General features: G+C 46.4%; 1 protein-coding gene across 1 annotated transcript in view; it reads left to right on the plus strand.

Moving 5' to 3' along the window:
- Window positions 1-726, plus strand: part of LOC109779705 (calcium-dependent protein kinase 5) — a 4,557-nt gene extending 3,831 nt beyond the window's left edge. Inside the window, exon 7 of the mRNA XM_020338346.4 lies at window positions 431-726. Coding sequence (XP_020193935.1) covers window positions 431-538 — 108 coding nt within the window. The 3' untranslated portion in view covers window positions 539-726. The remainder of the gene's footprint in view (window positions 1-430) is intronic.
- The last annotated feature ends 71,363 nt before the right edge of the window (window positions 727-72,089 follow it).

A 72,089-nucleotide genomic window follows, 5' to 3' on the forward strand; every position in this document is an offset into this window, starting at 1 on the left:
TAAAATGAAGCTTATAGTGCTGTACACTTATAATACTTTTAATGTTAAAATTAGCTTGCATATGTTTCTATTAGTTTGTTATAACCCACACATGTAGTAGGGTAGGTATATGCTGAATTATAAGCAGCTGGAGTATCTATGGCCTTTAAATTGTGCTAGTTCTAGTCCCAGTTCCTAAAACAAGACTGTAATGCCTGGGTGCATAAACCTTCATAAGCTCTCTATTGAAAATGTCTACAGATGTAACTTGGGGCATAGATGCTCGCCAAATGATACATACATTTTTTTGGCATGCAATGATAGACAAGTACATCTGACTAATTTGTCACTGTAGAACCTTTGAACTTCGAAGCCCATATAAAGTTTGTGTTGCTGCTTGTTTGCGACAGAGCTTTGATCTAATTGCGCTTGTCTGTCTCTTGCTCACCAGGACGGTCGCATTGATTACGGAGAGTTTGTTGCCATGATGACAAAGGGCAATATGGGGGTTGGGAGGAGAACAATGAGAAACAGCCTGAATATAAGCATGACTGAATGAGACGCTGCTATACGGGACACTGCCTGCAATTTTTTGTACGCTGTCAGTTGTACGTGTGGGCATTCTAATTGGTAGTCCTCTAAATCTAACTCCTGCTATTTCGTCCATGAAATGTATGGGGGAAATCTCCTATATCTTGCGTGAACTTGGAATGAAATGTTCATATAATCCAGTTGTGTTTCTATTGATTTCTGCAATGTTTTTTTTAATTTCTGCAATGTTTCATTCAGAGTTTAGTTTGGTTCATCATGTTCAAGTATTGTATCCCTATATGTCCGGGCAGACGGCCGGGTCACTGGCTAGTCATGAAATCCCGACCTAGACGGGCTCCTCATACTGGCTCTATACGCCTGGCTGACTGGCACCCCTCCCATCCTACCCAAATTTAGGGAGGATATGAGGAGGCCCGGACGCGCTCGAGCGCGTTTGACACGTCGGGATTTGGCCCATGCTGGCCCAACCGACACAACATATATTCGTTCGACACAAAATATATTCATCCGTATCCGCACCTTGGATCAAACCCTAGCCACTTCACTTCACTTGGCCCCAAATCTCCGTTGCGGTGATCTCTCGCCTTTCTCTGGGACATCGTCCCATGCGGGGACAAGGAGGCGATGGTCATCCGCCGCTCACGGGAGGAGTGTGGCCGACAGAGGTCGGAGTTGATCTGGCGGGAATCCATTGCGTTGGCACAACTGGCGTTCGGATCCGTCGGGGCTGGAGGCACGAGGCACGTACCCTCTGCCTTGCTGGACGCGATGAGGTCCTTTTGCTGCCCTATCTTCAGTGCAGAGGTGTATGAGTGTTGCAGGGACTGGTGTGCCTGCCATGCGAAACAAATGGCACGGGAGGCCGAGGCCCGCCTCGGTGCCGACGTGGCGGAGACGCACACTTCCTTTGACGAGGAAGCCTTTCGTGCCCACATCCTCCAAAAGCGACTAGAGGAGGAGCACACGCGCCCTCGCTCAAGAGCAAAGTCGGGCGGTCCGTGCCATGCCCCCCCCCCCCCCCCCCAAAAAAAGAGAGGAGAAGGAGGACAGTGACTGGTCGGGCAGCTCCGACGATGAGCAGATTTTGCTTGATCCATTTTGGGTCCTCGAGCGTCGTGACAAAGATGACAAGGGCACCGGCAATCAGGGCCGGCCCTGTGTTTTGGGAGGCCCTAGGCGAACTCTACGACATGGGCCCCTATGTCCTAAGAGGCTAAGACCATATATGTACTCGGGATTAGTTTCTAGCCCTTGTTCTCTAATGACATCAACATTGCTTTAAGATGTAAAGTACTTACTGAAAGAACTCTTCAGTGGTTAAATTTTCAGATCATTTTCTTTCATTTTTCTCCTTTTTTCAGCATCACACAAATGCTTCTTCTTAGGCAACATGGCAGGCTAATGTCCTAAAATTATGATGAAAATGGGATACAAAGAATTAGAAATTTATACATCGGATGATTGGAATCCTAGACATGTACACAAAATGTCAAAAAATTAGGAACGATCATGGATGGATGAATAATTGAATACGTACTAAAGAATAAAGAATAAAAGAAACTACTGAAGTTGGGCTTTGAATCGGGGGATAGATCAGGAACATGGTACATGGATGGATATGTATTGTGGTGCATTCACGGCTCACATACGTATAAGTATTGCTGCCTTGCCGGATGTCGGATGGCCGGGCTGTCGGACTGCCGCGGGACGCGTACAACGGCGAGAACTAGCGGCGGCCGAGGCGCCGAGAGACAGGCCGACGGTCGATGAGAGGACGAGGTCACGAAGACGAAACGAAGGCACGAGCGAATTAGCGAAAACGATGAGATCTCCGACTGACTTGTTTATAAGAAGCGAAACGAGCGTCCGTGCCTTTCGTCTGGCTGCCGTGACGCTATCGCTGCCTAGCTATCTGATGGGCCTAGCCCATCTTGTTTCTTTTCTCTCGTATAGTTTATTTTTTCTTACCTATTTTTTGCTGGCTATACAATGTATTTATCCTGCATCATGGGCCCCCCACCGGCCTGGGCCCTGGGCCATCGCCCCTCCCGCCATACCCCAGGGCCGGCCCTGCCGGCAATGGCAAAAACAGCCGTGGATGATCTTTTTTTTTAGGGTGTGGATGATCTTTCTTCATAGGTAGTAGGACATGCCAATTTTTGATAGGCCGATGGCATGTATTAATGTAGAAGTCGGATGCTACATTGACGTGGTTTGTAATGCCAGCATGCTTTCTAAGAAATTTTATCAATTCTATAATGCCATGAGTTGGTTGTGGCATGCTACAGTCCTATAATCATGTTGCTCAATGAATGACACAGAGTCCACGTACGCAGAGGTTGCACGTGGACGATGGAGATTTGTAGGCGGACGATCAGTCGTTGGTCAAGTGGTTGTGGGGTGCGAAAACTTGCTTCTATGCACTGCTTCTAGTGCTATGCATATACTTCTTCCGTTTCAAAATAGATGACTTAATTTTGTATTAATTTTAATATAAAGTTGCGTCATCTATTTTAAAACGGAGGGAGTACGTATCATGCATGCCCATAGTGACAAAGACTCCTTTGTTGTATCCTTTTACCAGTACCACGAGTGGGCACACACTTATCTGGCTGACCAGGTGCGTCCGTTCGCCCTGTGATTCGTGCACTTCCGTGTACTGTAAAATCATGAAAAACCACTTTGATTTACGCTATGAGTACGCAGTAATACGGTTCATTATACATGTCGGTCTTGTACATATTCGTTGTACATACTGTTCTACTATTCCCTCTTTGACTACAGGTGGACCTTATATGTTTACTTCTTTGCTTCATGTTCATCTCCTTCCTTCTGCATTTTCAGTCGAACTCTTCTTCCTTTTCTACATCGTCACTGTCGTGCCATTTTCTTCCATCCAATGCTTTGTATTCTCTTTGCATTCGCGTAATTTCTTTGCTTCGCTGCTTCACCTACTGTGGGTATTCTGTGCACCACCAGTATGGGATCTAGCAGAGTTTGATGCATTAAAGTCACTACTGTGGGTCTTGCTCGAGGTGCCCGCCGATGGGCCATCTATTGGGCCTTTGTCATGCGCTGCGCCCCGGGCCGAAGGCAGACGTGCCTGGATACCCTGGGTTCCACGGGGCCGACACCCGTCAATCCGCGCGTAGCGACTGTGCGGACGGAGGCGCTAGTGGGATGCAGGCTCCTGCTTCACGCGGTCGCCGATGTGGAGGCCGCTGTTGTGCGGTGGGGATGCCAGCTCGTCCTTCACCTGCCGAAGTGGGGATGGCGGCTCCTGCTTAATGCAGACCCGCGGCGGGGACGGTGGCTTCTCCTTCATGTGCGCCGGCGACGATGGAGCCGGGCCCATCTGATGGAGCGAATCCTCCGTCATGATCTTCATCGGACGGACGAATTCTTCGTTCGTTAGAGCTGCCTCTGAAAGGAGACAAGACCACTGTTGCGGCTGGTCCTCCTTCTTGCTGGAGGAGCCCGCCGCCGTGGATGCGGATGGTCCAGGTGAGCGAGGACGGCGACGCCACGGTCCGCCTGACGACAAACTGCCACCGTTGCCGCCTGCCGGCGCGGAGAACCGGTACTTCGGCATCGCCGCTGGTCTCGGAGAGGAGGAAGGGCTCGAAGAGGAGGAAGAGCTCGGCGAGGGGGGAGAAGGACGATGCGGTGCTCATGATGGTGCGGTTCTGGCCGGCGCCATAGCGCTACTCAAATAGCCGCAACTAGGCCAGGCGGAGGGGCGGACCCGTTTCAATGCGACGCAACGGCCAGAGGTTGTTTTTGGGAACGCGGCGTCTGCATTGAAGCGGCGGCGATGCCTGAGAGGTCACATCCATCTGCGCCGCCTTCCCGTCCAGTCAAATCGCGGCATCAATGCCGACCGCTGCATGCTCTGGCCGGCATGAATGCGGCGCGGTAAGCGGCGCAGCGCTTGGGATGAAAAGCGTGGGAAGGATGGGTGGGTGCTTTGGGTGGTCCAGAGCAGTCAGAAGAGGGTTTGGAAGCGGTCCGGGCTCCCGCAAAGCCATCCACATTTGTTTTCGGTTTTCGGAAGAAATAGCGTACGGACCGTGCCGCGGAGCAACACAGACCCCGCATTGGACGGCTTTCGTTGTCCGGACAGTGCGATCTAGACGCATGTGGAAGATTTGTGGGTGGGCTTTGGAGCCGCCCTTAAGAGGGTTGACGGCTGGAGAGCTAGCCACCAAGAGAAGATCTCGCTGTTGCCTGAAGGCGCTTGATTTGGCACTCCTATCCAGTTGTGGCTTCCTTCTTCAAGGCAACCAAATCAGCTGCGCGGTGAACGGAGTCGTGGAAAGTGGAATTGTAGAGCTTGGACACTTTGGAGTGCCAGTCGGGGTCCGACGACCGGATGTACCCGGCGGTCCTCCTCTTGTAGTCCTCGAAGGGCAGCACCCCCTGGCGGCGGAGCGCCTCCTCGTCGCGCAGCAGAAACCTGACCGCGTCGGCCTTGAGCTCGAGATGCCCGCGCACGCCGTCGCATGTGCAATAGCCCGCGGCCCGCTGGAAGGCGCCCAGCGCGCCCCGCAGGTCCTGCTGGTCCATGTAGAACTCGGCCAGCTCCTCGCAGCTACCGGCGGCCAGCCGTCGCTCGCCGGTCCTGTCAAACAGCGTCGTGGCCTCCTCCAGCGCCTGCTTCACGTACGCTACCACGTCCTCGCCTGCACGCACGAATGGACGGACCAAGATGTGTCAACCGTAAGCAATGTCGATCGATGATATGATACAGAGTCGGGGTACCATACATTGCTAGTTTATAACCTATGATGATCAAAATTTTAACACAAAATGCGAGGACTACGTACGTTTGTCTTCGATCTCGTCGTAGCATTTGGCGGAGCGGAGGAGCGCGGTGGCCGCGCGCCGCTCGTCGCCCCGCCGGAGCTCGTACCTGGCCTGCTGGCCGAACCCCAGCGCGGCTTCTCTCCCTGGCAAGATCGAGATGCGTATCAAATCAAACCCCTAGTGACAAGAGAGACCGTACGTAACAATAACACACAGCGATCAGTCAGTTATTATTAATCAAGGGGACGAGATGACAGGCAGTAGAACGTCGTACAGTTTAAGGCGAGGAGGTAGCAGAGGGCCGAGTCCCTGAGGTCCTTCCAGGTGGCGAAGACGGTCGCCTGGCAGCGGGCCCTGTTCCTCAGCATGCGGCCGCGTGCCTCCAGAGCCGCCGGCCCTTGCCTCTCCTCCTCGAAGAATAGTACTCCCTCCGTTCCAAAATATAAGTCTTTTTAGAGATTTCAACAAGTGACTACATACGGAGTCAAATAAGTGAATCTATACTCTAAAATATGTCTACATACATCCGTATATTGTAGTTCATTTGAAATGTCTAAAAAGACTTATATTTAGGAACGGAGGGAGTAATTAGTAAGTATATCCTCCACGTCGTGCCGAGGGATCGACGTATGCTCCTTCTCTCCCTCGTCGTGCCGAGGGATCGACATATGCTCCTCCTCCTCCTCCTTCAGCCCCTCGTCGTGCCGTGGGATCCGTTCGTAGCCCCGGCGGCGAGCGGCGTGTCCGTCCAACAACGACGAAGCTGACGTACCCATCACGGCGGATTGGATTGAGCTGTGGATGTTCTGCACCTTTCTTGGCGGGACGGGACTGTATATAGACCGAACCTACCAAACTACGCTACCCGGCCGGGTCCTAGTCGGACGCGCAGTTGACATTCCTCAGTACTAATTTCCTTGGCTCTTTTATTATTTTTCCCCGGAAGGAGCTTGTGTTGGAATTGATCCTGTGCTTTTGTATTTAACCAAGAAAAAGGGACAGAGTCTCCTCCCGTCACGATTTGTGCCACAAACTAAAAGAAGAGGTCATGTCCGAAGAGGACACGTACGGATTAAACTCCTACAGAAAGAAGTCCGTGTTTCATCCTTAAACTTTTCTAAAGAGTTTTTTTTTAAACATAACAGACTTTATTTCTCAAACAAAATGATCAAAAGAAGGGCATCATCAGAGCCACTTTACCTACCCCGCCATCGACTTGTGATCTTTCAGATCTGGGTGCCGAGTTCACCGAGGAAAAGGTCCGTGCAGCCATTAACGAGCTCCCAGGCGAATAAAGCTCCGGGCCCCGACGGTTTCACCGGAATTTTTTCCAGGGAATGCTGGGACATAATAAAACCAGAAGTTATGCAAGTGATCAACAATGTTTCCAACCTGCACTGACTCAACTCGGCCAACATAGCCCTCGTCCCAAAAAAAGATGGCCCAGAAGACATATCTGATTTTAGACCCATCAGTCTCATTCATGCGATTGCAAAGATCATTGCTACGATGATGGCCACTCGACTTGCTCCTCACATGACCGCGATTGCCTCCAATACACAAAGTGCATTCATAAAGAAAAGAAGCATCCACGACAATTTCATGTATGTTCGAAACTTGGCCCGTCGCTTTCACCGCACCAAATCCCCAACCTTGCTTTTCAAGCTTGACATCAAGAAGTCTTTTGACTCGATTAGATGGGATTATCTTATGGATCTCTTGAGTCATCATCACTTCCCGAGCCGTTACCGGGACTGGATCTCCGCGCTCTTATCCACGGCCTCCTCCAGAGTTTTGCTTAATGGGATTGCGGGCGACCCGATCAAGCACGGACATGGCCTTCGACAGGGGGGGGTCCTCTTTCCCCCCTTCTTTTTGTCCTTGCTATTGATCCTCTTCATCACATCCTTGTCAAGGCTACTGAACAACGCAACCTCCACCCTCTACGTGGACAGCCTATCCGAGCATCCCTATACGCCGACGATGCGGCCATTTTTGTTGCGCCTATAAAGGAAGATATTCAATTCCTGGCTTCAACACTTCAATCCTCCGAGAAGGTCACAGGGCTTGTCACCAATTGCAACAAAAGTCTAGTCGCACCAATTCGCTGTGCCAACATTGACCTCGATGACATCCTGCAGGCATTCCAAGCGGTGCGGACCTCCTTCCCTATGCGGTATCTTGGTCTACCTCTGTCGGTCACGAGACTCAAGCGCATCCACTTCCAGTACCTCGAGGACAAGATTGCAGGCAAGCTTCCACCCTGGTCGGCTACGCACGTGGCTACCCCTGGACGCATTGTGTTGGTCAAAGCAGTCCTCACGGCCATTGTGATTTATCACCTGATGCCCCATGAGCTCCCTGTAGAAGTAAGGAAGATAATTGACAGCCTAAGGCGTGCATAGCTCTGGGCAGGTTGTGACAAGGTCTCTGGAGGCAAGTGCAAGGTGAATTGGGACCTTGTCTGCAAACCCAAGATATTTGGGAGTTTGGGTGTGCTCAATCTGGAGAAGTTTGCGATCGCCCTTCGACTATGTTGACTCTGGTTCAACTGGTCTGACCCTCCCAAGACTTGGGTGGGAATGGAAATGCCATGTTCTGACAGCGACAGAGATCTCTTTGCGGCGGCCACAACGGTGACACTAGGTGATGGTAATAAGGCAAAATTTTGGGAATCTCATGGCTGGATGGCCTTCGGCCCAAAGACATTGCACCCAAAACTTTTGAAATCTCCAAAAAGAAGACGTGTGTGGTTAGCAGGGCCCTCGACAACAACTTCTGGATTAGTCAAATTAACACTTCGCAGGGGCTCACTTTGGCCCATATCCAGGAATTTGCTGCTCTTTGGGAGATGATTGATGGTGTTACTCTCCACCTTGATAGAAAGGACACAATTTTGTGAAAGTTCACGTCCAGTGGCCAATACTCAACCTCCATGGCATACATGGCTCAATTTGCGGGGTTGGTTCTCAGTAACACCGCTGCTATAACGTGAAAGACTTGGGCGCCGCCTAAGTGCAAATTCTTTGCGTGGTCAATCCTGCAAAACCGTGTGTGGACTGCAGATCAGTTGGATCGGAGAGGGTGGCCAAATTGTGGCCTATACCCTCTTTGCAAGCAAGCCTCAGAGACAGCCGCCCATCTCCTCTTTTAGTGTACATTCACCGCCTGAGTTTGGAATGAAGTTGTCAGCTGGCTCGGCATGCACGGCCACTCGTCGATGGCTTGGCACCATGAAAGCTCTGTCCGCGATTGGTGGCTCCGTTCGGTGGAGGCTGGAGGCCACATCAAAAAGGCCACCACCTCGGTGATGATGCTTGTTTCTTGGGAAATATGGAAGGAGCGAAACACAAGAATCTTTAGCAACACAGCCGCCTTGACCACCATTGTCGTTGCAAGGATCAAAGAGGAGGCCTAGCTTTGGGCATTGGCGGGAGCGAATCATCTGAGTAGTCTCATGTCGCGAGAGTAGCTTTTTATTTCTTTGCCGCTTTGCGGCTTATGTCTAAACCTTCTCCTTAATCAATGAAATCGGCAAGTCTTTTGCCTTGTTTCAGAAAAGATGATGGATAAGTCATTTATAGTAGAATGAGAAATAAAATCAGGGATTACGGAGTCCCAAAAATTAGACGTTTTTTCACTGCACGAGTTCCTTGCTAACTTATTGGCAACCTCATTTGCTTCTCGGAAGCAGTGTATATATGAGACTTGCACTGGATCCCGTGCTGACTCCTTGCATTCAAGCACAGGACACGTCCTAACTTTTCTAAAGAGTTTATTACTACTTTTCATCCTAAATCTTTTGCCGATAGAGAACAGTCAGTGAACTTTGCCAAATAGTAAGGCGACTACTAGGGATCATCTGACTGATGCTAGCATAACGTAAACCGCCTCCCTGGTCGTTGGATGCGCCCCATCATAACCCTCGCTCTTGTCTCATGGATCCCGCATTGCACGCCTTCCACCAGCATCGCAACCAGCGCTGCTACTGCCCCACTGCTACAAAACGAATAGTCGGCCACCGCCGCACCCCATCTGCACTTGTTGCAGCTGTCGTCGTGACGTAGCCATTGCCAGTAGCCCTTGCAGTAAGGCTAGTTTGAAGTGCTATTGATCGCAGCACCGCTAAAGTACATTGCAGCGAACGACTGTCGTTGATTCTATGGATGGTGGCCACCATTGACACTGCTACGACTCCAATTTTGCAGCAGGTCCAATGATGCTGCTGTGAAACACCGTCGTCGTTCCCGAGAGAGGGACTGCTGGAGCTTGTAGGCAGGGGGGTTGGTCGCCATTCTGCTGCATGGCAGCAGCATGCCCGGTGTTGTTGCACATGCATATGAGTTTTCCCCTGAATCTCATATTCACGAACCATAGCAATACTAGCATAGGAATATAAACATTAACTACAAATGTGAAAATAAACAATAACATTAGCTATTGCCTCTAGAGCATAATTCCAACACTTGGGTACCAACACGTTTCTCGCTTTGCGATAAGCCATGGCTGGTTGCTTACTTTTGCCTAATGACAAACTAAGAGTTTTGTGACAAGTCAAAAAATTAATGGTTTGAAGAAATAGTATCAACATGCACAATGCCAAACCAATATAAGTAGAGCATCTGAATATGCGTTCCATGATTATTCAAAGTGCAAGTTATCGAGACATCATCCTATCGGTAGGTGGCCACATGATCTAAGGTACCACTAATACTTAAATGCCCCCTTCCCCACCACCCCACCCCCACTGCCAAAAAAAAGTGAGACTCCTTTTGCAAAGGCCACATATTTTATCAACGGTTTAAATCACAGGTAGGAAGGTATGAAGAGGTTGAGTCCTCCTCGTCAACGCCTTAAGTGCCAGTTGGCAAACGGGCGCTCACAGGCCATGTCCAATTAGCCATGCTCACTCGTTTGTTCGGCTCACTTCGTTTTTTTGTCGCCTTCTGATACGCCTCCGTCGTATCTATAATTTTTGATTGTTCCATGCCAATATTCTACAACTTTTACATACTTTTGGCAACAATTTATATGATTTTCTTGGACTAACATATTGATCCAGTGCCCAGTGCCAGTTCCTATTTGTTGCATGTTTTTTGTTTCGCAGAAAATCCATATCAAACGGAGTCCAAACGGAATAAAAACTTACGGAGATTATTTTTGGAATATATGTGATTTTTGGGAAAAAGAATCAACACGAGACGATACTCGAGGGGCCCACAAGGGTGGAGGGCGCTCCCCTTGACCTTGTGGCCACCCCGTAAGGCGGTTGGTGCCCTTCTTCTGGCGCAAGAAAGATAATATCCAGATAAAAATCGTGTTAAAATTTCAGCCCAATCGGAGTTACGTATCTCCGAGAATTTAAGAAACGGTGAAAGACCAGAATCTGGGAGCGCAGAGACACAAGCAAACAGAGAGAGAGATCCAATCTCGGAGGGTCTCTCGCCCCTCCGCCGCCATGGAGGCCATGGACCAGAGGGGAAACCCTTCTCCCATCTAGGGGGAGGGTCAAGGAAGAAGAAGAAGGGGGGCTCTCTCCCCCTCTCTTCCGGTGGTGCCGGAACGCCGCCGGGGCCATCATCGTGACGGCGATCTGTAACACCCCGGATGTAACTTTCCATATTTGTAACTCCAACTCATGCCATTTTCGGCTATGTATGATGATATTCCCTTCGTGGTCGGGTTTTGTCTTTCGTTTTGCATTTTGTTCATGTCATGCATTTCATATCATGTCATCATGTGCATCTCATTTGCATACGTGTTCGTCTCATGCATCCGAGCATTTTCCCCGTTGTCCGTTTTGCAATCCGACACTCCCACATGCACCGGCGCATCCCTCTTATCTCTTTTCGTGAGCGGGTGTTAAACGTTCTCGGAATGGACCGAGTCTTGCCAAGTGGCCTTGGTACACCATCCGTAGACCACCTGTCAAGTTTCGTTCCATTTGGAGGTCGTTTGATGCTCCAACGGTTAACCGGGTAACCGCAAAGTCCTTTTGTGTGGTGCAGCAAAACCCCCCTCCAAACAGCCCAATATCCCACCTAAGTCCCTTCCATGATCTCGGTCGTTCGATCACGATCGTGTGGGCGAAAACCGCACTCCATTTGGAGTCTCGTAGCTCCCTCTACCCATAAATATGTCCTCCCCGTCCAAAATCCGGGTAAAACCCTAGCCCCGCTCCCTCCGCGCGCCGGACACATTCGCCCAGCACCGGACGAAACCCGCCGCCGCGCCCGTCCAACCGGAGGCTGCCATGTGGCGCGCCGCCGCCTCCCTCCGCCACCGGCCCGCGAGCCCGCGTCGGGCCCGCCGAGCCCATCGCGCCGCCGCCCGGTCTGCGCCCCCGCGCCGCCCGACTCCGCCGCCGTCCCGCGCGAGCCGGCGAGCCGCCGCCGCGCGCCTCGTCACCGGATGCCGCCACCTCGCCGCGCCGCCTCGCCGCCGTCCGCGACCGCCGCCGCCCGTGCCCGCCGCTCCGCCGTCCTCCGCCGACCCCGTCGCCCGCCGGCGCCGCGCTCCCGCACCTCCTCCCGGCCAGCTTCCTCCCTCTCCCGAGCTCACTCCGGCCTCCCGTCCTCGAGCTCCGGCGAGTCGCTGTCTCGGCGGCCGTGCCCACCGAACCCTAGATCTGGAGAGGTTGACTCCCCCCCCCCCGGCGAAATTCTCCAAGTCCAGAAGTATTTTCACATTCTGTTGCCATGTTCATTGCATCATAACTCCCTGCATACTGCTTCGTTTCGTGTGTGTAATATATCGAAATGTTCGCCTCGAGATGCTCTTCACTTTGTTCCATTGTGCCATTCTCGTTTGAGTCCATTTTGATGCCCAAATCTCTGGTTCAAGAATGCTATATGATGTTTTCTTCTGTTACTTGTCAGAACTTGGTGTTTTGTTATTTTTGCTACATTTAATGTGTGCATCTTATGGGCATGAGCTCTACAGGTGTTTTGATCTATGCCATGCCATCTTTACAGGGGTGTATGACATGTATTTTTGTGATCTATGTGGTGACTAGAACAAGCATGCAAACTAGGCTTCGTGATGTTTCTGTTTTCAGGGACTTCGGATTTTGCAAAGTCCTTTACCTGCTGTTATTTTTATGCCATGTAAACTTGATGCTACAGTGAGATCCATGCTTATTTTGAGATACTTCAGTAAGGATGTTTGAACATATGGTTATGCTCTATCCATCCATAGACCTGTTTGCAATTATGGAGTGCCCTAGCATGTCTTAATCTTGCTCTACTTTTGCTATAAAATGTTCTTGGCAGAATGTTAACATGTTATTCAATTTTGCCAAGGTTGTTGTAGTTGATCCATACATGCTATGAACTTGCTCTTACCATGGATAGCTTCATGAACATGTCTTCTTGCTGTTGGCATGCTTGTTTTGTCATGAAATTCCTTGTGATGAGTGAATCGAGCTCGCAAAGATGCCATCATAATTCTGTTTATGACATGCTCTGTTTTTCTGCTAAGTCTGAAACTGTTAAAAAAACTTGCTATGTTTACATAGGTGCCATCATATCTTCTGATCCTTTTTGGCTCATGGTCAGTAAGGGACTTTTATTCTATGCATTTATTAGATTCATGTCATGCCTTGTTTTGCTATGATAAGTTCCTGTAGCATGTTGATTGCTTGCTCTGAACATTGCTACCTGATGCTGTTTAAGCCATGTTCGGTATTTTCACCGTCTGTGAAGCTGATATCTTTTGCACTTTTGCCATGCTTGTTTGAACCTGTTATATTGTGATCTAGCCGTAGCTCAGTGTTCAGTTTTTGTCACGCATCTCTTGTAGATCACTGTCATATGCTTTGTTGTTATGTTGGAGTGATGTAGCATAGTTTCTTGGTGTATTCTTAGTGGCATCGTGCTGTTAATCGCAGTTTTGTGCCATCCTTGTTTTGCTTGTCATTTGCAAACCGTGCATCCGATTCCGGTGCTCTTTATATCGATTTCAACCGGAATCATCTCATCTTTCCAACGGCATACTTGGTTTGCCAAGTTGATGCCTTGTTCATCTTTTCCCTTCCGGAGCACGCATATGCATTTCATATCACATCTCGCATATCATGCCATGTATTGCATCATGTTGTTTGTGCATTTCCCGTGAATGATTGTTGGTCCTTTGCTTGTGTTCTTGCTTTGGGTAGAGCCGGGAGACGAGAACGCTTACGAGGAACCTGTTGAGAACGCTTACGAGGATCAAGCTTTCGACAACTATGAGAACCTTGCAGGCAAGATGACCATACCCCCGAAATCACTTCTATCCATGTGTCTACAGAGAGATCCGTGCTTCTTTTGAGTATGTTCAGTAAGGATGTTTGTAGATATAGTTGTGCCCTATCCATCCATGCCCCTGTTTGAAATTATGGAGTGCCATAGCATGTCTTAATCTTGCTCTACTTTTGCCATAAAATATTCCTGTCAGATTGTTAACATGATATTCAATTTTGCCAAGGTTGTAGTTGATCGATACATGATATGAACTTGCTCTTGCCATGGATGGCTTCATAAACATGCCATCTTGCTGTAGGTATGCTTGTTTTGTCATGCGTTGCTTTGTAATGAGTGAATCGAGCTCACCAAGATGCCCTCATAATTTCTGTTAATGCCATGCTCTGTTTTCTGCTAAGTCTGAAACCTGTTAACGAAACTTGCTATGTTTACATGGGTGCCATCATATCTTCTGGTCCTTTTTGGCTCATGGTCAGTAAGGGACTTTTGTTCTATGCATTTAGTAGATTCATGCCATGCCTTGTTTTGCTATGTTAAGTTCCTTTAGTATGTGTTTTTCTTGCTCTGAACATTGCTACCTGATGCTGGTTATGCCATGTCCAGTAATTTCACCAAGTCTGTGAAACTGATATCTTTTGCACTTTTGCCATGCTTGTTTGAACCTGTTATGGTGTGATCTAGTCGTAGCTCAGTGTTCATCTTGTGTCAAGCATCTCCTGTAGGTTACTGCCATGTGCTTTGTTGCTATGTTGGAGTGTTGTAGCATAGTTACTTGATATATTCTAAGTGCTATCATGCTATTAATCGCAGAATCGTGTCATTCTTGTTTTGCTTGCCATTTGCAAACCGTGCATCCGTTTCCGGTGATCTTTATATGGATTTCGACCGAAATCATCTCATCTTTCCAGTGGCATACTTGGTTTGCCAAGTTACTGCCTTGTTAATCCTTTTTCTTTCGGAGCACGCATACGCAACGCATATCATATCTTGCATATCATGCATGTATTGCTTCATGTTGCTTGTGCATTTCCCGTGATTGATTGTGGTTCCATTGCTTGTGTTCTTGCTGTGGGTAGAGCCGGGAGACGAGTTCGTGAACGAGGAACCTGTTGAGTACGCTTACGAGGATCAATGTCGGGGATATACCCCGCGGTATGACCCGGCCGGAAGTACGACCCAGCCGGACTTGGCGCTTCACCGTGACCCGCCGAAGGACTGGCGACTCACGGGTCTGGCGGCTCACTGTCATACGACTCACGGATGACCCCGACGGCGGGTCAGATAGAAGACTAGGCCCAAGGCCCAGAAGGCCGGCTCATGTTATGGTGGGCCGGCTTAAAAGGAAAAGGATGACGAATATTTCCTTTACGCGAAAGCAAGACTCGGACTTGTATTCAACTTGTAAGAAAAGATAGACTAGCCCTAGTCCTACTAGGACTCCATATGTAACCCGCCCCTCAAACTTATATAAGGAGGGGGCAGGGCTCCCCAAAGAGGGACAAGCAAGAAACAATCTCTAGGGCTAGACACAACTAGAGGAGATCCGGTTTACGGCGACTCCCTCGTGATGATAATGAGATCTAGCCTCAAACAGCATGTAGGGTTGTTACCGGATGATGTTTCCCGGGGCCCGAAGTTGTCTAAACCCTTGTCTTGTGTTGCGTCTCTCGATTCCGCTCAACCCCTCTCAAGCTATCACATAGATGCGTCGGCCTCACGACTAAGTCCTTACACCTAGGACATCTGACGTGTTAATTCCACGATAGTTGGCGCCCACCGTGGGGCCTGCGCACGGTGGTGTTGAGTTCTTGGAGGGATTTCTCTCAAGGATCAAGAAGTTCGTGATTAGCCGGATGAAGAAGAACCGGCGCAGAAGAATCGTGCAGGATGACCCGGCATGGGACAATTTTGAGCAGAACCGACGTGTTTATTGTTTACAATCAGATTCGTGATTAATTCTACTGGGTCAAAACCAGAGCTAGGGTTGCATGCGGCCGCTGCAGGCGCCGTACGGATCCGCTAGCCAGATCGTCTCGAGGACCGCCGCAAGTCGCCAATCTGAGACTGACAAGACTTTCCGCTGCAACAGTCCGAATAATACCCTGAACACCGAAGCATATCAGATTAAATCCCGAGACAGCGTTCTGTTTTTATGGGTGTTGCTCGTACAATTTTCAAATCGGAGTGGTTAATGCTATTCCACGACAGTCATCGCATAAAAGGACCACCAAATCGTGGCTGGAGTCCGGAGGTTGAAGGGCGCACGTTGCCAATCGTGCGTGCATGTGCTGCGGTTAAAAAAAAGAGAGACAGAGGGACCACGACCCGGAAACAGAGCCGGCCATGACCCGGACTCATTCATTGACCGCGCCCGCGCCCTCGCTTCGAGGCGCCCGCTTCCGCCACCGTTCCGATCCCAAGCCGGCGACCGTTGAGCCGCCAGCTCCACGGCTCCACCGCCGGCCACCGTCATCGCCTCCGCGGCTGCCGCTGCCTCGTTGCTCCGCCTCTCTGCCTCATCTCGCCCTGGATTTGAGCCGCCGCCGCCGCGGCCTTACCTCACTTCCACCTACGCCGCCAGCCGCCTCCGTTACCCGCCTCAACTGCAGCGGGGGAGAGCCGCCGGCCGCTCTCCACTTCTGGCTGTCGTTCCTCCGCCTTGAGCCGGCCGTCTTCGTCGACTTGAGCTGGCTGCTCGACCCGTCAAGTCACCGCTGCTCTGCAGCGCCGCACGCCTAGCCGCGCCCGTCTCTCTGCCAACCGACATTCGAGCACGCGACGAGGCGTGCCCGGCATGCGCTTGATACCGCTGCGTTTCACCTCGCTTGAGGGCCGTTGGTCTGAGGTCTAGGGTGAAGAAACCTACAGTAGTACGTATTACCCGATACTAGTACTTTTGCTCTGAACAAAGAGGAACTCTGAAGAAAACCCACAGTGCAGCTTCTTGAGTGGTGAAACGCTGCTGGACGGCATGATGAAATCTGAAGATAAAAGTTGGACTGCATTTTATCGAGGGTATACGGGCTGCAATCCTATCGACAGAAATACACAACAGTCAAATTCCTTTCAGTTCAGAGGAATTAAGTCAAGATATGCATGGTGGTAGTGTTGGGATTCAGCTAACGGAAAACAGCTCCAGGTCATAATTCTGGAAAAAATTATACACATATGGATTTATTGGGTGCAGTGAAGAGGTTTCCTTCAAGGTATTGTACTATGAGGAGCAGCACGAGCAGGGAGAAGTGTCCAGTTCAGACTCTGCGTTGTTGTACAGACCACAAACTGGAGCAGAGCAGATCAATGAGCCTCCCCCGCTTGGCCTCGTTTCAAAGCCGCGGCGCCTCTAATGCAAGCCATCTTTGCCTTACCATCCACGGCCTTGTATCGAGCTATGTTCGCCGCCGCGGCCCGTCGCCCCCGTTGCGACTTTGAAAAAGTGGCTAAAATACCGTTGAAGTTAGAAGAGGTTATTCACATATGCGGATCTTCCATTGTCTAAAAACCAGGTGATGTCCATCCAAGTTTATTTTATTAACACATTGTTTTCATCAAAAAACTATTACTTGGTCTATGATATTTTTTCACAGGACCATTATTCATTACAAAGATGTCGCAAAGGGGTAGGCGCCAACATTATTTTTGGTAATAGCATTCTCCCGTGCCATGCGGCTCAACGGATATACATGCAAGTCGCCGCCCGCTGTTTGGTTTACATCCGTCCGTGCCAGCGGCTGACTCATGTGTCGGCACCGCTTTACAACGCCACGGACGACTCGCCCGTCCGCCCTCGCGGCCGGTTCAAGTGTCCACGCCAGCTCGCAACGTGGAGGACAACTCGCTCGTCCGTGACAGTTTACAACACTATGGGCGACTTACCCGTCCGACCCCGTGGCCGACTCTCCCGTCCACGCCGTTTTACAATGCCACGGCCAACTCGTCTGTTGACCGGGCGAATCAGGTGATATCCTTTTAAATATAATTTTGGCACATATTCCTTTTGACAAAAAACAATTACTCTGGCCTGCGATGTTTTTGGTGCAGGACAATTGTTCACTACATCAAAATGACGTGGTTGACTCGCCCGTCCGCGCCGGTTTACAACACCGCGGCCGGTTCATCTGTCTGAGCCGCCTCTGATGCTGAGGTCGTCTTTTCCGTCCGCCTCTCGCGGCCTGGTCTACATCAACACACCGAGCCGCACCTGTCTGCATGAGCTGTGTATTGAGTATGAGCAGGTCACTACTTGGGAAGCCCGGTTTTCTTCCAACAAATTGGAGGCAAATCATATGTTATCAGCCGCCGTCTGCACTGGATGGTTCAATGGGCAGGCGCACAAATCGCCGCCATTATGGTTCGGTTAACTTCAAACAGCCAGTTGGAAGGAACCATTGGCCGAGTTGCTGACACGGCTCATACGGGATCATTTATAACCCGCCACAGTCACTTTCAACCGTCTGTGGATTCACATCGCGCTATCAACGCCAATGATATACACCTTCTGCTATGGTCAAATATGGAGAATCTCAAGCCAACTCCTCGAGTCGTCTTGAGACTCGGGGGCTACAATGACATGACTCAACAAATCGTGCCAGTTTCAGCAGGCTCAAGAACTCCGGGTCATTGGAGGAAAAAATAACCCGGCCCTGGAGATTACTGCTCTATCGATGCAAATTTAAAGGCCGTCAGAAAAATATCCGGCTTAAAATAAAGATTCCGGTTTAAAATCCGGTTCAAGAGACATCTCTCTCCCGCAAAACTTTGAAGCTCTCAAATCCGGTTCAAACATCCGGCTCAAGGTAAATTTGTCTCTTACAAAGCTTTTAAGCTCTCAAATCCGGTTCAAAGTTCCAGTTCAAAAAGAATTAATCTCTCGCAAGATTCGAGTTCTCAGAAAAAATTAAAGGTTGCCAAAAAAACTTGCTGCCATGATGCGCGATTCAAACATAGGTATCCCGCCTTACGGCTTATCTTATTATGGTCACTTGGGGGCTTCCTGCTCATCGGGCATAGCTATCAGTACCCTCTTGATCGGTGCAATGCTTAAACTTATATGGTCACTTGGGGGCTTCCTGTTCAAACATAGGTCGTATTCGAACCAAAGAGAACATAGTTGTCGATACCCTTTTGATTGGCAAACTGCTGAACCTACTTGGGGGCTTCTTGATCGTATCCGAATCATAGCTCAACCCCTTTGGGAATCGACGTGGATCGTATTCGAATCAGCATCGCTAAACAACTCTTAAGGTCATTTGGGGGCTTCCTATTCAAACATAGGTCGTATTCGAACCAAAGAGAACATAGCCGTCGATACCCACTTTGATCGGCAACGCCAACGCCACTGGGAGCTATATGATCGTATTCGAATCTTAGCTTAACCCCATTGGAACGGTTTACTGATCGTATTCGAATCAGAAGCCTAAATTTTTTTATCTGTTTCTCATACAGTTTTTGTAATCACAAATATTTGAGTTGTCACAAATATCATGTGTGTCGGCTTTTACAGAATTGGGTTCTCACCCTCACTGTCCGAGTCACATAAACCGGCGGTATCATTCAAGGGATCATAGGGATCTTCTGATCTACTTGTGTGCAGGGTAAGACTACATTTGGGTGGTTACCCGCCCTGGCTTTTGACGTTAAGTCGCCAGGGCGTATGTTGTTTAAACTTTGTGCAGGATTTACAGAGCTATGACTTACATAAATGATTTAGTTCAAGCCCATCATCGAAAGATTGACATTGGTGTCTCAAAAGGGTTATCAATTCTTGATTTTCTCAAAGGCTATAAATAGCCGGGTTATAAAAATTCCGGCTTACAATGGAGGCGTAATAAATCGCCATCGGCCAAGAGCCGTCGGGTATTTAAACTCCGGATTTACTTGTCAACAGATAAGAAACTAATATTATGATTGAGGTTTTCAAAGTCGCTTCAGCGCAATGGCTATTATTTTATCAATGGTTATGATTTATTCTACAATGGAAGGAATAGTCCCGAGTCGCTGCAGGCTTACAACCCGGCACTTGGGGACTACATTATTCAAGTTGAGATTACATCAAATATGCAAGTCCCATGTCACTGCCAGCATGCACCATGGCACTTGGGGGCTAATGCAAAGTCATTTTTTGCTCACCTCATTGAAGACCCGACTCATCACATCGTAATGAGCCGGCCCTTGGGGGCTACCAATTGCTCCTGTTAAAATTCAAGACACACAAGCCTTATTCCATTATATTGAAGGATCCACTGCTCAGTTGGTAAAGCACAAAGCTATTAACCTTGTGGACGTGGGTTCAAGCCCCAGGATGGGGGTTACATCATATGATATTATTTCCAATGAAAAGTCCCAGCTCAGTATTATCTTACTAAGCCGGCCCTTGGGGGCTACACGTTACTGCTCAAATTTACATCATCATATTTACAAAGTCCCTGCTCATTATTACATAATGACCCGACACTTGGGGGCTAATGTATATTGCTCTCTGCTGAAGACAATTCTAGGATGACCCGGCTACACTACTATGACTATAGCCGACTTATGGGGGCTACACAATTGGATTTTATTTAAAGCCATGGTGATAAGTCCCGGCTTATTCATGCTGATTAAACCGGCCCTTGGGGGCCACAGGTATATGGATATAAGGGAGAAATATCTTCAAATTCTCAGTTTTGAGTAAATCAGATTGACATGGTGTCTGCAAAAATCATAAACCGGCGTCGGCGACAATTATGACTTGGCATCATCTATTTATAACCCGGCAATTTTGGTACTCATAAACCGGCAAGTTTTATATCTTTAAGCCGGCTGAATATAAGTTGAATATTTGAAAACCAATATTTTTGTCAAGTCAGAGCATTGAAAGCCGACTCAAGTGGATTATCTCTTACATTTTTTCTCAACAAGAGACCAATGTCAGCAAATTGACTCTGAAGCTGGCCTGTTGACCCGGATTTTTCAAAGGAAGTATCTGGATTTTTTGCATTGGCAAAATTTGAACATATCTGCTAAAGAGATTTGCTATGAGATTATGGATACATATCAAGAAGGAAGATGACAAGGACTTAAGGATGATCAAGTGCAGGCTTACAAAGAATATTTAACCCGGAACACAACCTGTCAAATTTGTTCTTGTGTTTATATTGCAGATTAGTTTAACATGGATAAATCCAAATTAAACTGGGGGCTAATGTCGGGGATATACCCCGCGGTATGACCCGGCCGGAAGTATGACCTGGCCGGACTTGGCGCTTCACCGTGACCCACCGGAGGACTGGCGACTCACGGGTCTGGCGGCTCACTGTCAGACGACTCACGAGCCTGACGACTCACGGATGACCCCGACGGTGGGTCAGATAGAAGACTAGGCCCAAGGCCCAGAAGGCCGGCTCATGTTATGGTGGGCCGGCTTAAAAGGAAAAGGATGACGAATATTTCCTTTACGCGGAAGCAAGACCCGGACTTGTATTCAACTTGTAAGAAAAGATAGACTAGCCCTAGTCCTACTAGGACTCCATATGTAACCCGCCCCTCCAACTTATATAAGGAGGGGGCAGGGCTCCCCAAAGAGGGACAAGCAAGAAACAATCTCTAGGGCTAGACACAACTAGAGGAGATCCGGTTTACGGTGACTCCCTCGTGATGATAATGAGATCTAGCCTCAAACAGCATGTAGGGTTGTTACCAGATGATGTTTCCCGGGGCCCGAAGCTGTCTAAACCCTTGTCTTGTGTTGCGTCTCTCGATTCCGCTCAACCCCTCTCAAGCTATCACATAGATGCGTTGGCCTCACGACTAAGTCCTTACACCTAGGACATCTGACGTGTTAATTCCACGACAATCAAGCTTTCGACAACTCTGAGAACCTTGCAGGCAAGATGACCATACCCTCAAAATCACTTCTATCTTTGCTTTGCTAGTTGTTCGCTCTATTGCCATGCTGTGCTACCTACCACTTGCTATATCATGCCTCCCATATTGCCATGTCAATCCCTAACCATCCTTTCCTAGCAAACCGTTGTTTGGCTAAGTTACCGCTTTTGCTCAGCCCTTCTTATAGCGTTGCTAGTTGCAGGTGAAGTTGAAGTTGGTTCCATGTTGGAACATGGATAATTTTGGCATATCACAATATCTCTTATTTAATTAATGCATCTATATATTTGGTAAAGGGTGGAAGGCTCGGCCTTATGCCTGGTGTTTTGTTCCACTCTTGCCGCCCTAGTTTCCGTCATACCGGTATTATGTTCCTTGAGTTTGCGTTCCTTACGCGGTTGGGTGATTTATGGGACCCCCTTGACAGTTCGCCTTGAATAAAACTCCTCCAGCAAGGCCCAACCTTGGTTTTACCATTTGCCACCTAAGCCTTTTCCCTTGGGTTTTCGCGAGCCCGAGGGTCATCTTTATTTAACCCCCCCGGGCCAGTGCTCCTTCGAGTGTTGGTCCAAACCGAGCAGCCTGCGGGGCCACCTCGGGGAAACTCGAGGTCTGGTTTTACTCGTAGCTTGACTTATCCGGTGTGCCCTGAGAACGAGATATGTGCAGCTCCTATCGGGATTTGTCGGTGCATCGGGCGGCTTTGCTGGTCTTGTTTTACCATTGTCGAAATGTCTTGTAAACCGGGATTCCGAGACTGATCGGGTCTTCCCGGGAGAAGGTTTATCCTTCGTTGACCGTGAGAGCTTATAATGGGCTAAGTTGGGACACCCCTGCAGGGTATTATCTTTCGAAAGCCGTGCCCGCGGCTATGAGGCAGATGGGAATTTGTTAATGTCCGGTTGTAGAGAACTTGTCACTTGACTTAATTAAAATACATCAACCGTGTGTGTAGCCGTGATGGTCTCTTCTCAGCGGAGTCCGGGAAGTGAACACGGTTTGAGTTATTCATGAACGTAAGTAGTTTCAAGATCACTTCTTGATCATTTCTAGCTTCGCGACCGTTGCATTGCTTCTCTTCTCGCTCTCTTTTGCGTATGTTAGCCACCATATATGCTTAGTGCCTGCTGCAGCTCCACCTCATTACACCATCCTTTCCTATAAGCTTAAATAGTTTTGATCTCGCGGGTGTGAGATTGCTGAGTCCTCGTGACTCACAGATTCTACCAAAACAGTTGCAGGTGCCGACGATACCAGTGCAGATGACGTAACCGAGCTCAAGTGGGAGTTCGACGAGGAACGTGGTCGTTACTATGTTTCTTTTCCTGATGATCAGTAGTGGAGCCCAGTTGGGACGATCGGGGATCTAGCATTTGGGGTTATCTTATTTTCATTTGGATTTGACCGTAGTCGGTCTATGTGTGGATTTTGAATGATGTATGAATTAATTTATGTATTGTGTGAAGTGGCGATTGTAAGCCAACTCTCGTTATCCCATTCTTGTTCATTACATGGGATTGTGTGAAGATAACCCTTCTTGCGACAATACCACAATGCGGTTATGCCTCTAAGTCGTGCCTCGACACGTGGGAGATATAGCCGCATCGTGGGCATTACACGATCTACACCAACAACTTCGCCGCCGTCATCACCAACTCTCTCCCCCTCTATGCAGCGGTGTAACACCCCTTCACCCCGCTGTAATCTCTACTTGAACATGGTGCTCAACGCTATATATTATTTCCCAATGATGTAAGGCTATCCTATTATATTTGAGTAGATCCGTTTTGTCCTATGGGTCTATTGACGATCGTGATTGGTTTGAGTTGCATGTTTTATTATTGGTGTTGTCCTATGGTGCTCTCCGTGACGGGCAAGCGTGAGGGATCCCTGCTGTAGGGTTTGCAATATGTTCATGATTTGCTTATGGTGGGTTGTAACGCCCACGATGCGGCTATATCTCCCACGTGTCGGGGCACGACTTAGAGGCATAACCGCATTGTAGGTTTTGTCGCAAGAAGGGTCATCTTCACACAATCCCATGTAATGAACAAGAATGGGATAAAGAGAGTTGGCTTACAATCGCCACTTCACACAATACATAAATAAATTCATACATCATCCAAAATTCACACATAGACCGACTACGGTCAAATCCAAATGAAAAGAAGATAACCCCAAATGCTAGATCCCCGATCGTCCCAACTGGGTTCCACTACTGATCATTAGGAAACGAAACATAGTAATGACCAAGTTCCTCGTTGAACTCCCACTTGAGCTCGGTTGCGTCGCCTGCACTGGTATCGTTGGCACCTGCAACTGTTTTGGTAGAATCTGTGAGTCACGAGGACTCGGCAATCTCACACCCGCGAGATCAAGACTATTTAAGCTTATAGAAAGGATGGGGTAATGAGGTGGAGCTGCAGCAAGCACTAAGCATATATGGTGGCTAACATACGCAAATAAGAGCGAGAAGAGCAGCAACGCAACGGTCGCGAAGCTAGAAGTGATCAAGAAGTGATCCTGAAACTGCTTACGTTCATACATAACCCAAACCGTGTTCACTTCCCGGACTCCGCCGAAAAGAGACCATCACGGCTACACACACGGTTGATGTATTTTTATTAAGCCAAGTGTCAAGTTCTCTACAACCGGACATTAACAGATTCCCATCTGCCACATAACCGTGGGCACGGCTTTCGAAAGATAATACCCTGCAGGGGTGTCCCAACTTAGCCCATTATAAGCTCTCACGTTCAACGAAGGATATTCCTTCTCCCGGGAAGACCCGATCAGTCTCGGAATCCCGGTTTACAAGACATTTCGACAATGGTAAAACAAGACCAGCAAGACCACCCGCTGTGCCAACTAATCCCGATAGGAGCTGCACATATCTCGTTCTCAGGGCACACCGGATAAGCTAAGCGTATAGGTACCAACGTAACCCAAGTTGCCAAGGGACGGTCCCGCACGGTGCTCTAGTTTGGACCAACACTCGGAGGAGCACTGGCCCGGGGGTTAAAATAAAGATGACCCTCGGGCTCGCGAAAACCCAAGGGAAAAAGGCTTAGGTGGCAAATGGTAAAACCAAGGTTGGGCCTTGCTGGAGGAGTTTTATTCAAGGCGAACTGTCAAGGGGGTCCCATAAATCACCCAACCGCGTAAGGAACGCAAAATCAAGGAACATAACACCGGTATGACGAAAACTAGGGCGGCAAGAGTGGAACAAAACACCAGGAATAAGACCGAGCCTTCCACCCTTTGCCAAATATATAGATGCATTAATTAAATAAGAGTTATTGTGATAAGCCAAAATATCCATGTTCCAACATGGAACCAACTTCAACTTCACCTTCAACTAGCAACGCTATAAGAAGGGTTGAGCAAAAGCGGTAACTTAGCCAAACAACGGTTTGCTAGGAAAGGATGGTTAGAGGCTTGACATGGCAATATGGGAGGCATGATATAGCAAGTGGTAGGTAGCGCAGCATAGCAATAGAGCGAACAACTAGCAAGCAAAGATAGAAGTGATTTCGGGGGTATGGTCATCTTGCCTGCAAGGTTCTCAGAGTTGTCGAAAGCTTGATCCTCGTAAGCGTTCTCAACAGGTTCCTCGTAAGCGTTCTCGTCTCCCGGCTCTACCCAAAGCAAGAACACAAGCAAAGGACCAACAATCATTCACGGGAAATGCACAAACAACATGATGCAATACATGGCATGATATGCGAGATGTGATATGCAATGCATATGCGTGCTCCGAAAGGGAAAAGATGAACAAGGCATCAACTTGGAAAACCAAGTATGCCGCTGGAAAGATGAGATGATTTCGGTTGAAATCGATATAAAGATCACCGGAATCGGATGCACGGTTTGCAAATGACAAGCAAAACAAGGATGGCACAAATCTGCGATTAACAGCACGATGCCACTAAGAATACAAGAAACTATGCTACATCACTCCAACATAACAACAAAGCATATGGCAGTGATCTACAAGAGATGCGTGACAAAAGATGAACACTGAGCTACGGCTAGATCACAATATAACAGGTTCAAACAAGCATGGCAAAAGTGCAAAAGATATCAGCTTCACAGACTTGGTGAAAATACTGAACATGGCTTAAACAGCATCATGTAGCAATGTTCAGAGCAAGCAATCAACATGCTACAGGAACTTATTATAGCAAAACAAGGCATGAGATAAATCTACTAAATGCACAGAACAAAAGTCCCTTACTGACCATGAGCCAAAAAGGATTAGAAGATATGATGGCACCCATGTAAACATAGCAAGTTTTTTTAACAGTTTCAGACTTAGCAGAAAAACAGAGAATGTCATAAACAGAATTATGATGGCATCTTTGCGAGCTCGATTCACTCATCACAAGGAATTTCATGACAAAACAAGCATACCAACAGCAAGAAGACATGTTCATGAAGCTATCCATGGCAAGAGCAAGTTCATAGCATGTATGAATCAACTACAACAACCTTGGCAAAATTGAATAACATGTTAACATTCTGCCAGGAACATTTTATAGCAAAAGTAGAGCAAGATTAAGACATGCTAGGGCACTCCATAATTGCAGAAAGGGGCATGGATGGATAGAGCATAACCATATGTTCAAACATCCTTACTGAAGTATCTCAAAATAAGCATGGATCTCACTGTAGCATCAAGTTTACATGGCATAAAAATAACAGCAGGTAAAGGACGGCAAAATCCGAAGTCCCTGAAAACAGAAACATCACGAAGCCTAGTTTGCATGCTTGTGCTAGTCACCACATAGATAAAAAATACATGGCATACACCCTGTAAAGATGGCATGACATAGTTCAAAACACATGTAGAGCTCATGCTCACAAGATGCACACATCAAATGCAACAAAAATAACAAAACATCAAGTTCTGTTAACAGACAGCAGTTAGCATCATATAGCACTCTTACAACGATGATTTAGGCATCAATATGAGCTCAAACAAACATGGCACAACGGAACAAAATTAAGAGCATCTCCTGATGAACATTTTGATATAACATATGCACGAATCGGACTAACGAGCACACAGATATGACTGGTCAAAGGAGGCAACATAATATGACAGCAAAAGGACTTAAGAGGAATTTTCGGGGTCAACCTCTCAGATCTAGGGTTCGCACGCGAACCGAGGCGGGGCCGGAGCTCACCGGAGACGGCGTCGGAGAGGACGAGGGAGGGCCGGAGACGGGGCGGCGGTGCCGGATCCGGGCGGCGCCGGCCCGGATCTGGCCGGAGCCGGAGACGGCGGCGACGGGCGGAGGCGCACGCGCGGTAGTCCGCTCGCGGGCGGGCGGCGGTGCCGGCGAGCGTGTCGGCGGCCGGCGGCGAGCGCTGACGGCGACCGGGCGGAGGAGGCGCGAGACGGGCGGCGGCGGAGGCGGACGGGACGGCGGCGCACGCGCGGGCGCGGGCGGCGGCGTACGGGCCCGCGGGGGCCGGCGATGGGCTCGGCGGGCCTCGGCGGTGGTGGGCGGCTATGAGCCACGTGGCACGCCCCGATTGGCTCGGGTGCGGCGGCGGATGCGTCCGGCCCGGACCGGACGTGTCCGGCGGCGTAGAGGGAGCGGGGCTAGGGTTTATTTCATCCGAGATTTGGACGGGGGGAGGCCTATATATAGGTAGAGGGAGCTAGCAGAGTCCAAATGGAGTGTAGTTTTCATCCACACGATCGTGATCGAACGACCGAGGGCGTGGAGGGGGCTTAGATGGGTTAGTGGGCTGTTTGGAGGGGTGTTTGGCTGCAACACACAAAAAGCCTTTGCGGTTACCCGGTTAATCGTTGGAGCATCAAACGACCTCCAAATGGAACGAAACTTGACAAGTGGTCTACCGGTGGTGTACCAAGGCCACTTGGCAAACCTCGGTCCATTCCGAGAACGTTTAACACCCGCTCACGAAAAGAGACAAGAGGGGTGCGCCCGTGCATGTGGGAGTGTCGGATTGCAAAACGGACAACGGGGAAAATGCTCGGATGCATAAGACGAACACGTATGCAAATGAGATGCACATGATGACATGATATGAAATGCATGACATGAACAAAATGCAAAACGAGAGACAAAACCGGACCACGAAGGGAATATCATAACACATAGCCGAAAATGGCAAGAGTTGGAGTTACAAATATGGAAAGTCACATCCGGGGTGTTACATGGGTGGCGTGAGTGTCAGAAGGACAAATCCGAGTAAGTAGGTTGTTTACGTATGGGAACAAAGAGGACTTGATACTTTAATGCTATGGTTGAGTTTTACCTTAATGATGTTTAGTAGTTATGGATGTTTGCTAGAGTTCCAATCATAAGTGCATATGATCCAAGAAGAGAAAGTATGTTAGCTTATGCCTCTCCCTCATATAAAATTGTAATAATGATTAACGTTCACCTACAAAGTACTTCTAGTTTCATACTTGTTCTAGGTAAAGTGAACGTTAAGCGTGCGTAGAGTTGTATCGGTGGTCGATAGAACTTGAGGGAATATTTGTTCTACCTTTAGCTCCTCGTTGGGTTCGACACTCTTATTTATCGAGAAAGGCTACAACTGATCCCCTATACTTGTGGGTTATCAAGACCTTTTTCTGGAGCCGTTAACGGGGAGCAATAGCGTGGGGTGAATATTCTCGTGTGTGCTTGTTTGCTTTACCACTAAGTAATTTTTATTTTGTGCTCTTGTTTTCTATCTTTAGTTATGGGTAGGAAACGCAAAATACCAAAAGAATTAGTTGTCCTACTAAACCAACGGTTGAAGAACAACCCAAAATCTATCATACCACTGAAGCTTTCTACTTGGATCATCTTCGATCCCTATGTGCTCGTGCTAAAACCCCAACTAGCTTAGTTGAGGGCAAATCTTTAGATGAGCATGCTTGTTATGTGAGACACCGCTTATCTCAAAAAGGAAAACTTTTACTAGATCAAATTCATCGTTTGCAATGCTATGCATGGAATTTATGTGAAATGTATGATTTTACTTGTTGTTCTCAAGACCCTAAGAAACACCTTCCCTACCAATGTGAGTTTAGTGATAATGGAATCGTGTCTTCGTATGATAAGGGTGTTTATAATTACTACGATGTTCAACAAATTGAAGAATTTGTTGCTTTTAAGGGTGCTTATGAAATTGCTTCTTTGATTGAAAAGTATGATGCTACTCTTTACAAATCTGAAATTTTTTCCATACTTAATTATTGTTATGATAATTATGCTTCTAATGCCTATGTTAAACCATATATTGAGGACTCCCCCGCTGTCCAAGAAGAGACTAACATTTTGCAGGAGTCTATGGATGAAGAAATTGATGAAACCGTGAGCTCATTGGATGAAAGAGATGATGAGGAGAGCGAAGAACAAAAGGAGGAAGAGCGAATTAGGTACCCGTGCCCACCTTCTAATGAGAGTAACCCTCCAACTTATACATTGTTTAACTTTCCTTCATACTTACCGAAGGATGATTGCTATGATAATTGCTATGATCCCGTTGATTCATTTGAAATATCCCTTTTTGATGAACTTGATAATTGCTATGCTTGTGGCCAAGATGCCAATATGAATTATGCTTATGGAGATGAACTTTCTATAGTTCCTTATGTTAAGAATGAAATTGTTGTTATTGCACCCACACATGATAGTCCTATTATCTTTTTGAATTCTCCCAACTACACTATATCGGAGAAGTTTGTGCTTATTAAGGATTCTATTGATGGGTTGCGTTCTACTATTGCACATGATGATTTTGATAAATATAATATGCATGTGCTTGCTGCTCCTACTTGCAATTATTATGAGAGAGGAACTACATCTCCGCCTCTCTATATTTCCAATACGATAAAATTGCAAGAAACTGTTTATACTATGCATTGGCCTTTACTTTGTGTGCATGAATTGTTCTTTATGACATGCCGATGCATAGAAAGAGAGTTAGACTTCGTCATTACTTGATATATGTTACTTTGTGCTCACTACTAAATTACAAATCATTGTTAATTAAAATTAGCTTTGATATACCTTGGGATCCGGGTGGATCCATTACTTGAGCAATATATGCCTAGCTTAATGGCTTTAAAGAAAGCACTGCCAGAGAGACAACCCGGAAGTTTTAGAGAGTCATTTATTTCTGTTGTGTGCTTTTATAAAGTTTAAAAACAAAAAAATAAAGTGGGGAACCTAAAGCTTTTCAAAAAGAAAAGTGAAAGTGAGAAAGACGAACACCGTTGAAGTGGGGGACGTCCTTGAACTTTGTTCATGCTCATAGAAACTTTGAGAATCGTAATTACAGAAACTTTTCAACAAAAATAATTATCCCCTGGTATAAATCCATTGTATAATAAAAATAATGTGCCAAGATTTGCCTTTAGGATGTTTAGATTGCTTGTTTGGTTTGTGTAGTGCAAAAACAGAAACTTTGGCTGTAGCGCGTGAATTTTCATTTTTGACTGGAACGTCGAATGTTTCTGAAACTTTTTGTACAATACTGCTATGCAAATTTTTTATTTTGTCCTAATTTTTCAGAATTTTTGGAGTTCATAAGTATGGTAGATGTTCGGATTACAACAGACTGTCCTGTTTAAGGCAGATTCTGTTTTTGATGCATTATTTTGCTCGTTTGATGAAACTATCGATTGTATCGGTGGTATAAGCCATGAAAAAGTTATATTACAATAGCTACAATGCAAAACTAAAATATGAATGAGTTTGCAACAGTACTTAAAGTGGTGATTTGTTTTATTATACTAACAGATCTCACGAGGGTTTTGTTAAGTTTTGTGTGATTGAAGTTTTCAAGTTTTGGGTGAGATCACGATGGATGAACGAATAAGGAGTGGCAAGAGCCTAAGATTGTGGATGACCGAGGCACCCCAAGGTAATATTCAAGGACTCCCAAGCAACTAAGCTTGGGGATGCCCCGGAAGGCATCCCCTCTTTCTTCTAACGATCATCGGTAATTTTACTTCGAGCTATATTTTTATTCATCACATGATATGCGTAAATCTTGGAGCGTCGTGTGCCTTTTTATTTCTATTTTAGTAATGCACCATGCTGGTATGAGATAATCCTTGGTTGATTTATAGAATGCTTCATGCACTTCACTTATATCTTTTGAGTATGGATTTATAGAATGCTTCATTTGCTTCACTTATATCATTTGAAGTTTGGATTGCATATTTCTCTACACATAGAAAACCGCCATTTGTGGAATGCTCTTTTGCTTCACTTATATTTTTTAGAGCGTGGGCATATCTGTTGTAGAAAGAATTAATCTCTCTTACTTCACTTATATCTACTTAGAGAGTTGACAGGAATTGGTCATTCACATGGTTAGTCATAAAATCCTACATAAAACTTGTAGATCACTGAATATGATATGTTTGATTCCTTGCAATAGTTTTGCGATATAAGGTGATATTAGAGTCATGCTAGTGAGTAATTGTGGATTGGTAGAAATACTTGTCTTAAGGTTTGTGATTCCCGAAGCATGCACGTATGGTGAACCGTTATGTGATGAAGTCGGAGCATGATTTATTTTTTGATTGTCTTCCTTATGAGTGGCGGTCGGGGACGAACGATGGTCTTTTCCTACCAATCTATCCCCCTAGGAGCATGCGCGTAGTACTTTGTTTCGATAGCTAATAGACTTTTGCAATAAGTATGTGAGTTCCTTATGACTAATGCTGAGTCCATGGATTATACGCACTCTCACCCTTCCATCATTGCTAGCCTCTTTGGTACCGTGCATTGCCCTTTCTCACCTCGAGAGTCGGTGCAAAGTTCGCCGGTGCATCCAAACCCCGTGATATGATACACTCTGTCACACATAAGCCTCCTTATATCTTCCTCAAAACAGCCATCATACCTATCTATCATGGCATTTCCATAGTCATTCCGAGATATATTGCCATGCAACTTCCATCATCATATACATGACTTGAGCATTCATTGTCATATTGCTTTGCATGATCGTAAGATAGCTAGCATGATGTTTACATGGCTTGTCCGTTTTTTGATGTCATTTGCTACGCTAGATCATTGCACATCCCGGTACACCGCCGTAGGCATTCATATAGAGTCATATCTTTGTTCTAGTATCGAGTTGTAATATTGAGTTGTAAGTAAAAAAAGTGTGATGATCATCATTATTAGAGCATTGTCCCAATGAGGAAAGGATGATGGAGACTATGATCCCCCCACAAGTCGGGATGAGACTCCGGACTTTATTAAAAATAAAAGAGGCCAAAGAAGCCCACCAAAAAAAGAGAAAACAAAAAAATGAGAGAAAAAGAGAGAAGGGGCAATGCTACTATCCTTTTACCACACTTGTGCTTCAAAGTAGCACCATGTTCTTCATAGAGAGAGTCTCCTGTGTTTTCACTTTCATATACTAGTGGGAATTTTTCATTATAGAACTTGGCTTGTATATTCTGATGAAGGGCTTCCTCAAATGCCCGAGGTCTTCATGAGCAAGCAAGTTGGATGCACACCCACTTAGTTTCATTTGTGAGCTTTCATACACGTATAGCTCTTAGTGCATCCGTTGCATGGCAATCCCAACTCCTCGCATTGACGTCAATTGATGGGCATCTCCATAGCCCGTTGATTAGCCGCGTCGATGTGAGACTTCCTTCCTTTTTGTCTTCTCCACACAACCCCCACCATCATATTCTTTCCACCTATAGTGCTATATCCATGGCTCACGCTCATGTATTGCGTGAAAGTTGAAAAGGCTTGAGAACATTAAAAGTATGAAACAATTGCTTGGCTTGTCATCGGGGGTTGCGCATGATGAAATACTTTGTGTGATGAAGATGGAGCATAGGCAGACTATATGATTTTGTAGGGATAACTTTCTTTGGCCATGTTATTTTGAGAAAGACATGATTGCTTTATTAGTATGCTTGAAGTATTATTGTCTTTATGTCAAATGATAGACTATTGCTTTGAATCACTCGTGTATTAATATTCATGCCATGATTAGATTATATGATCAAGATTATGCTAGGTAGCATTCCACATCAAAAATTATCTTTTTTATCATTTACCTACTCGAGGAAGAGCAGGAATTAAGCTTGGGGATGCTGATATGCTCCGTCATATCTATAATTTTTGATTGTTCCATGCCAATATTCTATAACTTTTACATACTTTTGGCAACAATTTATATGATTTTCTTGGACTAACATATCGATCCAGTGCCAGTTCCTGTTTGTTGCATGTTTTTTGTTTCGCAGAAAATCCATATCAAACGGAGTCCAAACGGGATAAAAACTTACGAAGATTATTTTTGGAATATATGTGATTTTTGGGAAAAAGAATCAACGCGAGACGATGCTCGAGGGGCCCATAAGGGTGGAGGGCGCGCCCCAGGGGTAGGGCCCGCCCCTTGACCTTGTGGACACCCCGTAAGGCGGTTGGTGCCCTTCTTCTGGCGCAAGAAAGATAATATCCGGATAAAAATCATGTTAAAATTACAGCCCAATCGGAGTTACGGATTTCCGGGAATTTCAGAAATGGTGAAAGGCTAGAATCTGGGAGCGCAGAAACAGAAGGAAACAGAGAGAGAGAGACCCAATCTCGGAGGGGCTCTCGCCCCTCCGCCGCCATGGAGGCCATGGACCAAAGGGGAAACCCTTCTCCCATCTAGGGGGAGGGTCAAGGAAGAAGGAGAAGGAGGGGGGCTCTCTCCCCCTCTCTTCCGGTGGCGCCGGAACGCCGCCGGGGCCATCATCGTGACGGCGATCTACACCAACAACTTCGCCGCCGTCATCACCAACTCTCTCTCCCCCTCTATGCAGCGGTGTAACACCCCTTCGCCCCGCTGTAATCTCGACTTGAACATGGTGCTCAACCCTATATATTATTTCCCAATGATGTATGGCTATCCTATGATGTTTGAGTAGATCTGTTTTGTCCTATGGGTTGATTGATGATCGTGATTGGTTTGAGTTGCATGTTTTATTATTGGTGCTGTCCTATGGTGCTCTCCGTGTCGCACAAGCGTGAGGGATCCCCGTTGTAGGTTTGCAATATGTTCATGATTTGCTTATGGTGGGTGGCGTGAGTGACAGAAGCACAGACCCGAGTAAGTAGGTTGTTTGCGTATGGGAACAAAGAGGACTTGATACTTTAATGCTATGGTTGGGTTTTACCTTAATGATCTTTAGTAGTTACGGATGTTTGCTAGAGTTCCAATCATAAGTGCATATGATTCAATAAGAGAAAGTATGTTAGCTTATGCCTCTTCCTCATATAAAGTTGCAATAATGATTACCGGTCTAGTTATAGATTGCCTCGGGACAAATAACTTTCGTGTGACAAAAAGCTCTCTACTAAAACTAACTTAGTTGTGTCTTTATCAAACAACCCATAGTTTTTATTTACATGCTCTTTATTATCTTGCAAACCTGTCCTACAACACCTACAAAGTACTTCTAGTTTCAAACTTGTTCTAGGTAAAGTGAACGTTAAGCGTGCATAGAGTTGTATCGGTGGTCGATAGAACTTGAGGGGATATTTGTTCTACCTTTAGCTTCTCATTGGGTTCGACAGTCTTATTTATCGAGAAAGGCTACAACTGATCCCCTATACTTGTGGGTTATCACCTTCTACTGCTACTATTGTACTTTCTTAGAAAAAACAAGTTTCCATAAAAAACAGTTGTCTGGTTCATGGATTTTGGAAAAGTTCAGAATTAAAAAAGTGAATTTGAAAAATCATGAATTCGGAAAAATCATGATATATGAATTTTTTTAGCTAATCTGAAAAAGCGAATTCAAATTTTTTTAATGAATCTAGAAAAAGTTTAGGAATTCAAAAAAAATCATGAATTCAAAAAAGTTCAAAAATTGAAAAAGTTCACAATTTAGAAAAAGGAAAGGAAAACATGAAATAAAATATAAAAAAGGATAATATGAAAAAAATGAAAGCTTCAAGAAGCTTCCCAAAACCTGGATGAGCTTCCGCCAAAGACCATTACAAACAAACTTAGATGGGCCAGGCCATCACAAGGAAGGTGTAAGCTGCGTACAAATTGCCCACTTTTTGGTGTATTAAGCACCAAATAGGATAGGATTTAGCGGAAAGGTTGTGGTGGAGGAGACCTCCGAGCCGGCGCCGACACGCCCGCATTTCTTGACTAATCCAACATCATGGCGATGTGATCCTACGCCCATGGCGCACCTTGGTTCGCTCAGTCACGATTGACCAGTTGACCAGTTAACCATTGACTTTTCTAAAAATATAAAAAAAATTCAAAATCAGAAAAAGGCGAAAAAGTTCAGATAGATGAAAAAAATAAAAGATTCCAAAGTTTACGGATTCAGAAGAAGTTTGCGGTGATTTTGGAAAAAGTCATCAATTTTGAAAAAAAAACATGAGTTAATAAACTTCATCGAGTTTGCGGAAAAACTTCAAAAAATTGAAATAGTTCTTGGATTTAAAAAAATTGCGGATTTGAAAAAATTTCATTTGATTTTGAAAAAAAGATTATGAATTTGGAAAAAGAAAACCATTTGGTTTAAAAAAATATTAGACAAAATTTCACAGATTTTTGAGAAAATATTGTGGATATTGTAAAACTTCATCAATTTTGGAAAAAATCATGAATTTGAAAAAAAGTTTACGTGTTTAAAAAATCATGAACTTGAAAGAATGTTTACAAATTTGAATGCTAAAAATTCACGCATATAAAAAATAAAAATAAAATAAAAAAGAAAAAAAACGAATAAAACCATTCCAAAAAGCCCAACCAAAAAACAGGCCTGGAAGCTTCCAGAAGCTTCACAAAACAGGGGAGAAATCTTCTTGATGGAGCGTACCATTAGAAATTGTAGGATGGGAGGGGGTGCATGCTCGTTTGCGCAATACTCTTTATCGGGCGCTGAAGGGGCCAAATAGGCGCCAACATGGTGGATCATGACCCAAAAGCATATAGAGGCCAGCTAAGCAAAGTGTGAGCCATAAGTTGACCATTTGCTGCTAGTAGCCCAAATTAATTGTAAATCATATGAGGAAACTAGGAGAAATGGATGGGCTATGGCTCAGTATGGCCGACCTGACACTCCATCTCTATGTACATGGAATGTGCAATGTTCTAAGATAAAAAGAAATCTCATATAGAATGTATATACACCCAAGAACCAAAGGTCTTTTTCCGATATCGCATCTACATGCTTCTATACACACCTTATATTGAAGCATCTGGTAGAGGGGAAATCATCGCATTTCAGACGTTGCTGGGCTCACTCACTCTGAAGTGACAATACTTGTTTTCGAGGACACTGAGACAAGACATCGCATTTGTGATGGACAACCGACTGTGGTTATTGGCTATATTTTCCATCTAAGTGAAATGAAAGGGTGTCTTTTTGAGATGTTGACATTTGACTTCTACTCCCTCTATAAACATATATAGGACGTTTTTGAATTTTAAACGTCTATATATTTGTGTGCTGAGGGAGTATCTGAGATAAAATTTGAAGGTCTTTTTTTCCGGAGAAAAATAGATTTTAGGTACAATTGAGGAAGTAGAATAGACGCGCGCGCAAAACCTCTATTCCCTCATGGGGCCAACAATGGCCAAGCGGCTGTTCTCCACAGTCGCCACGCGGACCTCTCAAGCTCGAGAGCAGACCCAGGCCCATGCGCTATCGCTGTACCCCCACTCCACTCCACTCCCAGGGCGCTCAAACTCACACGCCACACCCATCGTTGGTCATGACGGAGTTGCGTTGCTACTTGTGCTAGAGTGGTGGACGTGAGGGCAAGGGGAGGAACATGTTGCGTTTTGCTTTGATCGAGCGACCAGTCATGCGTTGATCGAACGGCTCTCCAGGCGGCTTAATACTGGAACAAATCAACCGGCGGATTTGTAGCAGCACCCTTTTCTTGGAAACATAACAGACTTTATTTCTCAAACAAAATGATGGATAAGTCATTTATAGTAGAATGAGAAATAAAATCAGGGATTATGGAGTCCCAAAAATTAGACTTTTTTCACTGAACGAGTTCCTTGCTAACTCATTGGCAACCTCATTTGCTTCTCGGAAGCAGTGTATATATGAGACTTGCACTAGATCCCGTGCTAACTCCTTGCATTCAAGCATAGTACATGTCCTAACTTTTCTAAAGAGTTTATTACTATTTTTCATCCTAAATCTTTTGCCCATAAGAGAACAGTCGTGAACTTTGCCAAATAGTAAGGCGACTACTAGGGATCATCTGAGTGATGCTAGCATAAACTTAAACCGCCTCCCTGGCCGTTCGATGCGCCCCATCAGAATCCTCGCTCTTGTCTCATGGATCCCGCATTGAACGCCTTCCACCAGCATCGGCAGCCAGCGCTGCTACTGCCCCGCTGGTACAAAACGGAAAGCCGGTCACCGGCCACCAGCATGGACACTTGTTGCAACTGTCGCCATGACGTAGCCATCGTCAGTAGCCCTTGTAGTAAGGCCGACTTGCAGTGCTAACGATCGCAACACCGCTAAAGTACATTGCAGCGAACAACTGTCGTCAATTCTATGGATGGTGGCCACCATTGACACTGCTACGACTCCCATTTTGCAGCAGGTCTGGTGATGCTGCTGTGAAACACCGCCGTCGTTCCGGAGAGAGGGACTGCTGGAGCTTGTAGGTAGGCGGGCTGGTCTAAACCAATATAAGTAGAGCATCCAAATATGTGTTCGGTGATTATTCAAAGTGCAAGTTATTGAGACATCATCCTATCGACAGGTGGCCACATGATTTGAGGTACCACTAATACTTAAATGCCCCCTCCCCACCGCCAAAAAAATGTGAGACTCCTTTTACAAAGGCCACCTTTTTTATCAACGGTTTAAATCACGTGTAGGCAGGTATGGAGAGGTTGAGTCCTCCTCGTCAGCGCCTTAAGTGCCAGTTGGCAAACAGGCGCTCACAGGCCTTGTCGCATTAGCCATGCTCACTCGTTCGTTCGGCTCACTTTGTTTTTTTGTCGCCTTCTACTGATATTGTTGTAATGTCTTAAGAAAAAACAAGTTTTCATTTCTTTAATAAAAACAGTTGATTGGTTCATGGATTTTGGAAAAGCTCGGAATTTAAAAAGTGAATTTGAAAAATCATGAATTCGGTAAAATCATGATATATGAAAAAAAAAGTTAGCTAATCTATAAAAGGAAACTCAAAAAATTAATGAATCTAAAAAAGTTTAGGAATTCAAAAAATCATGAATTCAAAAAAATAACAAATTGAAAAATGTTCAAGAATTTAGAAATGTTCACCAATTATAAAAAAGCAAAGTAAAAAAATGGAATAAAAACATGAAAAAGGATAAAATAAAAAAAGCTCCAAGAAGCTTCCCAAAACCCAGATGAGCTTCCGCCATAGACCATTACAAACAAACTTACCTTAGATGGGCCGGCCCATCACAAAGAAGGTGTAAGCTGCGTACAGATTGCCCACTTTCTGGTGTATTAAGCGCCAAATAGGATAGGATTTAGCGGAAAGGTTGTGGTGGAGGAGACCTCCTAACCGGCGCCTTAAGCGAGCGGCGACACACCCGCATTTCTTGACTGATCCAACATCATGGCGATGTCATCGCTCGCCCATGGCGCACCTTGGTCCGCTCGGTCACGATTGCCCAGTTGACCAGTTAACCATTGACTTTTCTAAAAATATAAAAAAATCAAAAATCGAAAAGGGGGGAAATTTCACATATTTGAAAAAAATCACAGATTCCAAAAGTTCACGAATTCAGAACAAGTTTGTGCTGATTTTGGAAAAAGTTCATCAATTTCGAAAAGAAGTTCACGAGCTAATAAACTTCATCGAATTTGCAGAAAAATTTCAAAAAATTGAAAAAGTTCATGGATTTGAAAAAAAATCATTTGATTTTGAAAAAATATCACGAATTTGGAAAAAGAAAACCATTCGGTTTAAAAAACCCATGGATTAGAAAAAATTCACGGATTTTTGAGAAAATATTGTGGATATGGTAAAACTTCACCAACTTTGGAAAAAATAGCATGAATTTGAAAAAAGTTTACGTGTTTAAAAAATCATGAACTTGAAAGAAAGTTCACAAATTTGAATAAAGTTTTCGAATTTGATAAAAAATTACGCATATAAAAAGAAAAAAAAACAAAAAGGAAAAAAAAGAATAAAACCATTCCAAAAAGCCCAACCAAAAAACCGGTCTGGAAGCTTGCAGAAGCTTCACAAAACAGGGGAGAAATCTTCTCGATGGAGCGTATCATTAGAAATCGTAGGAAGGGAGGGGGTGTGCGCTCGTTTGCGCAATACCCTTTATCGGGCGCTGAAGGGGCCAAATAGGCGCCAACATGGTGGAGCATGACACAAAAGCATATAGAGGCCAGCTAAGCCCAAATTAATTGTAAATCATATGAGGAAGCTAGGAGAAATGGATAGGCTATGGCTCAGTATGGCCTGACACTCCATCTCTATGTACATGGAAGGTGCAATGTTCTGAGATAAAAACAAATCCCATATAGGATGTATATACACACCCAAGAACCACAGGTTTTTTCCCGACATCGCAACTACATGCCTGTATACACACCTTATATTGAAGCATTTGGTAGAGGGGAAATCATCGCATTTCAGACGTTGCTGGGCCAACTCACTTTGAAGTGACAATGCTTGTTTGCGATGGACAACCGAGTGTGGTTATTGGCTATATTTTCCATCTAAGTGAAATGATGGGATTTTTTTTTATTTGAGATGTTGATATTTGACTTCTACTCCCTCTATAAACATATGTAGGACGTTTTTGCAGTTTAAATGTCCTATATTTGTGTGGAGAGGGAGTATATGAGATAAAATTTGAAGGTCTTTTTTTCCGGAGAAAAATATATTTTTATGTACAATTGAGAAAGTAGAATAGACCGTACGTCCGCGGCGCAAAACCTCTATTCCCTCATGTGGCCAAGCGGCTGTTCTCCACAGTAGCCACGCGGACCTCCCAAGCCCAGGCCCCTGCGCTGCCGCTGTACCCCCACTCCCGTGCCGGTCAAGCTCACACGCCACACGCACGCTCACGCAATTGTCGCCGCACGTTGACCTAGGCAGGCAGGCCGCAGGCGCAACGCGTTCGGAGCCTTGATTTGACTCCGAGCCCGAGCGGCATGGGCCAGCGGGGCACCCCCAGCGACGGATCGACGCACGACGACGACGTGCACCACCTGCTGTCCCTCCCCCCTCAATAATACACGAGCTCGCTCGCTCGCTCCCTCCATTTCCGTCCGGTCCCGGGCGGGCGATATGATTAACAAACCTGGGTGCGCGGGTCAAAATCGATCAGCCGCCCGCCCGATCGATCCAACCATCGAGTGGCTCAGGGCTCGACCGACCTATAATGCGGCAACACTGACAAGCAAATCGCACGCATGTCATGCGCCGATCCGCGCGCTCCAGGCGAAGCTTCCGCCCCGATCTTCCGGCGCCGTCGGCTGCGTGCGCTATCGTCAGGTCGCTTTTACCCGTCCGCGACGAAGCATCGGGTGATATTGATAACGTGCCCGAAGCTTCAAGAAGGGCCTCCTTCCTTCCTTCTTAATGCCACCTCCTGATGCCGACAGGACGTATTCTTTCATGTTTTTTCTCAACGTATCAGGGCTTACCGGACGGCAGTTTGGCAATGCCAGGTGCATGCAGTGTGCAAAAGGTGGTGAGAATATGCGACGACCTCAGAGAATTCTGCTAGAGTACGTGCTAGTATTATTATTGGCACAATAAAGAAAGCAAGAGCTTGAGTGCCTGACTTCCCTGAGATTGGGATTGGGCTCCAGCCTGCACAGCCTACCCAAACCCACTAACTAGTACGTCGTCCACTGCGATTTATGGGCACAAAAGCGCCATGGAGGAACACACACTCATGGACGGGCATTACACTAGTATTATCTCTTGCGCCAAGCTAGATTGCTGATTTGACCAAGTGGCGCAGAGTGGCGCTACCATACTGGTTGACCCAAATAATAATGGTATCTAGTGTTCATGTGTCCCTTTTGCTCGCTCGCTCGATGGACAAAATGCGCTCTTTCTGCTTTGCTACGAAACTGCCGGAGCATGTGCGCATTTGATTTGATGACATCCAGGAACTCCACTATTAGGTTTCGTAGTGCATCTGTTCCGGTCATCGGCCCGTTTCAACCAGTCAGGGAGAGGCTCACGGCGCAGGTGACTCCCTTTGCAGCGGAGAGGCAAGAGCCAGATGTATATTTTGGTCAGGAGTCGCGTTCTTTGCGTGACTTTCTTTACTTGCTATGCGGTACTAAGTTTGCCGAGGACCCGGGGCCTATTTAGGCAAGGAGTGTGTTTGCCATTTCAAAGGGACAAAAGAAGAAGAAAAAGAGGAGTGTGCCTTTCCTTTCCCGTTGTGTATCTTTTAGCTTTAGCTGTTATAGGAGAGCGGGCTTCATTGATGGAATGGAAAGTATGATGCTAATTAAGATATGTGCTTATAAGGGAAGCACACAATACTTTTTTTGTGATCTTGTTTTTCAGTGACCTCCATTCTGACCAGTTCTAAGCATATTCGTGTTCTAGCAAAAGAAAATGGTAAGCATATTCCTAAAGACTCATAGGAGAGATTATTATTAGTAGTATTATTATGATTATTTATTATTATTATCTTGAGATTTTCATTATAGGAGGAAGCTCCTATAATTATCACCCATGAAGAACATGCCAAGGAGTGATCAAATGGCAGGGGCACAACTCCATGGTTCTCAACTAATCCCTCCGATCCATATTACTTATCGCAACTTTAGTACAACTGCGACAAGTAATATGGATTGGAGGGGGTAAGAGTTTTTTTTAATCCAATGCAGGTGCAACTCCTATCTAGGCCGTCCAGTTTTACAAGAGATACATACTGTCACACTATAAGAATTTGTCTTTTCTGAATTAGACATTTTTGCTGAATTGCATGATACTTTGGAGCATGTTTCTTATCCTACATTACTTGGAGGTGATTTCAACCTTGTTAGGGAGGAAAGGGTCAAAAGTAATGGTAATGTTAATCCCCATTATGCCTTTTCTTTTTAATGATTGGGTCCACGGGTGGGGCCTCCTTGAGATTTCTATCTCTAATAGGAGTTTCACTTGGTGCAATAACCAAAATTATCACATGTTTCTGGTATTGATAGTGTTCACTTATGTGGACCGGGATATCCATTTTCATCTTTCTTCACTTACTGCATTACCAGTGATCATACCCCTCTTGTGTTAGACACTCAAGCTAGGAGGGTCACTGCTCCCAGGTAATTTGAATTTAAGAAATGGTGGCTTTACCATCCTGATTTTGCTGGCATTGTTCATGATGTGTGGAATACACCTTCTAATGGTTCTTCTACCATTGATAATAGGCAATTTAAAACCAGGTTACTTAGAAAGAAGGTAAAAGGGTGGAGTACTAATATTGAGTCAGTCTCTAAAAAGAAGAATAAATATCTCCTTATGGAGTTTGATATTTTTGATGTGTTATATTTTTTCAAAAGCTCTCTTGTGCGATGATGATAAAACTAGGATGAAAGACATCAAGAAAGAATTAGATGATATTAAAAAAAGAGTCTTGTAAGGAGTTAGAAATAATTCTTATTTCGAGTCTCTAGCAAATCATAGGCACAAGAGAAACATTAACATCCCTTGTGGGAGAAAATGGTCATGTCTTTGCACTCCAGAAATGTTGGATGTTGCTACTTTCTTTTACAAACATTTATTAGGTTTTGAGGCCAGACGTGATATTCATTTGGAACCCATTTTTTTGAATCCTGATGAACTTATCACTGATGAAGAGAATCTTCTTTTGCAAAACCTTTATTTGAAGAGGATATTTAAAATACTATTATGGTCACTTATGCCCATGGTGCACCTGGTCCTGATGGCCTCTCCTTTCTCTTTAAACAGACATTTTGGGATCTCGTTAAATTGGATTTTATGGCTGAAAGGGCAATCATGCCCTTAATATTTGATGTTCATGACAATATATATAGGGGCTAATTACGTTTACTAAGTGAATACATAGGTTTCAGTCCCCGTCGAAATTACATGTGTAGATCATAGACACCCCCCAATTGATTATGACTCAAGAACTGTGCAATAACGACAAGAAACAAAGCTTTTCTATTTCATATCTTGAGTTATAGGGATCTCACGCTATTAAGAGGGGATCGAAGCAGTTCTACAAAAGGATCATCACAAAACACATTCCACTCCAATCGTACAATATAGTCCAAAGCCATAAAACCTAACATGTCCCATCCCTCAATAGCCAAACATAACAATCTGACCAGACCATCTGGTTTGCTACAAGGACCGTCTAACTTGTCCCCCACATGAACTAGTAGCCAATTCTTCTAATCTGGACAAAGAGCAAGAAACTTTATCATGGGTCTCCTTTGTCCGCGTTATTTGCTTGCTACCACAAAACATCAGTAGCTTTAGATTGTTGTCGGACATTTTCCTGGATGGTTATAGAGCTCTCTTCTGTCTAGGTACCGGCTGGACTGTCAGAGCTACAAGCTGTACTGTCTAGCCAACTTTCTTCTGTTCTTCTCCAATTTACCCTACTGTATGTGCCTTTTCATCAATGGCCAAACTGTCTGAGTTCCTGGGTGGATAGTCCGCCTTGTGCATTTTCTGCCTCAAACGGCTAGTTCCTTTGGGACTATAATCCCCCCCACCACCACTTCGTGGAGGGGTTGACCAACACAGTAAAAGGCTCCATCTCCTTTCTCCTACACCATATCTTAGATCCCAATGAGATTTATGAGAGTTCTTTAACGAGATTTCACCCATTGATAGACCCACTCATCCTCTGTATTTTGACCAAAGTAATTTGTGATTTGAGCATGAGTTTTCCCACTTGTGATCTTCGAAGGTTGAAGACTCCTAGGTGGTAGGAGCCTTTGGTGAGGAATCAACTTAGATTACTAGGTGGTAGGAGTCTTTGGTGAGGAATCAACTTGTGATTCACCCGTGTGAAGTTTGTGAAGCTTTGGAGGCTGCCTCAAGGTCTACCACTAGCAGTTGAGAATCGCATTGAGTGTGTTATATCAAGGAGAATAGCATGAGCCTTCGTGGTAACACGCATCCCTCCAATGCCGATTAGCTTCCCTCCAAGGAAGTGAACTGTTAGGAAACGTAGTAATTTCAAAAAAAATCCGACGCACACGCAAGATCATGGTGATGCATAGCAACGAGAGGGGAGAGTGTCATCCACGTACCCTCGTAGACCGTAAGCGGAAGCGTTATGACAACGCGGTTGATGTAGTCGTACGTCTTCACGATCGACCGATCCTAGTACCGAACGTACGGCACCTCCATAATGAGCACACGTTCAGCACGGTGACGTCCCACGAACTCACGATCCAGTAGAGCTTCGAGGCAGAGTTCCGTCAGCACGACGGCGTGATGACGGTGATGATGAAGCTACCGATGCAGGGCTTCGCCTAAGCACCGCTACGATATGACCGAGGTGGATTATGGTGGAGGGGGGCACCGCACACGGCTTGGAACAATCAACTTGTGTGTCTCTGGGGTGCCCCCTGGCCACGTATATAAAGGAGCGGAGGAGGGGGAGGGCCGGCCCTCTATGGCGCCCCTTCCCTAGTTGGACTAGGAGAGAAGGAAGGGGGAGAGAGGGAGGAAGGAAAAAGGGGGCGCCGCCCCCCTCCTAGTCCAATTCGGACCAGAGGGAGAGGGGGCGCGCGGCCTGCCCTGGTCTCCTCTCTCTCTCCACTATGGCCCAATAAGGCCCATACACTTACTGGGGGGTTCCGGTAACCTCCCGGTACTCCGGTAAAATCCCGATTTCACCCGGAACTATGCTGATGTCCAAAAATAGGCTTCCAATATATCGATCTTTATGTCTCGACCATTTCGAGACTCCTCGTCATGTCCGTGATCATATCCGGGACTCCGAACTACCTTCGGTACATCAAAACACATAAACTCATAATACCGATCGTCACCGAACGTTAAGCGTGCGGACCCTACGGGTTCGAGAACTATGTAGACATGACCGAGACACATCTCCGGTCAATAACCAATAGTGGAACCTGGATGCTCATATTGGATCCTACATATTCTATGAAGATCTTTATCGATCAAACCGCATAACAACATATGTTGTTCCCTTTGTCATCGGTATGTTACTTGCCCGAGATTCGATCGTCGGTATCTCAATACCTAGTTCAATCTCGTTAACGGCAAGTCTCTTTACTCGTTCCGTAATACATCATCCCGCAACTAACTCATTAGTTGCATTGCTTGCAAGGCTTATAGTGATGGGCATTACTGAGAGGGCATAGAGATACCTCTCCGACAATCGGAGTGACAAATCCTAATCTCGATCTATGCCAACTCAACAAGTACCATTGGAGACACCTGTAGAGCACTATAATCACCCAGTTACGTTGTGACATTTGGTAGCACACAAAGTGTTCCTCCGGTATTCGGGGGTTGCATAATCTCATAGTCATAGGAACATGTATAAGTCATGAAGAATGCAATAGCAACAAACTAAACGATCAAGTGCTAAGCTAACGGAATGGGTCAAGTCAATTACATCATTCTCTAATGATGTGATCCCGTTAATCAAATGACAACTCATGTCTATGGTTAGGAAACATAACCATATTTGATTCAACGTGCTAGTCAAGTAGAGGCATACTAGTGACACTATGTTTGTCTATGTATTCACACATGTACTAAGTTTCCGGTTAATACAACTAGCATGAATAATAAACATTTATCATGATATAAGGAAATATAAATAACAACTTTATTATTGCCTCTAGGGCATATTTCCTTCATGAACACCCAGATACATCCTTGTCTTCATGTCGTCAATTATCCCTAATCCTAGATCCCTACTTGTGGTTTACTTTGTGTTGGGGAACGTAGCATGCAATTTCAAAAAAATTCCTACGATCACGCAAGATCTATCTAGGAGATGCATAGCAACGAGAGGGGGAGAGTGTGTCCACGTACCCTCGTGGACCAAAAGCGGAAGCGTTAGGTTAAAGCGATTGATGTAGTCGAACGTCTTCACGATCCAACCGATCTAGTACCGAACGTACGACACCTTCGAGTTCAGCACACGTTCAGCTCGATGACGTCCCTCGAACTCTTGATCCAGCAGAGGGTCAAGGGAGAGTTTCGTCAGCACGACGTCTTGGTGACGGTGATGGTGATGTGATCGATGCAGGGCTTCGCCTAAGCACTACGACGCTATGACCGGAGGAGTAAACTGTGGAGGGGGCACCGCACACGGCTAAGAGAATAACTGTTGTGCTTTGGGGCGCCCCCCTGCCCACGTATATAAAGAACGGGAGGAGGAGGCCGGCCACCAAGGGGGCGCGCCAAGGGGGGGAGTCCTACTAGGACTCCACTCCTAGTAGGATTCGCCCCCCTTTTTTTCTTTCTCATTGGAGGGGAAAAGGGAAGGAGAGGGAGAGGGAGAGGGAAAGAGGAAAGGGGGCCGCGCCCCTTGTCCAATTCGGACTCCCTTTGGGGGGGGGGCGCCACCCTGCTGGCTCTCCTCTCTTTCTCCCCTATGGCCCATGAAGGCCCATTACTTCCCCGGGGGGTTCCGGTAACCCCTCGGTATTCCGATAAATATCTGAAACGTCCGGAAACCATTCTGATGTCCGAATACTATCGTCCAATATATCAATCTTTACCTCTCGACCATTTCGAGACTTGTCGTGGTTTCGTCACGGCAGATGTCCTAATGTGAGGACTTTGTCGTGGAGCCATCGCAACGTAGTTAGCTTAAAGGGGTTAAAGCGGGACAAAGGACACAAGGAGTTTATACTGGTTCGGCCCCTTGCGGTGAAGGTAAAGGCCTAATCCAGTTGATGTGGAATTGCTAGGGTTTCGATGACCAGGGAGCGAATACGCTTTGCCTGGCTCTCGAGTTGTTGTTTTTTTTCCCTAAACCGCTGTCGGGTCATCCCCTTATATACATGGGTTGACGCCCTGTGGTCTACAGAGTCCCGGCCGGCTCATACAACGTGTCCGGCTCGGTGACTCATCTCATATGCCTTACAACACAAGTCATACATCATATGGCGGTTTACATCTACATGCCCTAATCCGCCTTTGGGCCTTGGGCCTTCCTGTCAAATCTCCTCCGTAAAGCGCCATCTTCCATGTCTTCATAGGCTTCAGATATGAGTAAATAACTACTAGCATAACCCGGCCCCTCCTGGGCGGTTTATACTCGCTAGTTATATCCCCAACAAGACTCCTCGTCATGTCCGTGATCTCATCCGGGACTCCGAACAATCTTCGGTCACCAAAACACATAACTCATAATACAAATCGTCATCGAACGTTAAGTGTCCGGACCCTAAGGGTTCGGGAACTATGTAGACATGACCGAGACACATCTCCGATCAATAACCAACAGCGGAACCTGGATGCTCATATTGGTTCCTACATATTCTACGAAGATCTTTATCGATCAAACCGCAATAACAACATACGTTATTCCCTTTGTCATCGGTATGTTACTTGCCCGAGATTCGATCGTCGGTATCCTCATACCTAGTTCAATCTCGTTACCGGCAAGTCTCTTTACTCGTTCCGTAATGCATCATCCCGCAACTAACTCATTAGTCACATTGCTTGCAAGGCTTATAGTGATGTGCATTACCGAGAGGGCCCAGAGATACGTCTCCGATACACGGAGTGATAAATCCTAATCTTGATCTATGCCAACCCAACAAACACCTTCAGAGAAACCTGTAGAGCATCTTTATAATCACCCAGTTATGTTGTGACGTTTGATAGCACACAAGGTGTTCCTCCGGTATTTGGGAGTTGCATAATCTCATAGTCAAAGGAATATGTATAAGTCATGAAGAAAGCAATAGCAATAAAACTTAACGATCATTATGCTAAGCTAACGGGTGGGTCTTGCCCATCACATTGTTCTCCTAATGATGTGATCCCGTTCATCGAATGACAACACATGTCTATGGTTAGGAAACTTAACCATGTTTGATTAACGAGCTAGTCTAGTAGAGGCTTACTAGGGACACTTTGTTTTGTCTATGTATCCACACATGTATCAAGTTTCTGGTTAATACAATTCTAGGATGAATAATAAACATTTATCATGATATAAGGAAATATAAAATAACAACTTTATTATTGCCTCTAGGGCATATTTCCTTCAGTCTCCCACTTGCACTAGAGTCAATAATCTAGTTCACATCGCCATGTGATTTAACACCAATAGTTCACATATTTATGTGATTAACACGCATAGTTCACATCGCCATGTGACCAGCACACAAAGGTTTTACTAGAGTCAATAATCTATTTCACATTGCTATGTGATTAACACCCAAAGAGTACTAAGGTGTGATCATGTTTTGCTTGTGAGAGAGGTTTAGTCAACGGGTCTGGCACATTCAGATCCGTATGTATTTTGCAAATTTCTATGTCTACAATGCCCTGCGCGGAGCTACTCTAGCTAATTGCTCCCACTTTCAATATGTATCCAGATTGAGACTCAGAGTCATCTGGATCGGTGTGAAAGCTTGCATCGACGTAACTCTTTACGACGAACTCTTTATCACCTCCATAACCGAGAAATATTTCCTTAGTCCTCTAAGGGTAATTTTGACTGCTGTCTAGTGATCTACTCCTGGATCACTATTGTACCCCCCCTTGCCAAATTCATGGCAAGGTACACAACAGGTTCGTTACACAGCATGGCATACTTTATAGAACATATGGCTGAGGCATAGGGAATGCTTTCATTCTCTCTCTATCTTCTGCCGTGGTCGGGCTTTGAGTCTTACTCAACTTCACACCTTACAATACAGGCTAGAACTCCTTTGACTGATCCATTTTGAACTCCTTCAAAATCTTGTCAAGGTATGTACTCATTGAAAAATCTTATCAAGCATCTTGATCTATCTCTATGGATCTTGATGCCCAATATGTTAGCAGCTTCACCGAGGTCTTTCATTGAAAAACTTTTATTCAAGTATCCTTTTATGCTGTCCAGAAATTCTATATCATTTCCAATCAACAATATGTCATCCACATATAATATTAGAAATGCTACAGAGCTCCCACTCACTTTCTTGTAAATACAGGCTTCTCTGAAAGTTTGTATAAAACCATATGCTTTGATCACCTCATCAAAGCGTATATTCCAACTCCGAGATGCTTGCACCAGTCCATAAATTGCACACTTTGTTAGCACCTTTAAGATCGACAAAACCTTCTGGTTGCATCATATACAAATCTTCTTTAAGAAATCCATTAAGGAATGCAGTTTTGACGTCCAATTGCCAGATTTCATAATCATAAAATGCGCCAATTTCTAACATGATTCGGACAGACTTTAAGCATCGCTACGGGTGAGAAGGTCTCATCGTAGTCAACTCCTTGAACTTGGCGAAAACCTTTCACGCCAAGTCGAGCTTTGTAGACGGTAACATTACCATCAGCGTCAGTCTTCTTCTTGAAGATCCATTTATTCTCTATGGCTCGCCGATCATCGGGCAAGTCAACCAAAGTCCACACTTGGTTCTCATACATGGATCATATCTCAAATTTCATGGCCTCAAGCCATTTTGTGGAATCTGGGCTCATCATCGCTTCCTCAAACTTCGTAGGTTCGTCATGGTCTAGTAACATGACTTCCAGAACAGGATTACCGTACCACTCTGGTGCGGAACGTGCTCTGGTTGACCTACGAGGTTCGATAGTAACTTGATCCGAAGTTTCATGATCATTATCATTAGTTTCCTCACTAGTTGGTGTAGGCATCACGGGAATGGTTTTCTGTGATGAGCTACTTTCCAATTTGAGAGAAGGTACAATTACCTCATCAAGTTCTATTTTCCTCCCACTCACTTCTTTCGAGAGAAAACTCCTTCTCTAGAAAGGATCCATTCCTAGCAACAAAGATCTTGCCTTTGGTTCTGTGATAGAAGGTGTACCCAACAGTCTCTTTTGGGTATCCTATGAAGACGCATTTCTCCGATTTGGGTTCGAGCTTATCAGGCTGAAGCTTTTTCACATAAGCGTCGCAACCCCAAACTTTAAGAAACGATAGCTTACGTTTCTTGCCAAACCACAGTTCATATGGTGTCGTCTGAACGGATTTAGACGGTGCCCTATTTAACGCGAATGCTGCTGTCTCTAATGCATAACCCCAAAACAATAGTGGTAAATCGGTAAGAGACATCATAGATCGCACCATATCTAATAAAGTACGGTCATGACGTTCGGACACACCATTACGCTGTGGTGTTCCAGGTGGCGTGCGTTGTGAAACTATTCCACATTGTTTTAAATGAAGGCCAAACTCGTAACTCAAATATTCAACTCCGCGATCAGATCGTAGAAACTTTATTTTCTTGTTACGATGATTCTCCACTTCACTGTGAAATTCTTTGAACTTTTCAAATGTTACAGGCTTGTGTTTCATTAAGTATATATACCCATATCTGTTCAAATCATCTATGAAGGTTAGAAAATAACGATACCCGCCGCGAGCCTCAACACTCATCAGACCGCATACATCGGTATGTATTATTTCCAATAAGTCATTGGTTCGCTCCATTCTTCCGGGGAACGGAGTTTTAGTCATCTTGCCCATGAGGCATGGTTCGCAAGTATCAAATGATTCATAATCAAGTGATTCCAAAAGTCCATCCGCATGGAGTTTCTTCATGCGCTTTACACCAATATGACCTAAACGGCAGTGCCACAAGTATGTTGCACTATCATTATCAACTTTGTATCTTTTGGCATCAATATTATGAATATGTGTATCACTACGATCGATATTGAATAAACCATTTACATTGGGTGTATGACCATAGAAGGTTTTATTCATGTAAACAGAACAACAATTATTCTCTGACTTAAATGAATAAATGTATCGCAATAAACATGATCAAATCATATTCATGCTCAACGCAAACACCAAATAACATTTATTTAGGTTCAACACTAATCCCAAAAGTATAGGGAGTGTGCCATGATGATCATATCAATCTTGGAACCACTTCCAACACACATCGTCACTTCATCCTTAACTAGTCTCTGTTCATTCTACAACTCCTGTTTTGAGTTACTAATCTTAGCAACTGAACCGGTATCAAATACCCAGGGGTTGCTACGAACACTAGCAATGTACACATCAATAATCTGTATATCAAATATACCTTTCTTCACTTTGCCATCCTTCTTATCCTGCCATGTATTCGGGGAACTTCCGCTTCTAGTGACCATTTCCTTTGCAGTAGAAGCACTCAGTTTCAGGCTTGGGTATAGCTTTGGGTTTGTTCATGGGAGTGGCAACTTGCTTGCCATTATTCTTGAAGTTCCCTTTCTTTTCCTTTGCCCTTTTTCTTGAAACTAGTGGTCTTGTTAACTATCAACACTTGATGCTCTTTCTTGTTTTCTACCTTCACTGATTTCAGCATCATGAAGAGCTCGGGAACCTTTTCCGTTATCACTTGCACATTATAGTTCATCACGAAGTTCTAGTAGCTTCGTGATAGTGACTAGAGGATCTGTCAATCACTATCTTATCTAGAAGATTAACTCCCACTTGATTCAAGTGATTGTAGTGCCCAGACATTCTAGCACATGCTCACTAGCTGAGCTATTCTCCTCCATCTTGTAGGCAAAGTATTTGTCAGAGGTCTCATACCTCCCGAGACGGGCATGAGTCTAAAATACCAATTTCAGCTCTTGGAACATCTCATATGCTCCGTGGCGTTCAAAATGTTTTTGAAGTCCCGGTTCTAAGCCGTAAAGCATGGTGCACTAAACTATCAAGTAGTCATCATATCGAGCTTGCCAAACGTTCATAACGTCTGTATCTGCTCCTGCAATAGGTCTGTCACCTAGCGGTGCATTAAGGACATAATTATTCTGTGCAGCAATAAAGATAATCCTCACATCACGGACCCTATCGTAGAATTGTCACGGCAGATGTCCTTGAGCTAGGACTTAGTCGTGGAGCCATCGCAACTAGGAAGCTTGAAGGGGTTATGCGGGACAAGGAACACGAGGGCTTATACTGGTTCGGCCCCTTACGGTGAAGGTAAAAGCCTACGTCCAGTTTGGGGTGATATTGATTAGGGTTACGATCGCCAGGAGTTAAACAACTATCCCCGGCTCTCGATCAGATTGTTGTCGCCCCTAAACCGTTGCCGGGTCGTCCCTTTATATAGGGAGGCTGACGCCCAGCAGCCCTTAGAGTCCCGGCCGGCTCATAAGAGTTTCCGGCTCGGACTCTAAACTATACTTGCCTTATACTACAAGTTCTACTATAATAATGATTGTAATTACGGGCCTTAAGCCATATCCGGGTCTCAGCCCATCTCTAGCCCATCGTCTTGAAACTTGGCTCCGGGCTTCTGGCAACGACCGTACAAGTAACCCGGCCCCTCCTGGCGGGTGACTCTAAGGTCTATATCCTCAACATTAGGCCCCAGATTGATTTGAGCCGGCTCGTGTCAATCTTCAATTCTTCTGACAGAAAAAACCTCCGGCTTACCATTCATGTGAAGGCCATAACCCGGAGTGACGTCATCCTCTGGACTCCGGATAATCCGCCAAGACGTCATCCTCCATTAAGTCCGTTTTTTACTTCGCCAGATCCGCAACGGATCTTTGCTTTACTGTCATTCCGAAAATCGAGGCGTCGTGGGGGGGGAGATAATCACGCCACGGTCTCCTTGAATCTCGCGCCCACTTATGACCTCGCCTTATAAATAGGCCGGCCCAACGGGTCCTTCTCACGCCCTCTTCTTCCTCCTTGCGCCGTCGCTCCTCTGCCAGAGCTCTGCCACTGCCGCCGCCATCGCGCCCCTGGTCTTCATCAACCCGGCCGCTGCATCTCCCTGACTCGGACCAGATAACGGCGGCGACTTCCGCTCTTCTCCAACTCCGGTGAGTCTCCTTTGCCCTGTCAGATAGATCTACTGTAGGGTTCGTCTTGTGTTCTTCGCGTTCATCGCCATTGCCGCAAACCTCAGTAGCTCTCGTAGTCACCGCACTTGGTTGATCTTTAGCCTTGCATAGAACTAGCACGGTAGTTTGTTTAGGCCTCATTTCAAGTACCAGTAGATCTCCTTCTACTGTATAGATGCTTCGTTCGAGCTCAAAAAACATCCGCTCATCTGTTTCTAGGTCTAGAAAGTTTTCATTCCACCCGACCATTTTGATCCAAAAAAGTTACTGCCATATGTGAAACCTGTTTTACCACACTTAGTAAAAACTGCAACCATTGAATCTTGGCGGCTTACATTTCCGGCTTAAAGAAAACACGCGCCATAGAACTTTCCGGTTTAAAGAGAACCATGCTCTGTAGAATCCTCCGGCTTAACTGTGGTAACACCGTAGATAACTAACTTACTCTGAATTCCCCTGCGGCTTAAATAACCCACTGTATCTGGATATATATCATTAGTCCCCTTCATAAGCCGCCACCTTAATTTGAACGATAGATCCCGGCTTACAATTAACCCGGACACCTTTCTCTTTATCATAGACCACCAACCTTGACCATGCCTCCCAAGGCTCCTATCACTTGCAACTGGATGAGGTCCAACGTCACCGACGAGACCCTGGCCAATTTCGTTAAGTTCGGATACTTTCCTAAGAAGGAAAACATGTCCTACCGTGCCCCTGACCCGTCGGAAGAGAGACCACAGCCAAGGGACGGGGAGGTAGTGATCTTTGCAGACCATATGAGCCGGGGCTTCGCACCGCCCGGCTCAAAGTTTTTCAGGGACGTGCTCAACTTCTTTGACCTACGGCCTCAGGATATAGGACCCAACTCCGTATCCAACATCTGCAACTTCCAAGTCTTTTGTGAAGTGTACCTTGGAGAAGAGCCCAGTTTGCTGCTTTTCAGAGAACTGTTCTACTTAAACCGCCAAAATGAGTGTGCCAACGGGCCAAGTCTAGAGTTAGGCGGCATCTCCATCCAGCGGCGTAGGGACTGTCTGTTCCCTTACGCAGAGCCGCCGAGCCACCCCAAGGACTGGAATATGACTTGGTTCTACTGCCAAGATACGTCCCCGGCTGACGAGAACCCGCTGCCCGGCTTTCGCCCAACCCGTCTAGAGCCGACTCATCCGCTGTCGGACAAGCTGACTGCCGTGGAACGCCAACCTCTGCTTCCAACGATCAATAAGATCAAGGCCCTGCTAGGCAACGGTCTGAACGGAATTGACCTGGTCCGGGTCTGGATCTCGTGGCGGGTGATCCCATTGAGCCGCCGCCCCGGCTTAATGTGTGAGTACACCGGGCGAAAGGATGACCCGCAGAGGCACAGTCGCAATGATCTTCCAGAAGACGTTGCAGAAGAAGAGACCAAGGCTCTGTTAAACGAGAGTCTGGCAGACTGTGGAAGGACCGGGCTAGCCCCCTTCTGCAAGACCAATCCAGCCCCAACGGTAAGCCGCTGACTTTAACCTTTCAACTTCTTTTGCATGTAACCTTGATCTGAACCATTTTAAGAATTTATTACTGTATTTCTCAGGCTGATGATAAATTCTGGCGGGTCAAGTATGACCATGAGGCGGCCAAGAAGGCCAGGAAGGCAAAGAAAGCCGCCCCTCGCAAAAAGGGAAGCAGACCCACTGCTTCGGAGCTACTGCAATTAAGCGACAGCTCCGAGTCAGAGGTAATCCTTAAACCTTTAAATTCTTGCTATATTTGTTGTTTGTTGTTGTCCGCCTTATCAACACCTTGCTTATTGACAGGATGACACCGGCGCCAGTAACCCGGTGGTTGAAGAGGTAATGTCACTTTCCTCCGACTCGGAGCCTTTGCCACAGCTGAAAGTCCAAAGAGTAACCCGGAAAGTAAGCTTTTCGCATCCATTAGCTCATCAAGACCCTCAATTTCTTTTGAAGCAGCAGGTTCACGAAAGCCGGCGTCACACCCGGGCCCGCAAGGACGCCGACCTCTCCGCCGGGTTACCCGACGCAACAAGGAAGCGTCGTACTGAGGTTTTTTCTCACCTGTACCCTTTTCATCCGTTGGCGGGTGTTATCCGTCAGCCACTCAACTCTTCTGACTCCAATTATCAGGAGACCTCCCCCTCTTCGGGTGACTCCATGCAGTCAAGTCTGCCGGCCTTCAAGACTGCACTCGGGTAATAACAATCTCCTTACATTATCTGTCTGTACTTACTCTTTGTGTGCCTAACACTTCTGCCTTTTCAGTGCCCAGGCAAAGCTCACCAAAAGAGCAAAGAAGACCAGGTCAGCCGGAGTGCCAGACTTGCCTGAACCGGAGGCAACGGCTCAAGAGCCGCCAACTGCCTCCGCCCCCGAAGCCACCACTCCAATGGACACGGCGTCTGAGGCCCCTGCCCCGACTACCAAGACAACAACCGAAGCTTCGGTTAATCCGGAGGCCTCCGGCTCAGCTCCTCCAGCAGACGACCCGGACGTGATCATCACCCGGACGGAATTCGTTGAGCCGGGGAGACCGACCGCGTTAGCCAAATGCTCCGCGAAGGGGGAGTTACTGCAGCCCCACCGGGTGAACCTGGATCTCTCCGGCTACACCGACTTGAGCATTGGAGAGCTCGTCTCTGGCTACATCAGCCAAGTCCACAAGAGCCGGGACGCCGAGGTTGCCATGGTCAACCAGATTCAACAAAAATCTGAGGTACCCTTCTGCTGTCTTCTTACTTTACTGCATAATTACCTTTGCCATGCTAGCCCCCAAGTCGATGACTTATACTTGAATATGTTGTAGACTTAGATTCCGGCTTACTCAACTGAGCCGACAGTACGTAGATAGAGACGTTCAATATGCATTAGCCCCCAAGTGCCAAGTGCCTTTGCTTGGAAAGCGCTTGGGACTTATATAACAACTGCTAATTAACCCGGAAATACATGCAGGCTGTTGGCAAGAAACTAGAGGCGGACCTTGCGGATCTCAAGAGCCGGCTAAAGATGCAGGAGACGGAGACCCGGAAGGCAAACGCCAAGTTTGTATCCAGCATTGCCACTCAAGAAAAGTTGAAGACCGAGTTTGATGCTGAGAGGAAAGCTTGGGTCGAAGAGAAGACCGCACTGGTAACCCGGGCGGAACAAGCGGAGAAGGCTCTAGCTGAGAAGACCGCCGAGCTCTCCGGCCTAAAGTGCCAGGTTTCTCAAATGGTGGCTGCAATCTTCGGTAAGTCGCCTCACCGGCTTTCATCAAGTCTATATATGTCATGATTCATCCTTGTCACTGGCTTATCTGACCTTGTGAAACAGGTCCCAGGAGTGCCAACCTCAACCAGAGCGTGGTCACTAAGTTAAAGGCCGTATATACCCTGGTGGAACAGCTCTACACCGGGTCACAGCGTGCCTTAGCTGTGGTGGCCCTATCCAACGAGGTGCCAACTCATCTGGCCGAGGTCCTGCGCCGGCTCGCTGTTCTGCCGCAACGGATCCAGGAGCTACGACGGGCCTCCGCGAGAGCCGGAGCAATTGCCGCGCTGAGCCGGGCCAAAGCATTCCTGCCGGAGCTAGACCCGGCAGACATCGCCCTGGGTTACCCAAGCCTGAAGGAAGACGGCTCAGCCTTCGACCAGAAGGACTTCACGGCATGTGTGAAGGCTGTACGCCCGGTGGCCACCCTCATCGGGAACGACACCGACTTAACCAAGTACCAGCCGGGTTATGATGCGGAGAATCAGAGGATTCCAACCCCTCGCTATGAAGCCCTCAATCTGATCCCTCCGGCTCGTCAGCACACCTTCGCCCCGGAGATTGACCCGGCCGGGTTAATTGACGAAGAAGCCCAGTTCGAAGCTCTCAGCGGTATCAACTGGAAATCATCAACCTTCGAAGTCTTGGGATCAGCCGGAGGAGAGGACAGGAATGAGCCGGGGACTTCAACTCAGCAGGCATCATAAGTTAGCTGGCGGCTTATCAAACATTGTTCCATCTTGTAGGCTTGAAAAATTACTGTAATAGAGTAAGCGCAACAATTTATCTCTGTCGTGTCATCGTGCATGTTTTGAATGCAAAAAGCCCTTTGAATTTGTCTCCTTTATGTTTCTCCGAGTCAAAATCATCCCTTTGTTTTTCTCAACCGCAAAAGGTGCCTTTAAGTATCTGCATAGAAAGGCAAATCACAAGTCTCGAGGCGGCTTACTGCCCTGAGAATCAGGTGTTTGAGATAAATAACCCGGAATATGAATCAAAAAAGACTGGTCCTTAATTATACTCTGAACATAGCCGAAATAACACACTTATCAGCCTGTAAACATCTTCCGGTTTAAATAACCCGGGCAGTAAGGTTGACACCTTAACTCTGATTTACTTGCTTTAACGACACCCATGACGTGCAACTAACACTGTAAACCAAAATTAAACCGGCAAGTGAGACCCGGCCATGCATACCTCAGAATAAACTTGTGAAAAAGCAGAAGAACTTAGGGGCTTCCGGTTCGAATACGACCAAAGACCCGGCCCCAAGGGGTTAAGCTAAGATTCGGATACGATCATATAGCCCCCAGTGGGTGTGGCGATGCCAATCAAAAGGGTACCGACAGCTATGTTCTCTTTGGTTCGAATACGACCCATGTTTGAACAGGAAGCCCGCGAGTGATTCTGAAAATTGTTTAACGACGCTGATTCGAATACGATCCACGTCGGTTCTCAGAGGGGTTAAACTGTGATTCAAATATGACCAAAGGCAACTTCCCAATGAGCTCGGCACTTTGCCAATCAAGTGGGTATCGACAGCTATGTTCTCTTTGGTTCGAATACGACCAATGTTTGAACAGGAAGCCCCCAAGTGACCTTACTGCTTACGGCTAGATTCGAATACGATCATAAGCCGGATCCTCCTTTAAGTTAGCATGTAATCTTGTAATAAAAATAACACACGCATATTTGGAGGAGAAAAAAGGACAGAGGTCCTGCTTTATTGCTTATCATAATATATACTTGGCTGAGATAAATATGTACACCACGAGAGCCGGTAGCTCAAGTGTAGTAAGACCGAAGCTGAGATATGTTCCACGGCCGACGGGTCTCTTCCTCATATTTACGCGAGTCTTTATGCTCCCGAATATCAATGAGGTAATATGACCCGTTGTGCAAGTTCTTGCTGACCACAAAGGGCCCTTCCCAAGGTGGGGATAACTTGTGTGCATCTGTTTGATCCTGGATGAGCCGGAGCACAAGGTCGCCTTCCTGGAAGACCCGGGATTTGACCCGGCGGCTATGATAACGGCGCAGGTCTTGTTGGTAAATCGCTGAACGGGCTGCTGCCACATCACGCTGTTCGTCCAACAAGTCCAGAGCATCTTGGCGCGCCTGTTCATTATCCGTCTCAACATAAGCCGCCACGCGAGGTGAATCGTGACGGATGTCGCTGGGGAGGACTGCTTCTGCTCCATAAACCATGAAGAAAGGCGTGAAGCCTGTAGACCTGTTAGGAGTAGTGTTGATGCTCCATAAAACAGAGGGCAACTCCTCCACCCAACAACCCGGCGTCCGTTGCAAAGGGACCAAAAGCCGGGGTTTGATACCCTTCAGAATTTCCTGGTTAGCTCTCTCAGCTTGACCATTGGATTGGGGATGAGCCACTGAGGAAACATCAAGTCGGATGTGCTCTCGTTGACAAAACTCTTCCATAGCGCCTTTGGATAGATTGGTGCCATTGTCAGTTATGATGCTATGCGGAAAACCAAAGCGGAAAATCACCTTTTTCATAAATTGAACCACCGTGGCTGCATCGCACTTGCTAACCGGCTCAGCCTCCACCCACTTCATGAATTTGTCAACTGCCACCAAGAGGTGGGTCTTCTTATCCTTGGACCGTTTAAAAGGCCCAACCATATCAAGCCCCCAGACCGCAAAGGGCCAAGTGATTGGGATCATTCTCAACTCCTGAGCCGGCACATGAGCCCGTCGTGGGAACCTTTGGCAACCATCACATTTACTGACCAAGTCCTCTGCATCAGCGTGAGCCGTCAGCCAATAAAAACCATGACGGAAAGCCTTGGCCACAAGGGATTTTGAGCCGGCATGATGGCCACAATCCCCTTCATGGATCTCGCGCAAGATCTCTTGACCTTCCTCAGGGGAGATACAACGCTGAAATGCCCCTGAAACACTGCGATGATGCAACTCGCCGTCGATAACAATCATTGACTTAGCCCGTCGGGTTATTTGCCTGGCCAGAGTTTCATCCTCAGGCAACTCTCCCCGGGTTATATAAGCCAGATACGGCATTGTCCAGTCTGGTATGACATGAAGAGCCGCCACCATTCGTGCCTCCGGGTCAGGGATAGCCAAGTCCTCCTCCGTAGGCAACCTAACCGAAGGGTTATACAGGACATCCAAGAAAGTGTTAGGCGGCACCGGTTTTCGCTGAGAGCCTAGCCGGCTTAAAGCATCAGCCGCCTCGTTCTTCCTGTGATCAATGTGCTCCACTTGGTATCCCTGAAAGTGCCCAGCAATGGCATCAACCTCGCGGCGATAAGCCGCCATGAGAGGATCCTTAGAATCCCAGGTGCCTGATACTTGTTGAGCCACCAAGTCTGAGTCACCAAAGCACCTTACCCGGCTTAAGCTCATTTCCTTAGCCACCCGAAGACCGTGGAGCAAAGCCTCGTATTCAGCCGCATTGTTAGTGCAAGGAAACATCAACCGTAGCACATAATGGAACTTGTCACCTTTAGGGGAAGCCAATACAACACCAGCCCCCGAGCCTTCCAACTGTCTGGACCCATCGAAATGGATAGTCCAATAAGTGTTATCCGGCTTTTGCTCAGGCACTTGAGACTCTGTCCAATCGTTGATGAAATCCACCAAAGCCTGAGATTTAACAGCAGTGCGTGGCACATATTTGAGACCATGAGGTCCAAGTTCTATAGCCCACTTAGCAATTCGCCCTGTGGCCTCTCTGTTTTGAATGATATCGCCAAGAGGGGCAGAACTGACCACAGTGATGGGATGACCCTGAAAATAATGCTTAAGCTTCCGGCTCGCCATGAACACACCATATACGAGCTTCTGCCAATGCGGGTACCGCTGTTTGGACTCAATGAGCACTTCGCTGACATAGTAAACTGGCCGCTGAACCGGATGCTCCTTACCCGCCTCCTTGCGCTCCACCACAATAGCCACGCTGACGGCTCGTGCGTTTGCCGCCACATACAGTAGCAAGGGCTCCTTATCAACCGGAGCAGCAAGGACTGGGGGCTCTACCAGCTGCTTTTTCAAATCCTCAAAAGCGGTATTAGCTGCATCATTCCAGACAAAGTTATCAGTTTTCTTCATCAACTGATATAAGGGCATAGCCTTCTCACCCAAACGGCTTATAAACCAGCTTAAAGCAGCGATGCGACCCGCCAAACGCTGAACATCATTTATACACGTCGGCTTAGCTAGGGAGGTGATGGCCTTGATCTTCTCCGGGTTAGCCTCAATGCCTCTGTCAGAAACCAAGAAACCCAATAGTTTGCCTGCAGGAACACCAAAAACACACTTGGCCGGGTTAAGCATCATCTTGTAGACCCGGAGATTATCGAAGGTTTCCCTTAAGTCATCTATCAGGGTTTCCTCCTTGATGGATTTAACCACAATATCATCCACGTAAGCGTGAACATTGCGCCCGATCTGTTTATGAAGACAATTCTGTACACAACGCTGGTAAGTCGCCTGTGCACACTTGAGTCCAAAGGGCATAGACACATAGCAGAAGGCTCCAAAGGGAGTGATGAACGCCGTCTTCTCCTGGTCCTTAACTGCCATCTTAATCTGATGATACCCGGAATAAGCATCCAAGAAACTTAAGCGTGCACAACCTGCCGTAGCATCAATGATTTGATCAATACGGGGGAGAGCAAAAGGATCAGCCGGACACGCCTTGTTCAAATCCGTGTAGTCCACACACATCCGCCAGGTGCCGTTCTTCTTGAGTACGAGCACCGGGTTAGCCAACCATTCTGGGTGAAAAACTTCAACAATAAACCCGGCCGCCAAGAGCGGGGCCACTTCTTCTCCAATGGCTTTCCGCCTTTCCTCATTAAACCGTCGAAGAAACTGTCTGACCGGCTTAAATTTTGGATCAACATTGAGAGTATGCTCAGCGAGTTCTCTAGGTACACCTGGCATGTCAGAAGGCTTCCATGCAAAGATGTCCCTATTCTCACGGATGAACTCGATGAGCGCGCTTTCCTATTTTGGATCCAGATTGGCACTGATGCTAAACTGCTGAGATGAATCTCCTGGAACAACATCAACAAGCTTAGTTTCATCAGCCGACTTAAATTTCATCGCCGGTTCAGTCTCCGTAGTCGGCTTCTTCAGAGAGGTCATGTCCGTTGGGTCAACATTGTCTTTGTAAAACTTCAACTCCTCTGTAGCACAAACAGACTCTGCATAAGCTGCATCACCTTCCTCACACTCCAGAGCCACTTTCCGGCTGCCGTGAACCGTAATGGTCCCATTGTGACCCGGCATCTTGAGCTGTAAGTACACATAACACGGCCGTGCCATGAACTTGGCGTAAGCCGGCCGTCCAAATATAGCATGGTATGGACTTCTTATCTTGACCACCTCAAAGGTCAATTTCTCCACCCTGTAGTTGTTCTCATCACCAAAAGCCACTTCCAATTCGATCTTTCCGACTGGATAAGCCGACTTACCAGGTACCACACCATGGAAGATAGTGTTTGACTGGCTGAGGTTCTTATCAACCAACCCCATACGGCGAAAAGTCTCATAATAGAGGATGTTGATGCTGCTGCCTCCATCCATGAGTACCTTTGTGAACTTGTAACCTCCCACCTGAGGAGCTACCACTAAGGCCAAGTGGCCCGGGTTATCCACCCGGGGAGGGTGATCCTCCCTACTCCATACTATAGGCTGCTCAGACCACCGCAAGTAGCGTGGAACTGCCGGCTCAACAGCATTCACAGCCCTTTTATGAAGCTTCTGATCTCGTTTGCACAAACTAGTGGTGAACACATGATACTGTCCACCGCTAAGCTGCTTTGGGTTGGTCTGATATCCCCCCTGCTGCTGTTGATGACCCTGACCAGACTGTTGATTAAAGCCCCCTTGACCGTTTTGAGGACCGGAATTTGAGCCGCCGCCCGTGCCATGAAAGCCGCCGGCGCCTGAGCCGCCGCCCGGGCCATTGTAGCTCTTAAAGGCCTTCATGATCGCGCAATCCTTCCACAGATGAGTCGCTGGCTTCTCTCTAGAGCCATGCCTTGGACAAGGTTCATTCAACAGCTGCTCCAGCGTTGGACCTGACCCGCCGCCTCGGGGAGGGGGCCTCCGCTTGCGTCGCTGGTTATTACCTTGGGAGTTGGCGTTGGCTACAAACTCTAGGCTGCCATCGGCCTTACGCTTGCCTCCTCCTTGGTTCCCCGGGTTAAACTGAGGACCCTTGCCATTGCCGTTCTTCTTTCCCTTCCCTGCCCTTTCATCGTCTGAAGGGGGATCCTTGGTACCATCGGAATCGGCGTACTTGACAAGAGCCGCCATTAGGGTACCCATATCGGTGCAGTCGCGCTTAAGCCGTCCGAGTTTCATCTTAAGGGGCACAAAGCGACAGTTTTGTTCCAACATTAAGACTGCAGAGCCGGCATCCATCTTATCTGATGAATGTATGATCTCCTTGACCCGGCGAACCCAATGGGTCGTGGATTCACCCTCCTGCTGCTTACAGTTAGTCAGATCCACAATTGACATAGACTGCCTACAGGTATCTTTGAAGTTTTGAATGAACCGGGCTTTCAGCTCAGCCTAAGACCCAATGGAGTTCGGTGGTAGCCCTTTCAACCACGTGCGGGCAGTTCCATCTAACATCATGGTGAAATATTTGGCCATGGCCGCCTCACTAACCTCCAGCAATTCCATAGCCATCTCATAACTCTCAATCCAGGCTGCAGGCTGTAAGTCCGCTGTATAGTTAGGCACCTTCCTAGGGCCCTTGAAGTCCTTAGGTAGACGTTCATTACGGATGGCTGGCACCAAACAAGGGACACCCCCGGTCCTGGTGGAAATACCCACATCAACGGACGTCGTCGGATAAGACGGGGGGGTCTGGTAAGCCGTCAATTGAGGCACCTGCTCCGCCTCTTGCCGCGCTTGGTCTGCTGCATAAAAGGCTCCATTATGAGCCGGGCCATGGCCAGGGGGCGGGTCATGGCGTCGGACATTACTTGAGCCAGTTGCTGAGACCATGTGTCGGCTGTAAGTCGGGCTCTGGCCTGGACGAGGGGTCGAGTGGATCCTGTCCCGGCTGTAGGAGTACGCCTCTTGCTGTGCCAGTGCCGTCTGCAGGAGTTCCCTGACCCGGCGGGTTTCGATGGCCGCCGGAGAGTCGCCGTCAACGGGGAGAGCCGCCAGTCGTGCTGCCGCAGCCACCATGTTCTCCAGCGGGTTATCATAATCACCCGGGGGTATTGGCACATACTGAGGCGGGGCAGGGGGCACCTGGGGAGGCCCCATCACTCGTGGCTGAATAAGGGGTCCAGACCCGGGCGCAATGACCCCTGGCGGGTTACTAGACCCTGCACCCAGCGTGTTGAAGAGATTGCGTGGATCGTAAACCGGTGGGAGTCGAGACTGGGCCTTCTGATGCCTCCTTCTCATGACCTCGTTGGCCGCGTTCTGATCCATCGTGAGTTGGAAGGACTGCGCCTGAATCAGCTGAGTCCGGGCGTCGAGAGCCGCCCGCTCCGCAGCCAGCCTGATCCCTTCCGCTGCAAGATCCTCTTTAGCTTTTATCAAATCCAATTTTAACTGTGCCACCTCCGCATCATGCTGAGCTTGATTCGCTGGGTCAACCGTGGCGGTTAACAGGGCCGTCATCTTGTCCGTGAGATCCATCAGCACCTGAGTCGGAGAAGGCACCGGGTTTCCCGATCCAGCAGCGGGGTTCTGAACGGGCTGCGCACCAGCCATAAAAACTCCAACCTGACTTGGCGGCTCAAAAGGGTCCGGAATACTGTCGCCGTCGGAACAACCCATGAGCCTGCCATCTTGAAGCTGGTACAACGAGTTTGACTCATCGGTGGCCGACTCGCGTCAGAGCCGGCGGCCGACTCATCACCGGACCCAGATGGATCAGAGGGCCCTCCATGGATGCATCCCACAAAAGCGCGTCTTAAGGCAGGCCGGGCCCGGGCGGGTCATGCGCGCTGAGCCGTTTCGATGAGATCGGCGCGGAGGTCCGGCTCGGGGCCCGGCTCACCAATCTTGCCAATGAAGACATGAATTCCGCCAAAGGGGACCCGGTACCCGTACTCAATTGAGCCGCCGTCGGGGCCCTAGTCCGCATCGTCGATGTAGAGCTTGCCGCGACGACTCTTGGTCATCCGGCCTACAGCGTATCCCTTGAGCCCTTCGAAGCTGCCCTTCAAGAACTCAAATCCACCGTGCGCGTGCCCCACGGTGGGCGCCAACTGTCGTAGAATTGTCACGGCAGATGTCCTTGAGCTAGGACTTAGTCGTGGAGCCATCGCAACTAGGAAGCTTGAAGGGGTTATGCGGGACAAGGAACACGAGGGTTTATACTGGTTCGGCCCCTTACGGTGAAGGTAAAAGCCTACGTCCAGTTTGGGGTGATATTGATTAGGGTTACGATCGCCAGGAGTTAAACAACTATCCCCGGCTCTCGATCAGATTGTTGTCGCCCCTAAACCGATGCCGGGTCGTCCCTTTATATAGGGAGGCTGACGCCCAGCAGCCCTTAGAGTCCCGGCGGGCTCATAAGAGTTTCCGGCTCGGACTCTAAACTATACTTGCCTTATACTACAAGTTCTACTATAATAATGATTGTAATTACGGGCCTTAAGCCATATCCGGGTCTCAGCCCATCTCTGGCCCATCGTCTTGGAACTTGGCTCCGGGCTTCTGGCAACGATCGTACGAGTAACCCGGCCCCTCCTGGCGGGTGACTCTAAGGTCTATATCCTCAACAGACCCAGTCCGCGTCATTGCTACTATCATCTTTCAACTTAGTTTTCTCTAGGAACATATCAAAAAACATAGGGGAGCTACAATGCGAGCTATTGATCTACTACATAATTTGCAAATACTATCAGGACTAAGTTCATGATAAATTAAAGTTCAAATAATCAACTTAAGAACTCCCACTTAGATAGACATCCCTCGAGTCATCTAAATGATCACGTGATCCAAATCAACTAAACCATGTCCGATCATCATGTGAGATGGAGTAGTCTTCAATGGTGAACATCTCTATGTTGATCATATCTACTATATGATTCACGTTCGACCTTTCAGTCTCCAGTGTTTCGAGGCCATGTCTGTACCTGCTAGGCTCATCAAGTTTAACCTGAGTTTTCCGCATGTGCAAAACTGTCTTGCACCCGTTGTATGTGAACGTAGAGCCTATCACACCCGATCATCACGTGGTGTCTCAGCAAGAAGAACTTTCGCAATGGTGCATACTCAGGGAGAACACTTATACCTTGAAATTTAGTTAAGGGATCATCTTATAATGCTACCGCCATACTAAGCAAAATAAGATGCATATAAAAGATAAACATCACATGCAATCAAAATATGTGACATGATATGGCCATCATCATCTTGTGCTTTCGATCTCCATATCTAAAGCACCGTCATGATCTCCATCGTCACCAGCTTGACACCTTGATCTCCATCGTAGCGTCGCGGTCATCTCGCCAACTATTGCTTCTACAACTATCGCTAACGCATAGTGATAAAGTAAAGCAATTACATGGCGATTGCATTTCATACAATAAAGCGACAACCATAAGGCTCCTGCCAGTTGCCGATAACTTTTACAAAACATGATCATCTCATACAATAGCGTATATCACATCATGTCTTAACCATATCACATCACAACATGCCCTTCAAAAACAAGTTAGACGTCCTCTACTTTGTTGTTGCAAGTTTTACGTGGCTGCTACGGGCTTCTAGTAAGAACCATTCTTACCTACGCATCAAAACCACAATGATGTTTCATCAAGTGTGTTGTTTTAACCTTCAACAAGGACCGGCCATAGTCAAATTCGATTCAACTAAAGTTGGAGAAACAGACACCCGCCAGCCACCTTTATGCAAAACAAGTTGCCTATCTGTCGGTGGAACCGGTCTCATGAACGTGGTCATGTAAGGTTGGTCCGGGCCGCTTCATCCAACAATACCGCCGAATCAAAATAAGATGTTGGTGGTAAGCAGTATGACTATGATCGCCCACAACTCTTTGTGTTCTACTCGTGCATATCATCTACGCATAGACCTGGCTCGGATGCCACTGTTGGGGAACGTAGCATGCAATTTCAAAAAAAATCCTACGATCACGCAAGATATATCTAGGAGATGCATAGCAACAAGAGGGGGAAAGTGTGTCCACGTACCCTCGTAGACCGAAAGCGGAAGCCTTAGGTTAACGCGGTTGACGTAGTCAAACGTCTTCATGATCCAACCGATCTAGTACCGAACATACGACACCTCTGAGTTCAGCACACGTTCAGCTTGATGACGTCCCTCGAACTCTTGATCCAGCAGAGGGTTGAGGGAGAGTTTCGTCAGCACGACGGCGTGGTGACAGTGATGGTGATGTGATCCGCGCAGGGCTTCGCCTAAGCACTACGGTGCTATGACCGGAGGAGTAAACTGTGGAGGGGGCACCGCACACGGCTAAGAGAATAACTATTGTGCTTTGGGGTGCCCCCTGCCCCCCGTATATAAAGGAGGGGAGGAGGAGACCGGCCAACAAGGGGGCGCGCCAAGGGGGGGGAGTCCTACTAGGACTCCACTCCTACTAGGATTCGCCCCCCCCCCTTTGCCTTTCTCATCGGAGGAGAAAAGGGAAGGAGAGGGAGAGGGAGAGGGAAAGAGGAAAGGGGGCCGCGCCCCCTTCCCCCTTGTCCAATTCGGACTCCCTTGGGGGGGCGCCACCCTGCGGGCTCTCCTCTCTTTCTCTCCTATGGCCCATGAAGGCCCATTACTTCCTCGGGGGGGGGGGGGGTCCGGTAACCCCTCGGTACTCCGATAAATATCCGAAACGTCCCGAAACCATTTCGGTGTCCAAATACTGTCGTCCAATATATCAATATTTACCTCTCGACCATTTCGAGACTCCTCATCATGTCCGTGATCTTATCCGGGACTCCGAACAATCTCCGGTCAACAAAACACATAACTCATAATACAAATCGTCATCGAACCTTAAGCGTGCGGACCCTACGGGTTCGAGAACTATGTAGACATGACCGAGACACATCTCCGATCAATAACCAACAGCGGAACCTGGATGCTCACATTGGTTCCTACATATTCTATGAAGATCTTTATCGGTCAAACCGCAATAACAACATACATTATTCCCTTTGTCATCGGTATGTTACTTGCCCGAGATTCGATCGTCGGTATCCTCATACCTAGTTCAATCTCGTTACCGGCAAGTATCGTTACTCGTTCCGTAATGCATCATCCCGCAACTAACTCATTAGTCACATTGCTTGCAAGGCTTATAGTGATGTGCATTACCGAGAGGGCCCAGAGATACCTCTCCGATACACGGAGTGAAAAATCCTAATCTTGATCTATGCCAACCCAACAAACACCTTCGGAGACACCTGTAGAGAATCTTTATATCACCCGGTTACGTTATGACGTTTGGTAGCACACAAGGTGTTCCTCCGGTATTCGGGAGTTGTGTAATCTCATGGTTAAAGGAATATGTATAAGTCATGAAGAAAGCAATAGCAATAAAACTTAACGATCATTATGCTAAGCTAACGGGTGGGTCTTGTCCATCACATTATTCTCCTAATGATGTGGTCCCGTTCATCAAATGACAACATATGTCTATGGAAACTTAACCATCTTTGATTAACGAGCTAGTCTAGTAGAGGCTTACTAGGGACACTGTGTTTTGTCTATGTATCCACACATGTATCAAGTTTCCGGTTAATACAATTCTAGCATGAATAATAAACATTTATCATTATATAAGGAAATATAAAATAACAACTTTATTATTGCCTCTAGGTCATATTTCCTTCACTTTGATCACTTGACCTTGCACTCATTGACTTGTTGATTCCATTAATATTGCTCTTGTTATCTCACGCTAGCAATTGTTTAGGCTCTCCTTTACATTCCACACTTGCCTAAGCTTGCTAATAATAAAATAAAATTTGTAATTGTACCTATTCACCCCCCCCTCTAGGTCTATCTCGATCCTTTCAATGACCCGTATTAAAGATTTTGAGGAAGGCAATCTAGGCATTTATAAGCTTACTTTTGAAATCATTACATTGATCCCAAAAGAACCTGATGCTAAAGAGATGAAGAAATTTCGTCCTATTAGTCTTAGTAATTGTGTTGTAAAGACTTTTACTAAAGCTAGGACTATTAGGGCTTCCCTTATCTGTGGCAAATTGATCTTTCTGAATCAAACTGCTTTTATTAAAGGGAGATTTATTTAGAAGTATTGTAATGGCACATGAACCTATTCATGAGATTCACATATCTGTGTCTAGTGGTCTAGTTTTGAAATTGGAATATGAGAAGGCCTATGAAAGAGTGAGTTGTGATTTCCTTGTGGAAATGCTCACTTCTAGAGATTTTGGCGATGAAGGGATTAAGTGGATTTGCAACACCCACTCTGAAGGTTCCTTTTGTGTCAGACTTATTGATACAAATGGGCCATATTTTATTGGAGGAAAAGGCTTGAAACAGAGTGATCCTCTTTCTCCCTTGCTATTTAATTTAGTTGCAGGTGTCTTATCTAAGATGCTTATAAAGCTGTGGACCACATTTTTATTGTTGGTTTGCTCCCTAAGATTATACCTGGTGGCATTGTTAGTGTTCAATGCGGTGATAACACGGTTCTGTTCTTGGATACTTCTACTGACCGTGCTAGGAATATTAAATGGATTTTATCATGATTTTAGAAACTTTCTAGTTTGAAGATTATTTTTCACAAAAGTGATCTTCACACTATAATGTGGATAAGGATTTGTCTAACTATTTTTTGTTGCAAGATAGGTGATTTCCCTTTCAAATATTTGAGGGCACCTTTGTATTTTAAAAATCTATGAAGATAGGATGTCCAACCAACAGTAGAAATCTTTCTTGCAGGGCAAGTTGACTCTTTTGAGCACTTGTATTGATACTATCCCTGCATATCCTATGTCGAAGATCAAGTTCCCCAAATGGGCCATTAATTCCATTACATCCAAATATCACATTTATTTTGGGGTAATAAAAGCAATGAACAAATATCATTTGGCTAATTGGGGGCTTGTATCCAGGAAGAAAGTTTTTGGTGGTCTAGGTGTCCCTGATCTCAGAGATTTTAACTTGGCTCTTCTTGCTTCATGGGTTAAGAGATACTTTGACAGTCGTCCCCTTGATTGGGAACATTGTTCTATTTTAAATATAACATTGCTTGTCCAAACTTGCTTTGGGCTAACCCAGGTGTTGGTTCTCCTTTTTTGGAAAAGTATCACTTAGGCTTCAATACGTCTTCAACGTATCTATAATTTTTTGATTGTTCTGTGCTATTATATTATCAATCTTGGATGTTTTATATGCATTTATATGCTATTTTATATCATTTTTGGGGACTAACCTATTAATCTAGTGCCCAGTGCTAGTTCCTGTTTTTTGCTTGTTTTTGGCTTTTCAAAAAATCAATATCAAACGAAGTTTGAACGGAAAAAAAAATCTTTGTATTAATTTTTTCTGGACCAAAGGGACCCTAGAAGCTTCGGGGGGAGACCAGACGAGATAATAGAGAGCCACAAGCTCGAGGGGCGCACCGTAGGGGGGTAGGCGCGCCTCGTGAGCTTGTGGGCCCCACGCAGATCCGTTTGACCTAATTCCAGACCTATAAATTCCCAAATATTCCCAAACCAACACAGAGCCACCCGAAACACTTTTTCCGCCGCCGCAAATTTCTGTTCTTTTGCCATCCCATCTGGAGGCCTTTTCCGGTACTCTGCCGGAGGGGGAATTGATCAGGGAGGACTTCTACATCATCCTTGCTGCCTTCCAATGATGCGTGAGTAGTTCACCAGAGTCCTACGGGTCTATAGCTACTAGCTAGATGGCTACTTCTCTCTCTTTGATCTTCAATACAATGTTCTCCTTGGTGTTCTTGGAGTTATATCCAATGTAATCTTCTTTGGTGGCGTGTTTGTTGGGATCCGATGAATTGTGGGTTTATGATCTGAATATTTATGAGAAGTAATTGAGTCTTTTCTGAACTTTATTATGCATGCTTTTTATAGTTTTGTATTTCTCTCCGATCTATCCATTTGGTTTGGCCAACTAGATTGATTCACCTTCAGTGGGAGAGGTGCTTTGTAATGGGTTCAATCTTGCGGTGCTCTATATCCCAGTGATAGAAAGGAACAAGACACGTAGTTGTATTGTTGCCATTAAGGGTAAAACGATGGAGTTTATTCATATTAGTTGAGTTTACTATATCTACATCATGTCATCTTGCCTAAGGCATTACTCTGTTTTTATGAACTTAATACCGTAGATGCATGCTAGATATACGTCTCCAACGTATCTATAATTTATGAAGTATTCATGCTGTTTTATTATCATTATTGGATGTTTTACAATCATTTTATAGCAACTTTATATCATTTTTTGGGACTAACCTATTGACCCAGTGCCCAGTGCCAGTTGTTGTTTTTTGCTTGTCTTTTACATCGGAGGAAATCAATACCAAACGGACTCCAAACGCAACAGAACTCCACGAAGATTTTTTATGGACCAGAGGGAACCCAATGGGCCAGAGCTGCACCTGGGGGGTGCCCCGAGGGGGGCACAACCCACCAGGGCGCGCCAGGGCCCCCTGGCGTGCCCAGGTGGGTTGTGCCCACCTCGGTGCCCTCCCGCACCCGCTCTTTGCACTATAAATTCCCAAATATTCCGAAACCCATCGGGGTTAACCTAGATCAGAAGTTTCGCCGCCGCAAGGCCCTGTAGCCACCGAAAACCAATCTAGACCCTTTCCGGCACCATGCCGGAAGGGGGAATCATCTCCGGTGGCCATCTTCATCATCCAGGCGGCCACCACGATGAGGAGGGAGTAGTCCACCCTCGGGGCCGAGGGTTTGTACCAGTAGCTATGTGTTTAATCTCTCTCTCTCTCTCTCTCTTGTGTTCTTGAGATGTCACGATCTTGATGTATCGCGGGCTTTGTTAATATAGTCGGATCATATGGTGTTTTCCCCTCTCTATCTTGTTGTGATGAATTGAGTTTTTCCCTTTGAGATTTTGTTGTTATCAGATTGAATACTTTTATGGATTTGAGAACACTTGATATATGTCTTACAATTGAATACTCGTGGTGACAATGGGGCATCGTATTGATCTCGCGGATTCCCGAGGTGACATTGGGGTAATCTATGCATAGGGGTTGATGCACGTTGTTGTCTTTGTTTCTCCGGTAGAAATCTTGGGGCACTCTTTGAAGTTCTTTGTGTTGGATTGAGTATTATGAATATGAATTTGCTTTGGTGTTATTTTAGTACGAACTCTAGGATAGATCGAACGGAAAGAATAGCTTTGTGTTATTTTAGTACGAACTCTTGAATAGAGCGAACGGAAAGAATTGCTTTGAGGTGGTTTCGTACCCTACAAACAATTTATTCTTATGTTCTCCGCTAGATAGGAACTTTGGAGTGATTCTTCATCGCACTTTGAGGGGTGGTTATATGATCCAATTATATTAGCATTGTTGAGAGGTTGCACTAGCGAAAGTATGGACTCTAGGCCTCATTTTCAAGCATTGCAATACCGTTTTTGTGACCATTTACTATTTGCTACCTTGCTGTTTTTATTTATTCAGATTATAAAAATATATTTCTACTATCAATATTACACTTTTATCACCATCTCTTCGCCGAACTAGTGCACCTATACAATTTGCCATTGTATTGGGTGTGTTGGGGACACAAGAGATTTCTTGTATTTGGTTGCAGGGTTGTTCGAGAGAGACCATCTTCATCCTACACCTCCCAGGGATTGATAAACCTGAGGTCATCCACTTGAGGGAAAATTGCTACTGTCCTACAAAACTCTGCGCTTGGAGGCCCAACACGAGTCTACAAGAATAAAGTTGCGTAGTAGACATCAAGCTCTTTTCTGGCGCCGTTGCCGGGGAGGTTAGGTAAGCGGCACTCACACCCCGTCAACGAAGCTCTTTTCTGGCGCCGTTGCCGGGGAGGTGAGTGCATGAAGGTATATCTTTAGATCTTGCAATTGAATCTTTTAGTTTCTTGTTTTATCACTAGTTTGGTTTATAAAAGAAAACTACAAAAAATGGAATTGAGGTTGCATCATATTATTGATCATCTTTATAATATCTTTCTTGAAAATGATGGTTCGGAAAATTGTGCTCAATTGTTAGAAGAAGAAGAAATAAAATGTTTGGCCCAAAATATTTGAATGATGAGCATGATTGCAATGTTGTTAGTATGAATTCCTTGAATATCCATGATGCTAATGATATGCAAAGCCATAAGCTTGGGGATGCTATATTTGATGAATATGATATTTTTAGTCCCCCAAGTTTTGATGAGAAAATTTATTATGATGAAAGCATGCCTCCT

This window comes from Aegilops tauschii, chromosome 6 (genome assembly GCF_002575655.3).
Source record: "Aegilops tauschii subsp. strangulata cultivar AL8/78 chromosome 6, Aet v6.0, whole genome shotgun sequence".
In the NCBI taxonomy this organism is placed as follows: domain Eukaryota; kingdom Viridiplantae; phylum Streptophyta; class Magnoliopsida; order Poales; family Poaceae; genus Aegilops; species Aegilops tauschii.